The sequence below is a fragment of the Salmo salar genome, chromosome 01 (assembly GCF_965601325.2).
Source record: "Salmo salar chromosome 01, fSalSal1, whole genome shotgun sequence".
NCBI classification, from domain to species: domain Eukaryota; kingdom Metazoa; phylum Chordata; class Actinopteri; order Salmoniformes; family Salmonidae; genus Salmo; species Salmo salar.
In genome coordinates, this window is record NC_138291.1 from 175,481,672 (window position 1) to 175,542,619 (window position 60,948).

At 41.2% G+C, this 60,948-nt stretch overlaps 1 protein-coding gene across 4 annotated transcripts; it reads left to right on the top strand.

The window, feature by feature from the left end:
* Positions 1-20,571: 20,571 nt before the first annotated feature.
* On the top strand, positions 20,572-51,849 carry syk (spleen tyrosine kinase). 4 transcript variants are annotated; one of them, XM_014145127.3, is made up of 14 exons: positions 20,572-20,842; positions 29,223-29,695; positions 31,274-31,434; positions 33,422-33,560; positions 34,639-34,723; positions 35,233-35,261; positions 37,199-37,270; positions 39,793-39,871; positions 40,038-40,197; positions 42,988-43,197; positions 45,068-45,257; positions 46,561-46,701; positions 49,837-49,949; positions 50,908-51,849. In XM_014145127.3, the coding sequence occupies exons 2-14, from the start codon at positions 29,294-29,296 to the stop codon at positions 50,981-50,983; spliced, it is 1,857 nt and encodes a 618-aa protein (XP_014000602.1). In that variant the 5' UTR covers positions 20,572-20,842; positions 29,223-29,293; the 3' UTR covers positions 50,984-51,849.
* The last annotated feature ends 9,099 nt before the right edge of the window (positions 51,850-60,948 follow it).

Below are 60,948 nucleotides of genomic sequence, written 5' to 3' on the forward strand. Positions count from 1 at the left end.
TCATCCAGGATAGGCTGTCATTGTAAATAAGAATGTGTTCTTAACTGACTTGCCTAGTTAAATAAAGGTTAAACAATACATTTCAGCTGTGAAACTACCATAGGAAGAACAAGGGGAACCTCTGGTAATATGGATTACTGAACGGTTTGAACAAGATTCTACATTGTAATGGACACTACAGCAATGCCAAGTCAGCCTGTGCTCATGTCATGGTTCTCACAGCCAGGGGAAGTGAAATGAAAGGCTACAATGACTTTGCTCATGATGCACGCCGCAAATGATGCACGCCGCAAATGATATGTAACAACACCCATCAGACACAAAACTAAACATCAATACAAATATAGCAACAGCACAAAATAGTATGTGGAATTTTATTTTGTGGGTGCCTTTTCATTATAGGATAGACACTTATGATTTCTAGTTGCACCAATCAAAGCAGTGGATCATGGTCAAAACGATTCATCTTGGGGCGATGGGGGGAGCGGGGTTCCAAAATGCAATCATATTACACGCAATTTTACAATTTTTATTTTATTTTATATAAACTAGCTACAAAATAATTGAAACTTGACAGTGATAATATGCTGGTAATCATTTTTCTTTTAAAACGTAAGTTTGCACCCCCTATTTTAACGTGGCACCCCCATGGCTCAGCCGGTTACGTGCAGGTTACAGCGAAAAGCTGTTTGGTTTACCCACAGATAATCTATTATGTTGCTCAACTCAGTGGCGATTTAGGAAAATGTTGCTGATTAACAAACAATGCCATGCTGGTGGGTGGTAACATTCAAATAAAACCCAGCCCTGAAAAGAAACGTAGACTGAAAAGTATTAAGACATCGGTATCATAGAGGAAACACACGGCATTGGCACGGAGAAAAGTGACCACTTCGGATTTCCCACTTCAAGCCCAAATAATATTATTAAATCATACTTTGACTAAAACGATGACTTACTGACCAGAAATCGTTTTGCAACTGAAAAAGCTGCAGCTGAAAAAAAGTGAATTTCTGCTCTTGTGGGTGTTTAAAACTGCAAAAAATCCTCTCCACCCCATGGAAAAATTGGTAAAATTGCAGGAAATAAGATGTAAAACGGCAAATGTTTTCTCTCTGCCTCATTGAAAAAGTAGTAGAATTTCATAAAATGTTTTATAAAATTGCTAAATGTATCTCTCTGCCCCATGGCAAAATGTGTAGAACCGCAGGATAACTTTTTATTTATTTCCGCTGTTGCAAATGTTTTGCCACGAGATGGGGAGCCCCCCCAACCCAACCAAAAGGCTAGGGCCGGCCCTGATTGTTTACACTGTAGTGCTGGAGAGTGGTTGCCAGGTGTTTGCATATATAATGAGAGGAAGTGAAATAACAGGGGGACTGACATAGACTTGCATCCCAAATGGCACCCTATTCCCTATTTAGTGCACTAGTTTGGCACCCTATTCCCTATTTAGTGCACTAGTTTTGACCAGAGCCCTATGGGAATAGGGTGCCATTTGCCATTTGGGACATTGCCATAAAAATGCCAACATTGAAAAACTGTTTTGACTCTTGTACACTCTTAGAAAAAAAGGGTTCCAAAGGGTTATTCGGCTGTCCCCATAGGAGAACAATTTTTGCTTCCAGATAAACCCTTTTTGGTTCCAGGTAGAACTCTTTTGGGTTCCATGTAGATCCCTCTGTGTAAAGTGTTCTACATGGAACTCAAAAGGGTTCTACTTGGAACTGAAAAGGATTCTTCAAAGGGTTTTCCTATGGGCACAGCTGAAGAACCCTTTTATGTTCTAGATAGCACCTTTTTTTCTAAGAGTGCACTTTTGTTGACACCTTGACTCATGTTTTATTCAGTACTTCATCCACAACTTCTACATTTTCTAATCAGGGGAGGTAAGCTTGTTGTGTTGTCAGGGGGTTATGAGAGTATGCATCACCATGGTTTGGATATTTATACGGCTATTTATTTTGGGCTGAAAATACATGCAGTACAGTTTCAATTCCCTTTTTGTAGATTGATACACCCTATGAGATTCCTTTTGTATCTGCAATTTCAGGGAATATTTTGATACAAAAAACAGAATTCAGACAAGGTTTTTCTAAGTACTCTCTCTCTCTGGAATTGGCAAATATGTGAGTAGAATATGAAGTGGTATAATGCATGCACATATACTATAATATATGAAGTTGTTGTTATATCATTATGCATTGTTACAATAGGAGTTCAGTTGTTTGAATCCATAGTAAAATGACAAAGCAGAGCAAATAAAACCAAGTGAAACACTCACATATTTATCCATATCCACCTGTGTCAGCTTTAGCTCATCCAATCTAAACCCCAAAAACCTGTAAGCCCTTGAAACCTATTTTAATTATTGTAGAATGCATGGAAGGTTTGTTCAAGATTAGAAACGATATTGTTAACACTGATAAAGGCACGCAGTGCAACATAGTGTCATATCCCACAGATCTATTAATTGTTTTACAAACACATATCAAACTACACACTGTAGGTGCGCCAATTCTCAGGGCATGTTCATTAGGCATCAAACAGAAGAAAACAGACCAAAACAGGGAGGGACTAGCAGACGTTTAGAAAATAAGAAACTCAACATGTTTTTTTCTGTTGCACATTTTGTTTTTTGGTGGGGGGGGGGGGGTGTTGGTGTTTTCCGTTGTGTACCCTAATGAAAACAAACCACCTCTCATCTGGAACAATGACCCATCCTCTGCTGCTTCGCTGGCATTGGAGCCTGTATTGGGTTGTGTTAGTCTGTCCCGTTGGTTATAGGAGTTAAAGGACGAAGAAATAAACATAGTGTTGAGATGGGGCTTAGGTAGAAGTTTCTCTCAATGTTACATAACAAATGCTTTGTTTCTGGGAGGTGCTCCTGAGTCAAAAACGGTCCCCCCTTATAACCTTTACATACATTTAATCCAGAAATTACAGCATTTACAGCACACCTCCCTTATAACCTTTACATACATTTAATCCAGAAATTACAGCATTTACAGCACACCTCCCCACGCCCATGAGCAAAAGCTTATTGCAAAGGTTTGTCAGCCTAAAATAATGGATTGTGTGGTTAAATGAGGTAATATCTGGAGTAAGATGATATCAGATTGTATATAAACCATACAGTTCAAATTTAAGCCAAATCTGAGGTAAAACAATTAGCAACTAAACTTCCATAGTGTGCCTTTAACCACTGATACGAGGTCAGATTGTTTTCATCCTCCTGCTAGTAAGGATTAGGTTAGCAAGTATAGTAATCTGATCCTAGATCTGTGTTTAAGTGCATTCTATACCTAGCTTCAGATACATTAGCAATGAGAGGAAGAAATGTGCTTCGTGCACATGTTCGAGTGACATCACTTCTGGAATATGGAACCTAAAAAAAAATACTTGGTCAGTGCTCTCCTAAAATAGCTTTCAATAGCTTGCAGATGTGATAGTGTATGAGATGACACTGCCAATGCAATCTTAACCTGAAACAAAGATTTCCACTCTATGCCTTGAAAACGTTTTGAGAACATTCTGTGGTAAATCTCACCATGCTAGGCTGTAATGTCAAAAAGGTTGTGTAATATTTCGACATGTTCATGTGCTCTTGTTTTTAGGTCTTTCTGTTTAAGTTCACCTCTCTCCCACATTTCACCACATAAAAGTAATGCATTTTGAAATTAAGCTGAAATGTTTGTATTTTCTTACAGGTAAATCATGTTCAACATGTTACTGATAGTGCTGGACAAATGAAGACCAACAACCAGGTATAGGACAAAATGGAGTATGATATCCAAGTGCTCTCTGAATTGTCTTGAGAACCGATATATTACATTATGATAAAGAATGCATGTGACTCAGCTTTCCGATTCAGACCAAAAAACAGATGCTCTTGTCTCTACATCGCTGGTCTGCAAACACGGAACTGTGACACGTCACACCCTAACCAATCCTAAGATTAGATCGATGTACAGTATATTATTGTATCGCCCCCACAATACATATACCTTATGCATTGAATCAGTACGCTCCCTCCTCTGTCAATGCAATTTTCTTATTGTCATTATAATCTCAATGTGCGTTGACTGATCAACACAGGGTCAAGTTACTTTTTAATGTATTTCCGAAAACCTAAAGTCAACATCCAAGTAAAAAGTAGCACACCACCACGTCATTGCATGCTTGCGTCACCTTTGTGCGGTCAAAAGAAAATGCAATGCTTGCTAACTTTTCGACACAGTCACATTGTTTTAGACTATTATTATTTTTTACCAAGAGAAATAAACATTCAATCAGTACTGAGTGAATGAACAACAACAAAAGCTTCCTGTCATCACCAGACTCTCTATTTAAATAGAGTGTGAAGATAATGCATTCATGACAGGGTTTCTAGCGTAAGCGTTAATGTCACCGCCATGGAATCTGGCGGTGACATCTACTGCATGAAGTCCTCCTAGATAGCTAGCTAGCACACAGTATCCTTTGCTCCCACCTGCGGAACACCTGCGTTCACGGTTGTTAACAGAACTCAAATCAAATCAAATGTTATTTGTCACATGCGCAAAATACAACAGGTGTAGACAGTGAAATGCTGAATACAACAGGTGTAGACCTTACAGTGAAATGCTTACTTACAAGCCCTTAACCAACAATGCAGTTCAAGAAATAGAGTTGATAAAATATTTACTAAATAAACTAAAGTTAAAAAAAAATGGAATCAATCAAAAAGTAACACAATAAATGTACATAACAATAACGAGACTCTATACAGGGGGTATTGGAACTGAGTCAATATACAGGGGGTACCGGTACAGAGTCAATATACAGGGGTACAGGTACCGAGTCAATGTGGAGGCTATATATAGGGGGTACCAGTACAGAGTCAATATACAGGGGGTACCGGTACAGAGTCAATATACAGGGGGTACCGGTACAGAGTCAATGTGGAGGCTATATACAGGGGGTACCAGTACAGAGTCAATGTGGAGGCTATATACAGGGGGTACAGGTACTGAGTCAATGTGGAGGCTATATACAGGGGGTACCGGTACAGAGTCAATGTGGAGGTTATATACAGGGGGTACTGGTACAGAGTCAATGCAATGTGGAGGCTATAAACAGGGGGTACATGTACAGAGTCAATGCAATGTGGAGGCTATATACAGGGGGTACATGTACCGAGTCAATCTGCGATAGTGGAGGTAATTTGTAAAGTGACTATGTATAGATAATAAACAGCGCGTAGCAGCATTGTAAAAACAAATGGGAGGGGGGGTCAATGTAGATAGTCCGGGTGGCCATTTGATTAGTTATTCAACAGTCTTATGGCTTTGGGGTAGAAGCTGTTAAGGATCCTTTTGGTCCTAGACTTGGCACTCCGGTACCGCTTGTCATGCGGTAGCAGAGAGAACAGTCTATGTATAACTTGGATGACTGGAGTGTTTGACAATTTTTTGGGCTGTCCTCTGACACCGCCTAGTATATAGGTCCTGGATGTCAGGAAGCTTGGCCCCAGTGATATACAGAGCCATATGCACTACCCTCTGTAGCGCCTTGCGGTCAGATGCCGAGCAGTTGCCATACCAGGCGGTGATGCAGCAAATCAGGAGGCTCTCAATAGTAATGCTGTAGAACTTTTTGAGGATCTGGGGACCCATGCCAAATATTATCAGTCTCCTGGGGGTGGGGGTTGATGTCGTTCCCTCTTCACAACTGTCTTGGTGTGTTCGGATCATGATAGTTTGTTGGTGATATGGACACCAAGGAACTTGAAACTCTTGACCCGCTGCACTTCAGTCCCGTCGATGTTAATGGGGGCCCTCATAGTCCACGATCAGCTCCTTTGAGAGAGAGGTTGTTGTCCTGGCACCACACTGCCATGTCTCTGACCTCCTCCCTATAAGCTGTCTCGTTGTTGTCAGTCATCAGGCCTACCACTGTTGTGTCGTCAGCAAACTTAATGATGGTGTTGGAGTCGTGCTTGGCCACACAGTCATGGGTGAACAGAGAGTACAGGAGGGGACTAAGCACGCACCCCTGAGGGGTCCCAGTGTTGCGGAACAGAGTGGCAGATATGTTCTTGTCTACCCTTACCACCTGGGGGCGGCCCGTTAGGAAGTCCAGGATCCAGTTGCAGAGGGAGGTGTTTAGTCATGGTCACTATGGTGTTGAACGCTGAGCTGTAGTCAATGAACAGCATTCTCACATAAGTGTACCTTTTGTCCAGGTGGGAAAGGGCAGTGTGGAGCGCAATTGAGATTACGTCATCTGTGGATCTCTTGGGGCGGTATGCGAATTGGAGTGGGTCTAGGGTTTCTGGCATGAGGGTGTTAATGTGAGCCATGAACAGCTTTTCAAAGCACTTCATGGCTACCGACGTGAGTGCTACGGTGCGGTAATCATTTAGACAGGTTACCTTCACTTTCTTGGGCCCAGGGTCTATGGTGGTCTGTTTGAAGCATGTAACTATTACAGACTCGGCCAGGGAGAGGTTGAAAATAATCAGTGAAGACACTTGCCAGTTGGTCTGCGCATGCTCTGAGTACATGTCCTGGTAAACTGTCTGGCCCCGCGGCTTTGTGAATGTTGACCTGTTTAAAGGTCTTGCTCACATTGGCTACGGAGAGCATGATCGCACAGTCATCCGGAACAGCTGGTGCCCTCATCCATGCTTCAGTGTTGTTTGCCTCAAAGCGAGCATAAAAGGCATTTAGCTCATCTGGTACGCTTGCGTCACTGGGTAGCAGTTTGAGGTGAGTAATCGCTGTTCTGATGTCCAGAAGCTCTTTCCGGTCAGAAGAGACTGTAACAGCAACATTATGTACAAAATGAGTTACAAACAACAGCACAGTTGGTTAGGAGCCCATAAAACAGCAGCCATCCCCTCCTGCAGCATTATACAAACATCTGTGGGAAAGCAGTGTCTGACAGGTGGTGGCGAAGGACACTGTCTACTGGTGTCCTGGCTATCGTTAGCTAGCTAGCTACCTATCTCGCTGTGTACAGGAGTCCTAGTTAGCTAGCTAACTTGGTAGCGAGCACTCAGTGTCCTTCGCAAGCGCCTTCCAAACACCTGCCCTCGCCGTCGTTAACAGAACTGGGGAGTGCCCAACAGGCATGGGGCGAAATAAACTGTCTAGCGGTGTCCAAGTTAGCCACCCCTCCGCCTGCTGTGTACCGTAGTCTTGGTTAGCTAGCTAGATGGGAGCACTCCAGTACAGTGGGTGGTGCCTGCCGAACAACTGCCTTTCGCCGTTGTTAACAGAACTGCAGGCAAGGGTGAAGCACACTGTCAATCGTTGTTCTAGCTAGCTACAGTTGAAGTTGGAAGTTTACATACACCTTAGCCAAATACATTTCAACTCAGTTTTTCACAATTCCTGACATTTAATCCTAGTAAAAATCCCCTGTTTTAGGTCAGTTAGGATCACCACTTTATTTTAAGAATGTGAAATGTCAGAATAATAATAGAGAGAATGATTTATTTCAGCTTTTATTTCTATCATCACAATTCCTAGTGGGTCAGAAGTTTACATACACTCAATTAGTATTTGGTAGCATTGCCTTTAAATTGTTGAACTTGGGTCAAACGTTTCGGGTAGCCTTCCACAAGCTTCCCACAATAAGTTGGGTGAATTTTGGCCCATTCCTCCTGACAGAGCTGGTGTAACTGAGCCAGGTTTGTAGGCCTCCTTGCTCGCACACGCTTTTTCAGTTCTGCCCACAAATGTTCTATAGGATTGAGGTCAGGGCTTTGTGATGGCCACTCCAATACCTTGACTTTGGAAGTATGCTTGCGGTCATTGTCCATTTGGAAGCTCATTTGCAACCAAGCTTTAACTTCCTGACTGATGTCTTGAGATATTGCTTCAATATATCCACATAATTGTCCTCGCTCATGATGCCATCTATTTTGTGAAGTGCACCACTCCCTCCTGCAGCAAAGCACCCCTACAACATGATGCTGCCACCCCCGTGCTTCACGGTTGGGATGGTGTTCTTCGGCTTGCAAGCCTCCCCCTATTTCCTCCAAACATAATGATGGTCATTATGGCAAAACAGTTTTATTTTTGTTTCATCAGACCAGAGGACATTTCTCCAAAAAGTACAATCTTTGTCCCCATGTGCAGTTGCAAACCGTAGTCTGGCTTTTGTATGGCGGTTTTGGAGCAGTGGCTTCTTCCTTGCTGAGCGGCCTTTCAGGTTATGTCGATATGGGACTCGTTTTACTGTGGATATAGATACTTTTGTACCTGTTTCTTCCAGCATCTTCACAGGGTCCTATGCTGTTGTTCTTGGATTGATTTGCACTTTTCGCACCAAAGTACGCTCATCTCTAGGAGACAGAACGCGTCTCCTTCCTGAGCGGTATGACGGCTGTGTAGTCCCATGGTGTTTATACTTGCGTACTATTGTTTGTACAGATAAACGTGGTACCTTCAGGTGTTTGGAAATTGGTCCCAAGGATGAACCAGACTTGTGGAGGTCTACAATTGTTTTTCTGAGTTCTTGGCTGATTTCTTATGATTTTCCCATGATGTCAAGCAAAGAGGCACTGAGTTTGAAGGCAGGCCTTGAAATACATCCACAGGGACACCTCCAATTGACTCAAATGATGTCAATTAGCCTAGCAAAAGCTTCTAAAGCGATGACACCATTTTCTGGAATTTTCCAGGCTGTTTAAAGGCACAGTCAACTTAGTGTATGTAAACTTCTGACCCACTGGAATTGTGAATGATAAGTGAAATAATCTGTCTGTAAACAATTGTTGGAAAAATTACTTGTGTCATGCACAAAGTAGATGTCCTAACCGACTTGCCAAAACTATAGTTTGTTAACAAGAAATTTGTGGAGAGGTTGAAAAACGAGTTTTAATGACTCCAACCTAAGTGTATATAAACTTCCGACTTCAACTGTAGCTACCGGGGTGGTCGGTAACCTCTTCTGTGATGTTTAACGGCGGTTGGCATGCAATGTTGAGGTGTATTACCGCCACCCATTGTAGTGGAGTGCTCCCACCTGTTTACCTTAGTCCTAGCTTAAAAATGGACCAATAGAAGTGTAAAGAGGGGTTCCTGCAGATGCAGGAATGCCCACATGCAGGAACGCCCCAAATTCCTTGCCTTTTTGCACCCTTCTCAGTCTTGCTACTACGGAGGATAGAACTGTGGAGACTATAGAGACCAACTCTCAACTCTTAAGGAATACGTCATTGCATCTGTCAGATATACTCCATCCCTACGGTATATCCCAGGGACACACTGCTGGTGTATTTTCCAGGAGATTGCTCGATTGTCTTGTTAAAAGAGATCATAGACATTTTTTACAGTTTACTACATGTTGGCTTAAATGGGTTTCTATTTTTTCTCTTCCCTCTGGAAAATCAGCTGTTAATATTAAAATAAATACTAATAACTACATTATTTCTGTTGCCATTTGTCATTAACCAGGTCACAGTCTGACAGGTACAAGACGGCAGAGAGGCTCAGGGTCAGGGCAGAGAGGCTCAGGGTTGTGATCAGTCCACACTATGAATGGATGTTCCACCCCCTCTAACCAGTACCTCCACTCATCCAACGCCATCTTAGCGGGGTTAAGACGATGGGAAAGGAAAGTGCAGGGATGCAGCTTTTGGTCCTGGGCAAAACGCTGGGGATAGGATGGCCCCCATTCCGTCGTCCGAAGCGTCAACCTCCACCACGAACTGACGGGACGGGTCCGGATGGATTAAGATGGGAGATGTAGTGAACCAATGCTTGAGGTCCAAGAACGCCCGATCAATGAGCAGGAACTGCATAGACTCACTGTGATTACCTGACACTCTCAGGTTAATGGGAAACGTATTGTGTCAATAGAGCGCCCATCCAGCACTCTGACGTTCATGGGAATGGAGAGGGGTTGTGTGGGGATTCCCAGCTCCGACACCAGGGTAGCGTCCATAAAGCTCTCATCGGCCCCAGAGTCAATGATCACCCAGAGAGATTTGGACTGGTCACCCCATAACAGGATGGCATGGAGAGGGGTACGAGTTTTGGAAAATGGGAAACTCCCCATTTGGCCAACCAGCGAACTAGTACCTACTTGATGAGCCAGGTCTTTTAATGGACAGGTAGATATGTAATGTCCTGATGTTCCACAATACAGACAACTCTTGGTGCTCAGTCTGTGTAAGCATTCAGCAGGAGACAATCTGGCCCTGCCCAGTTGCATGGGCTCCAGAGGAAGCAAGTAGACATCCCTCTGTGATTCCCGAGGGGACTCAGGTGACATCGGCTTCTACCGGAGACTTCTGGGATTCCTCGGAGGCAAGGTGGGCGCCGTGGACGAGCGAGTGGGACCGGATCAGACCTGCCGTGAAAGCGTGGTCATGGCATTCCGCCAAGGTTTGGATTCTTTCCATACAATCTTGAAGTACTTCCTCGTTTCTACCAATGGCAACTCCTTGGACGGAGACAGCATTTGCAAAGCTGGTCCGAGTCTGCTGGGTCAGTCATGGCCAGTTCGTACTATCACGACTCAGGATATGACCCAGATGCACACACAGGATCGAGATGGTTCTGTTCTCAGACAAATTATTATAGGCAAAGGGCAGGTCGAGGACAGGCAGAAGTTCGTAACCACTTCAGAGTCCGACAGGTACAGGACGGCAGACAGACTTAGGGTCAGAGCAGGCAGAAGTTCACAAACCAGGTCAGAATCAGGTAGGTACAGAATGGCAGGCAGGCTCAGAGTCAGGGCAGGCAGAAAGGTCAGAACCGGAAAGGCTAGAAACAAAAACTAGAGAGCATGGGAAAAACAGGCAACACGCTGGGACGACCTTACAAAACAAGACGAACTGGCAACAGACCAACAGAAAACGCAGGTTTAAGTACACACGGGATAATGGAGGAAAATGGGAGACACCTGGTGGGTGATGGAGACAAGCACAAGACAGGTGAAACAGATCAGGGTGTGACATGTCAAACCCTCTCAAACAGCCTAATACATACTCTTCAGTAGAATAATGGACTTTACAGTGTCCGGCTATTAACATAATGTATACACAGTGTATACACTACCAGTCAAATGTTTGGACACACCTACTCATTCAAAGGTTTTTATTTATTTTTACTATTTTCTACCTTGTAGAATAATAGTGAAGACATCGAAACTATGAAATAACACATATGAAATCATGTAGTAACAAAAAAGTGTTAAATAAATCAAAATATAATTTATTTGAGATTCATCAAAGTAGCCACCCTTTGCCTTGATGACAGCTTTGCACACTCTTGGCATTCTCTCAACCAGCTTCATGAGGTAGTCACCTGGAATGCATTTCAATTAACAGGTGTGCCTTGTTAAAAGTCACTTTGGAATTTCTTTCATTCTTAATGTGTTTGAGCCAATCAGTTATGTTGTGACAAGGTAGGTAAATGACCACGTCCATATTATGGCAAGAACAGCTCAAATAAACAAAGAGAAACGACAGTCCATCACTACTTTAAAGGGGAATGGAAACACTAGGAATTAAATCTAAGCAAAGAGATGTATTCAATCCACTAATACTAAACATGTGCATTTAACCTAAAAACATCTCTATATCTATCGTCGACAAGGTTTATTTGAGCTATGGTCAGCGCCATTTTAAATTGCTATATTAACAACTGATGCCAGTGCGTCACTGGCACGAATCAGCTTATTGTCTGTGGTATCGAAGAGAGTGAGGTTAGGTGCTGACAAGGAAGATGGCAACAACAAGTAGTAATTCAAACATGAACTGTATTATGCCAGGCTGTAGAAAGTGGTTCCAAAAAAATCCCTCGGTAAGCTACCATCGGCTGCCCAAGGACCCACAACTTTTGTGTGTCCTGAATGTCCTGATGAGGAAGGACGTGCCAGCTCGAGCTAGCAGGATCAGCAGCCAGCACTTTGCGGAGGAAGACTTCGAAATGAAGGGCACTTTCGATGCGGCAACCAGGAGTTTCCAAATGGAAGAGTCATAGGACTATGTTGAAGCACTTTGCTTGCCCCTCCATGTTTAAGGGTTATGGTGTAGGGGTTACCGACCGACCATCATCAACATCGCTGGCTTCAGAGTCTAGCAAAAGCCGGACTGAACGGAGGTAGCGACGGGAGTCAATGGAGCCTGAGGTAACGTTAACCGGTCATGAGTCATGACTGTTGTTGGACTAGGCTAGCATTAGACACTGGACAACTTTGTTGCAACTCTAGTTGAAGGTAACTAGCTAATTGCGTCTGAAGGGTTTTGTGTAACACCCCCAGCAACTAACGTTAGCAAGCAACTCAACAGCAACTAACGTTAGCAAGCAACTCAACAGCAACTAACGTTAGCAAGCAACTAAAATTGCAACACAGTTTCTCTGTGTAGCCCTATTATTAGGTAGTTACTGCTGTAGCTAGCTTCCACCTCAGATAGTCAAGTACTGTAATAGTTACTGTAGCTAGATTCCACCTCAGATAGTGAAGTACTGTAATAGTTACTGTAGCTAGATTCCACCTCAGATAGTCAAGTACTGTAATAGTTACTGTAGCTAGATTCCACCTCAGATAGTGAAGTACTGTAATAGTTACTGTAGCTAGATTCCACCTCAGATAGTCAAGTACTGTAATAGTTACTGTAGCTAGTTTCCACCTCAGGTAGACAAGCACTGTAATAGTTACTGTAGCTAGATTCCACCTCAGATAGTCAAGTACTGTAATAGTTACTGTAGCTAGATTCCACCTCAGATAGTCAAGTACTGTAATAGTTACTGTAGCTAGATTCCACCTCAGATAGTCAAGTACTGTAATAGTTACTGTAGCTAGATTCCACCTCAGGTAGACAAGTACTGTAATAGTTACTGTAGCTAGATTCCACCTCAGGTAGACAAGTACTGTAATAGTTACTGTAGCTAGATTCCACCTCAGATAGTCAAGTACTGTAATAGTTACTGTAGCTAGATTCCACCTCAGATAGTGAAGTACTGTAATAGTTACTGTAGCTAGATTCCACCTCAGGTAGACAAGTACTGTAATAGTTACTGTAGCTAGATTCCACCTCAGGTAGACAAGTACTGTAATACATTTTGTTGACAGATTTGTTTTTGTAAGGTTTTGTTAGCTTCACCTCATTTAGCTAGACTGAAGTTGGCATAGCTAATGTTTGCTGAAAAATAAATGTCCCTGTATTTGCTGTGTGTGTGTGTGTGTGTGTGTGTGTGTGTGTGTGTGTGTGTGTGTGTGTGTGTGTGTGTGTGTGTGTGTGTGTGTGTGTGTGTGTGTGTGTTGACATAGCATACAAGACAGGTATCTTGTTAACACCAACTGATATATTTGGGTTCAGTTGTCTTAACAAAACATTTGTTTGTTTTCAGGATCACATCCGGCCATGATTGGAAGTCCCTTAGGGCGTTGCACAATTGGCCCAGCGTCGTTCGGGTTTGGCGGGGGTAGGCCGTCATTGTAAATAAGAATTTGTTCTTAACTGACTTGCCTAGTTAAATAAAGGTTAAGAAATGTAAAAAAAATCATCCCTGAAAAGGTTTTCATCCTGGAGGAGACTGTGCAGGGGGAGGTAAAGGAGGTACATGCTAATCCATGTTATTTCTAAGGCTGTTGTTTATTTTTCAAGACAGACTCTGTCATCCCTGAGGCCATTTTGGATATAAAATGATTCTTGATTATAACTATAGCCTAATAGATGCCTTAATTGTTTTCTACCAACGGGAAAGAACAGTTAGTACAGAATGCCAAACTGACCCCTGGGCGCCAGAGTGCTCCTGTGCTGTGGCGGAGAAGAGGTCCACCGGGACCATCACTAAAGAGTTCAGGGCCCAGCTAGACTGCGCTCACGGCCATCAGTATACAACCTTGTCCTGCCCCTATCTGCCAGAGATGGAGCTGACGGAGAGTGAGAATGAGATGAGTGAAGACCAGAGCTCACTGTATGAATTGATTGCTGTGCTGTGCTGTGCTGTGCTGTGCTGTGCTGTGCTGTGCTGTGTATTCACTAACTGTCTGAGTGATGTGACATTTTTATAGTATCTGTAACATATTTTGGTGTGTATTTAATCTGCAATTTAACTTCTTAAAGTGGCAATCAGCAGTATAAATAATAACAAAGTGTTCTCCCTGCTCCTCTTTCAGGTAAAATGCTTAGGGGTGGGGCTGGAGAAATGTAACCACTCTCAAATACATAGAGCGATAGATGCAAATACTGACCATCCATCCATTATAGTTTGAACCATGTTTTGAGACTGCATTGTGTTTGTTGATATCTTCTTTGGTTACAAACGTTGGAGTATAATGAACTTATATTTGGGGTATGACAGTTGATCTAAGCTCACTAGGAATTTCTAAGTTAGATTCTTCAAGAACCAATGGTTATATATCATTCATTTATAAGTGCAAAAAATGGATGTAGCTACTGCTGATTGCCCCTTTAAGGTATGCCACTGTTGTTTGTCTATTGATCTTGTGCATGAGGCAAAGACTTGCAATCACAAGCCTTTCATGTGAATCCTCTTTTGTTTCATTGAAACTTGTAAAAACACCTTAATAACCCTGTAATTTACTATGAATTTTTTGTAATCCTGTTTCTATGATCTGTTTCTACTACCATGTAGCCAGGTCGCTTTGGATAAAGGCGTCTGCTAAATGGTATATATTATTAAAGTCTCCTTTGACTCTGCCAACTAGCTAGCCAGTGTAGTTACCATTCCTTTCCAATAGATGGCAGCCAAAGCTAGTTGAAGTCACTACTCTAGCGACAGGGACAGGGGGTTAGTGCGTGTTGAAAGTAGTTTTATCTTCAAAGCAAGTTTATCTGGATTACGCTTGAACCTGTTGTTATAGGGGACAAGCTAACTAATACTATTTTTACATAAGGCGCAGGCATTAGGGCTATGTCTTGAAAAAAGTTACAGCAGGCTTGATTCACTAAATTAACTGGTTTTATTCAAACTCAAACCTTATGTAAATGCCACTTGCTTCTGGGTATGCTGCCTTATGGAAGAGACGACACACACAGGGATGACACGCCATACACCTCATCCAATTCCCCCTATGCCCATAGGGTGAACTGGCGATAAGCTGCCAGCCTGTATGCTCTGCAAACAAAATCATAAAAAAAGTTAGTCTGATAGCGAAACTAAATCACAATGTATTTATAACGAGCACGCCACATTATTGGTTAGAATGAGATTTCATTAATCATTCGGGGCGGCAGGTAGCCTGGTGGAGAAAGCGTTGGGCCAATAACCGAAAGGTTGCCAGATCGAATCCCCGAGCTGACAAGGTAAAAATCTGCCGTTCTGCCCCTGAACAAGGCAGTTAACCCACTGTTCCTCGGCCGTCATTGTAAATAAGAATTTGTTCTTAACTGACTTGCCTAGTTAAATTAGAAAAATATTTGAACTCTGGTTGTCTGATCAAAAGATGAATGCGTTACCATCGTGCCAAACAATGCTCGTGATAGACATTATCATAGGTTTAGCAATATGCTCAGCATATGTGGGACCTCCTTCAAGACTGTTGGAAAAGCATTCCTCATGAAGCTGGTTGAGAGAATGCCGAAAGTGTGCAAAGCTGTCATCAAGGTAAAGGCTAGCTACTTTAAAGAATCTAAAATAGATTTTGATTTGTTTAACACTTTTCTGGTTACTACATGATTCCATATGTGTTATTTCATAGTTTTGATGTCTTCAATATTATTCTACAGTGTAGAAAATAGTAAAAATAAAGAAAAACCCTTGAATGAGTAGGTGTGTCCAAACTTTTGACTGGTACTGTATATCATTAGCAGCGGTGTAAAGTACTTAAGTAAAAATACTTTAAAGTACTGCTTAAGTAGTATTTTTTGGGAATCTCTACTTTACTTTTTATATTTTTGCTAACTTTTGCTTTTACTTCACTACATTCCTAAAGAAAATCATATACTTTTTACTCCATACATTTTCCCTGACACCCAAAAGTACTCGTTACATTTTGACAGGAAAATGGTCCAATTAACACACTTATCAAGAGAACATCCCCGGTCATCTCTACTGCCTCTGATCTGGCGGACTACTGAACAAAAATGCTTCATTTGTAAATGATGTCTGAATGTTGGAGTGTGCCCCTGGCTATCCGTCAATAAAAAAAAAAGAAAATCTTGCCATCTGGTTTGCTTAATATAAGGAAATTGAAATGGTTTATACTTTTACCTTTACATTTGATACTTAAGTACAATTTAGCAATTCCATTTACTTTTGAAACTTAAGTATATTTAAAACAAAATACTTTTGGACTTTTACTCAAGTAGTATTTTACTGGATGACTTTCAATTTTACTTGAGTCATTTTCTGTTAAATAAAGTTAGTTAAATAAATATTAAATAAATAAAATAAAATCAAGTATGACAATTGAGTACTTCATCCACCACTGATCATTAGGCTGTAAGTATTTCTCGATATAGGCCTTTTGTAAATGTGTATTATTGTAGCGTCACCATCTTTACTGCAAAAAGGGGGGAAAAATGACGCACAACTTTAAGCTACATATTCATTTGACAGAGGTAATAAAGTGGCCATTGATCAGTACAGCATTTTGATAAAACAGGACCATGTTTTCAAAACAATATTGTACTGGTAACGGTTCCAGAAATCAGGAATGCAGACAGGCTCTATAGACCTCTATTTATGAGTGACTGTGTTCAACCCACCACCAAGCTAGTCACCACATTACTACAAGACAAAATAGCTCACTCAATCTCACATGATGGTCTTGTAAGTATAAAAGCAAAGCTTGTTTTCATATAATAACATGAAAGCTTTAAAGGCTAGTTCAATGGGATTAGTGTGGTGTGTGAAGAATATAATACGTTAACTTGTATGTGGTATAAATCACATTGTGGGAGAACAACCTCAAAGAGTATGAATGAGGCTGTGTGAGAAGGTTTGAATCCTAAGCAACCTGCCTACACATTGTTTGAAGTACAATAGACCAACATAGCTACTGTGGAGTAGGCATTGTGGTGCTCATGTGAATTTCCTTTCTTTTAAAGCTTCAGACCAATACCTACATATCACTTAAAATGTCATTTTTAGTTATTATATGTATTGTATGCACTGGTTCAGTTTTCACTTGTGATCACTTTGCAACAAATATTTCAACACTACATATTGGTTGGGTCTAAAATGGCACCCTATTCCCTATATTGTACACTAATTTTGACCAGAGCCCTTTGGGCCCATTGTTACAACCTGTTACATTTTTTGTCATTTAGCAGACGCTCTTATCCAGAGCGACTTACAGTAGTGAATGCATACATCTCATACATAGTTTTTTTTTGTTTTTTGTACTGGCCCCCCGTGGGAATCAAACCCACAACCCTGGCGTTGCACACACCATGCTGGAATTGCAAACACCATGCTCTACCAACTGAGCCACAGTTGGTAGATGTGTTCCTGTTACATATCAAAATGACTTAGTGGGCAGATATTTACATGCACTTATTTATTTTCTTCCCCTCGTAAGATTCCATAGTATCTCTGATTGGCATACATGACTGGTTTTACACACACGCACACACACAGACACACGCACAAGCGCATGCAAGCATACAACACTTTCAGCTATTTTGTGACAACAACAGTAACAAGGTATTTTATTTAACTTTCTCCTCCTATATCTGTGTTAACTTGCAGTAGATTCCATAGTATCTCTGTGTTAAAGTGCAGTAGATTCCATAGTACCTCTGTGTTAACGTGCAGTAGATTCCATAGTATCTCTGTGTTAACGGGCAGTAGATTCCATAGTATCTCTGTGTTAACGGGCAGTAGATTCCATAGTATCTCTGTGTTAACGGGCTGTAGATTCCATAGTATCTCTGTGTTAACGGGCAGTAGATTCCATAGTATCTCTGTGTTAACGGGCAGTAGATTCCATAGTATCTCTGTGTTAACGTGCAGTAGATTCCATAGTATTTCTGTGTTAACGGGCAGTAGATTCCATAGTATTTCTGTGTTAACGGGCAGTAGATTCCATAGTATCTCTGTGTTAATGTGCAATAGATTCCATAGTATCTCTGTGTTAATGTGCAGTAGATTCCATAGTATCTCTGTGTTAAAACTTCTTCAGGATTGGTGGGTCCCCTACGGGATGGTTGAGCTAACGTAGGCTAATGCGATTAGCATGAGGTTGTAAGTAACAAGAACATTTCCCAGGACATAGACATATCTGATATTGGCAGAAAGCTTACATTTTTGTTAATCTAACTGCACTGTCAAATTTACAGTAGCTATTACAGTGAAAGAATACCATGCTATTGTTTGAGGAGAGTGCACAGTTTTGAACATGGAAAGTTATTAATAAACAAATTAGGCACATTTGACAGTCTTGATACAACATTCTTAACAGAAATGCAATGGTTCATTGGATCAGACTAAAACTTTGCACATACACTGCTGCCATCTAGTGGCCAATATCTAAATTGCACCTGGGTGGAATAAGGCAACATGGTCTTTCTCTTGCATTTCAAAGATGATGGTACAACAAAAATACAAAAAAACATTAGTTTTTTTCTTTGTATTATCTTTTACCAGATCTAATGTGTTATATTCTCCTACATTCCTTTCGCATTTCCACAAACTTCTAAGTGTTTCCTTTCAAATGGTACCAAGAAAATGCATATCCTTGCTTCAGGGCCTGAGCGACAGGCAGTTAGATTTGGGTATGTCATTTTATGCGAAAATTTAAAAAAAGGGTCCGATCCTTAGAGGCTAAAGTGCAGTAGATTACATAGTATCTCTGTGTTAACGTGCTGTAGATTCCATAGTATCTCTGTGTTAACGTGCAGTAGATTCCATAGTATCTCTGTGTTAATGTGCAGTAGATTCCATAGTATCTCTGTGTTAACGTGCAGTAGATTCCATAGTATCTCTGTGTTAACATGCAATAGATTACATAGTATCTCTGTGTTAATCTGCAATAGATTCCATAGTATCTCTGTGCTAACGGGCAGTATATTCCATAGTATCTCTGTGTTAATGTGCAGTTCATTCCATAGTATCTCTGTGTTAACGTGCAATAGATTCCATAGTATCTCTGTGTTAAAGTGCAGTAGATTCCATAGTATCTCTGTGTTAACGTGCAGTAGATTCCATAGTATCTCTGTGTTAACATGCAATAGATTCCATAGTATCTCTGTGTTAACATGCAATAGATTCCATAGTATCTCTGTGTTAAAGTGCAATAGATTCCATAGTATCTCTGTGTTCATTTACAGTTCATTCCATAGTATCTCTGTGTTAACGTGCAGTAGATTCCATTGTATCTCTGTGTTAAAGTGCAGTAGATTCCATGGTATTTCTGTTAACGTGCAGTAGATTCCATAGTATCTCTGTGTTAACGGGCAGTAGATTCCATGGTATTTCTGTTAACGTGCAGTAGACTCCATAGTATCTCTGTGTTAACGGGCAGTAGATTCCATAGTATCTCTGTGTTAACGGGCAGCAGATTCCATAGTATCTCTGTGTTAACGGGCAGTAGATTGTCTGTCATATGCTGTCATATGCTCATGCAAACTGTTATGAATGACAATGTGCAGTGCTTCTATGAGTGGGTAAGGCTTTACTTGTCAATGAGTTACAGTGCATACTCAATATGTATATTCCCCATATAGTTAGCTTGGAATTCATGTAATGCCCACTGAACACCCTCAAAATATGTTAATACGAAAGTTCAGCAGATACATTTGTAAAAAACTGTCAACAATTACAAACATTATCACTTGCTTATATGTATAGCACCCCAGCTGTGACTTCCTAAGTTGTGCAGTCAATGTGGCTTGATTGGCATACATGACTGGTTACACACACACACACACACACACACACACACACACACACACACACACACACACACACACACACACACACACACACACACACACACACACACACACACACACACACACACACACACACACACAACAGTTTAAGCTATTTTGTGACAACAACAGTAACAAGGTATGTTTGGTGGAAATATTAAAGACGTCTACTATAACTTTTGCAGCTGTCCGACTATCGAAGATTAAGTTACAGATAGTTCTTACATTTTTAACATTAAATTCCTTTCAATTACATTTTTTAATGAATTCGTTTTTTTTTTAACAACAATCAAGTACCTTCAGCATTTGACTGTCTATCACTGTGAATAAGTCTAGAACTACATAAGTATGGAGTATAAAGTGCTGTACATTAATGCATAGGTAGGGTATGACCAAAAACAAGACTGTCTTGAATCTGATTCATTTGTAAAACATATTTACCAATTGAAAAGAAAATGAAGCAACATATTGTAAAAAGCTTTTATCTAAATTGAGAGCAAATGCATTTAATTTCACTTGGCTTCAGCATCAATTCTTCACACTTTACTTTTCAACTGCTCCCATTATTGTTCACGTTAAGTCACTACATTAATAAGAAAATTCACTCTGGTCAGTGCTTCAGATTAAAAAAGGGAAGTAAAGTCATTTAGACAGGAAGTAGCAGCTAGCGATTTTTATAAAAATGAGGAAGCCTAAAAAAACACTCCCAATTCACAATATACTGTATATTATGTGCTTCACTGCAGTGTGAGAGGATATCATACATATGTATTAAAGTAGTAAACTGACTTATTATTGTGTTGTTGTAGTTGATATCTATGTATTGTGGTGTTTTGAAAAGTGTAGGCCCTCAGACGAAACGGTTTCTGGTGTTGCAACATTTGAAGTGACCTGCTCACATCCTGTTCAGCCCGCTAGCAGTCGAACATGGTCGCCTCAGCGCAGGATCACAGATAGAAGCAGTGGAGCAGAGGAGTTGTTGTTTCTTCCAAGGTAAAGTCCCATTCACCTAATACCGTACATAATGGTTTGGATAAGTTTTGATTCATATTGTGCTTGAGGTCAGAGATGGTAATACTGTAGTTGTTGTTTTTGTTAGGAAGGTCAATTGTTTAGGGTCAGGCAACAGGGTGAAGAGAGACTGGATGGATCAGCAGACTGGGCCTTGGAGTAGTCTGACGATGTACAGCACAGTAGCAGTCTTACCAAAGATTTATTAAATTCCCTCACTTTTTTTTTAACTTGAAGTAAATATGTGTGGGGGGTTTTTGTCAGTGTTGTCTTGCTTTGTTGCTGCGTTCCTTTCAACACATTTTGAGGGAAAACTTCAACACATTTCAAGCCAACCATTTCGATGAGCTTGGTCACAGTGACAAAGTCTTGTGTTAACATTTCTTGAGTAAATTAAATGACAGTCTTTTAAAAAAAGATTTATAACAATAACAGTGGATAAGAATCATATGATTTGTAATATATTGAATTGTATGCTGGTGAAAAACATTTTATTTCATTTTTATCACTTTTTCCAGCACTTAATTTGAATGGGCGGTGTGATGATTTGTTTGTACTGACCTAAGATTCATCTCTGAATTGAGAATGATCTTTGTGGCAGATCTCACTTAGTAGGTATCACCCGAGAGGACTTTGGCGTTGAATTGTATTGGTCACATACACATATTTAGCAGATGTTATTGCGGGTGTAGCGAAAAGCTTGTGTTCCTAGTTCCAACAGTGCGGTAGTATCTAACAATTCACAACAATACACACACATCTAAAAGTAAAATAATGGAATTTAAGGGAACGTTAAAGTTAAGGCATTCAAGGGAAAGTTCAGTCTTGAACCTTTCCTTATTGAAATCAGTCCATGGTCAGAGTAGAACCCCCCCCCCAGCCGCTTAGACTTTAAAGAATTAAATTGATATTTTCATATATTTCTTGATACACCGCAGCTTGTAGATGCATCATGTTGGTTCCTGGGTTTTGTTTTTATGTTTTACTCATAAAAGGCAATTGATAAGATCTTTGGTTTCACAGACTCAATGCTAGCCTTTGTTGCATTAGAAAGATACATTTTTCTAAAATAATTTCTACTTTGTGATGTACATTGGCAGACGATTGAACTTTCAAAGACTAATCAGCTTCAAAACCATTCTCATTTTGAACATGTGATGCCACTGTCTAATCTTTCATCTCTTCATTTCCACGTTTGGATACCTTTTCATAACATTTTTTGGGGTGAGATCTGATTGACTTCTTGTTGAATTCAGGTTATAAAGGAGGCCTACAATGAAATAACAAATCCATTCTCTTCTAATTCACATTGGTTTATAATTCATTTCTAGTGATAATTGTTCTATATTTATATTGTATTTTTTAATTTTTTGAATCCCAGGCCCCCGTCCCCCGCAGGAGGCCTTTTGCCTTTTGGTAGGCCGTCATTGTAAATAAGAATTTGTTCTTAACTGACTTGCCTAGTTAAATAAAGGTTAAATAAAATATAAATAAATACAGTATTAATAGATTGAGGTATTATGCAGTACAAGATACTCAGAAATCCACTCAAATATTGTTCTTAGTTGATGCACAACAGATTTTGAGTCCACCAATTCACAGTTAAATAAAACACTCCTGCTTTAATAATTGTCCCTTGTGGGATGAATGGAGTATTTGAATTGAATTCATTTTAAATATACTGTAGTGCAAATGTACAGCGTGGAAGCTGTGTTGGTACCTAGAAAACATTTCTTCATTTCAGTTACCTATTAATATATAAAAGGAACAACCAAAGAGAGATAATTGAATGGTCAAAAGTTTACAGATAAAAGCTAGACAGGAATTGAATTGATTGACTTCTTAGGTTTCCATTGACAATCAATACCCATGTAATTTCATGTGGTCCAACTTAGTTTTTTAAAGAAATGTAGAAAGAATAAATATTTGGGAGTTTAATAAAGCATAACTTGTTGCAGAAAGAGTGTTATTTTAACAGTCTGTGCTTCAATAAATTCTGCCCTTTGTATTTAGAATACAAAACGGGTAGTTCCAGTTTCACACTATTACAGTTGGTACGTTCTGGTTCTTAATTCACAGAATACAAGACATTTCTTAACTTCTTAAAAAATGGTACTCATTGGAAACAAGAAAGAGTTCCAAACTTTCTTATCATGAGATTATTGTGTAATGGCCTTTTACCATTTCTAAGTAAATACAAGGAAAAATAGCTGTAATAATTCAACTGTAAAATGCACATTAAGAAAATGTGCAACTCATTCTTTTTGTCTCCTTGTGCTGCTTTGGGGGGCATGGTTACCATAGCAATGACCTTTTTGTACCAAACAGTTGCACTGCTTTCTATTTGAATCTTTTTGTGGTACTGACTCCTTGTCCTATGTGAACACAGAGCAACTTATATATTCATCCTTCTCATTCTTCTTTTTTAGCACCTGAAGTTGTAATTTTTTTTCAGTAAAAGGCTAGTTCACACCTCTGCGTCCGTCTATCTGTCTTTGGTGGGCTGCTAGTTTTAGGCTACAACAGGATGTCTATCTTCCATTGTCTTCAGTTCATTGTAGAATGTTTGTAGAAACCCAGCAATGTTTAGTCTAAAATGTATGCATTACCAATTACAACTAAATTCGGTTAATGATTTGTAACCTCCGTTAATTCAACGTGTCTATGGTTAAGTTGGTTTAGTTATAATTGAGACCGTTTGTCAGCATTTTTTCTAGGTCACTTACAGTGCCTTAAGAAATTATTCATACCCCTTGACGTGTTCCACATTTTGTTTTGTTACAGCCTGAATTCAAAATGGATTAAAGAGATTTTTTCCCTCACCCATCTACACACAATACCTCATGATGACAAAGTGAAAACATGTTTTTAGACATTTTTGCAAATGTATTGAAAATGAAATACAGACATATCTAATTTGCATAAGTATTCACACCCCTGAGTCAATACTTTGTGGAAGGACCTTTGGCAGCGATTACAGCTGTGCATCTTTTTGGGTAAGTCTCTAAGAGCTTTCCACACTTGGATTGTGCAACATTTGCCCATTATTATAAAAATAATTCTTCAAGCTCTGTCAAATTGGTTGTTGATCATTGCTAGACAACCATTTTCAGGTCTTGCCACATTTGTTCAAGTAGATTTAAGTCAAAACTGTGACTCGGCCACTCAGGAATATTCACTGTCTTCTTGGCAAGCAACTCCAGTGTAGATTTGGCCTTCATCTCCCAGTGTCTGGTGGAAAGCAGACTGAACCTGGTTTTCCTCTAGAATTTTGCCTGTGCTTAGCGCCATTCCATTTATTTTTTATCCTGAAAAACTCCCCAGTCCTTGCCGATGACAAGCATACCCATAACATGATGTAGCCACCACTATGCTTGAAAACACGGAGAGTGGTACTTAGTAATATGTTGTATTGTATTTGCCCCAAACATAACACTTTGTATTCAGGACAAAAAGTGAATTGCTTTGACACATTTTTTGCAGTATTACTTTAGATGCCTTGTTGCAAACAGGATGCATGTTTTGATTTTTTTTTAAAATCTGTATAGGCTTCCTTATTTCCACAATTAGGATAGTATTGTGGAGTAACTACAATGTTGTTGATCCATCCTCCGTTTTCTCCTATTACAGCCATTAAACTCTGTAACTGTTTTAAAGCCACCATTGGCCTCATGATGAAATCCCTAAACAGTTTCCTATCTCTCCGGCAACTGAGTTAGGAAGGACGCCTGTATCTTTGTAGTGACTGGTTGGATTGATACACCATCCAAGTGTAATTCATAGCTTCACCATGCTCAAAAGGAAATTTCATGTCTGCTTTTTATTTTACCCATCTACCAATAGATGCCCTTCTTTGCAAGGCATTGGGAAACTTCCCTGGTCTTTGTGATTGAATCTGTGTTTGAAATTTGCTGCTTGACTGAGGGACCTTACAGATAATGAATTGTATGTGTGGGGTACAGAGATGAGGTAGTCATAAAAAAATTATGTTAAACATTATTATTGCACACAGAGTGAGTCCATGAAACTAATTATGTGACTCGTTAAGCACTTCTTTATTCCTGAACTTATTTAGGCTTAGGAGTTGAATACTTATTGACTAAAGACATTTCAAGTTTTCATTTTTTATTAATTTGTAAGCATTTCAAATATCATAATTCCACTTTGACATTATGGGGTATTAAGTGTAGGCCAGTTTTAAACAATTTTAAATTCAGGCTGTAACACAACAAATGTGGAAAAAGTCAAGGGTTGTGAATACTTTCTGAAGGCACTGTACATGACGCAAATGTGTTATTGTGTCTGCAGTGAGTGACCACAATAAAAAGGAACTTGGGAGAGGAAAGAAATTGTTTATTGGATGGATGAGTGTCATGACTGACCATCTACTTACTGTAAATAGGACTCTCCTCTTAAGTTCCAATGAAACACCCACAGTACAGTAGTATTGAAAGTACACTTCACAGTCAGTAGGAAATGTAATGAATATAAGTAATACCTGTCTGTCCTCAGGCCAGGGCTACTACCTGTCTGTCCTCAGGCCAGGGCTACTACCTGTCTGTCCTCAGGTCAGGGCTACTACCTGTCTGTCCTCAGGTCAGGGCTACTACCTGTCTGTCCTCAGGCCAGGGCTACTACCTGTCTGTCCTCAGGCCAGGGCTACTACCTGTCTGTCCTCAGGCCAGGGTTAATACCTGTCTGTCCTCAGGCCAGGAATAATACCTGTCTGTCCTCAGGCAAGGAATAATACCTGTCTGTCCTCAGGCCAGGAATAATACCTGTCTGTCCTCAGGCCAGGAATAATACCTGTCTATGCTCAGTCCAGGGTTAATACCTGTCTGTCCTCAGGCCAGGAATAATACCTGTCTGTCCTCAGGCCAGGGTTAATACCTGTCTGTCCTCAGGCCAGGGTTAATACCTGTCTGTCCTCAGGCCAGGGTTAATACCTGTCTGTCCTCAGGCCAGGGTTAATACCTGTCTGTCCTCAGGCCAGGGTTAATACCTGTCTGTCCTCAGGCCAGGGCTAATACCTGTCTGTCCTCAGGCCAGGGCTAATACCTGTCTATGCTCAGTCCAGGCTTACTACCTCAGACACTTTCCTCCGAAGAATTAGCATGACTCATCAGTTTCATTCCGTCACCAATTGCTAAGTTACCATTGAAAACGTTGTCAGAGATAGGAATCTAATTTGCTTCCCAGCAGTCCAATAAGTCAGAAGGCTTTTCAAGTTTTACTTGAAGATGAGAGGGAGACTGTTAAAGTTATTGTATCTTATTACTTTAAAAGCACAAACTGTAAGATTACCTGCTATTCAATGGCCATAACCAATTGATAGCAATACAAATAACTTATCATTGCCCAATTTTAGAACAACTGTCTAATCTTACCATTATCATAAATATGAACTGATCATGTTCATCTCATGGACTATCAGTCTTTGTATCCATAGATGAAAGACCTTCCCACTAACGAGATGGCAACCAGCACAGGTTAAACACCTTCCCACTAACGAGATGGCAACCAGAACAGGTTAAACACCTTCCCACTAACGAGATGGCAACCAGCACAGGTTAAACACCTTCCCACTAACAAGATGGCAACCAGCACAGGTTAAACACCTTCCCACTAACAAGATGGCAACCAGCACAGGTTAAACACCTTCCCACTAACGAGATGGCAACCAGCATAGGTTAAACACCTTCCCACTAACAAGATGGCAACCAGAACAGGTTAAACACCTTCCCACTAACAAGATGGCAACCAGAACAGGTTAAACACCTTCCCACTAACGAGATGGCAACCAGAACAGGTTAAACACCTTCCCACTAACGAGATGGCAACCAGCACAGGTTAAACACCTTCCCACTAACAAGATGGCAACCAGCACAGGTTAAACACCTTCCCACTAACGAGATGGCAACCAGCACAGGTTAAACACCTTCCCACTAACGAGATGGCAACCAGCACAGGTTAAACACCTTCCCACTAACAAGATGGCAACCAGCACAGGTTAAACACCTTCCCACTAACAAGATGGCAACCAGAACAGGTTAAACACCTTCCCACTAACGAGATGGCAACCAGCACAGGTTAAACACCTTCCCACTAACAAGATGGCAACCAGCACAGGTTAAACACCTTCCCACTAACAAGATGGCAACCAGCATAGGTTAAACACCTTCCCACTAACGAGATGGCAACCAGAACAGGTTAAACACCTTCCCACTAACGAGATGGCAACCAGCACAGGTTAAACACCTTCCCACTAACAAGATGGCAACCAGCATAGGTTAAACACCTTCCCACTAACGAGATGGCAACCAGAACAGGTTAAACACCTTCCCACTAACAAGATGGCAACCAGCACAGGTTAAACACCTTCCCACTAACAAGATGGCAACCAGCATAGGTTAAACACCTTCCCACTAACGAGATGGCAACCAGCACAGGTTAAACACCTTCCCACTAACAAGATGGCAACCAGCACAGGTTAAACACCTTCCCACTAACAAGATGGCAACCAGCACAGGTTAAACACCTTCCCACTAACAAGATGGCAACCAGAACAGGTTAAACACCTTCCCACTAACAAGATGGCAACCAGCACAGGTTAAACACCTTCCCACTAACAAGATGGCAACCAGCACAGGTTAAACACCTTCCCACTAACGAGATGGCAACCAGAACAGGTTAAACACCTTCCCACTAACGAGATGGCAACCAGCACAGGTTAAACACCTTCCCACTAACGAGATGGCAACCAGCACAGGTTAAACACCTTCCCACTAACAAGATGGCAACCAGAACAGGTTAAACACCTTCCCACTAACAAGATGGCAACCAGCACAGGTTAAACACCTTCCCACTAACAAGATGGCAACCAGAACAGGTTAAACACCTTCCCACTAACGAGATGGCAACCAGCACAGGTGTAACACCTTCCCACTAACGAGATGGCAACCAGCATAGGTGTAACACATACTGACTAAACGAGCTGACACCAATCGTAGCGCTCTACGTGTTAATGAGCTATAAGTGCTAAATTCCAACCTCAAAAAATAGGTGTGACCCTGGACAACACCCTGTCATTCTCTGCAAACATCAAAGCAGTGACGCGCTTCCGAAGGTTCATGCTCTACAACATCCATAGAGTACGACCTTTCCTCAAACAGGAAGCGGCGCCGGTCCTAATCCAGGCACTTGTCATCTTCCGTCTAGACTACTGCAACTTTCTGTTGGCTGGGCTAGCCGCATGTACCATCAAACCCCTGAAACGTATTCAGAATGCCACAGCCCGCCTGGTGTTCAACCTTCCTAAGTTCTCCCATGTCACCCCTCTCCTCCACTAACTTCCAGTCGAAGATCACATCATCTGCAAGACCCTAGTGCTTGCCTACGGAGCAGCAAGGGGAACTGCCCCTCCTTAACTTCAGGCTATACTCAAACCCTACCTCCTTACCCAAGTACTCCATTCTGCCACCTCTGGTCTTATCTGTCATGGAACCTCAATGGTGGAACAAGATTCCCCCTAAAGTCAGGACAACGGAGTCCTTGCCGATCTTCTGAAAATGTCTGAAACACCTACCTCTTTGAAGAGTATCTTAAAAACGCACTTATTTAAGAAACGTGTCTTTTCCCACTAGTATTGCCTTTGCAGATAAATACTTTGAGAGGAAAATGTACTTGATATGATTGTGATATGTTGTTGTCTCACCTCAACTTAAGATGACTGTACTAATTGTAAGTCGCTCTGTATAAGAGCGTCTGCCAAATAACTAGACTCTATGGTTGTGTTATCTGATTGTCATACTGTGTATGAACACGGCTCACTGAATCCTGCTCAGAGATGCAGTGAAGTGTTGCGGGTGTGTTTCACACTACATCTGTCACATAGGCCTTTACTGTAGAGTTACTGTGTGATGAGGCTGTCCTGTCTTTTGGAACTTCCTGGTATCAGTCATGTAGCACAGTAGCAATATTGATGTAGGGTTTGAAATATATTCACCTTTTATTCAACATATCGAATTAGCCATAGTCAATATGTTGATGTAAGTTCTGTCTATGGAATGAACGGTCCCTTATTGCCGCCCCATTGAACAGTAGTTACATGGCTGGCACTTGTCAGGTTCAGTGTAATAACAGTGTTGGTACAATTTGTTACATAGTACTAGCTTGTACACAATATCTGTCATCAGTAAATGCAAGTATTAGTAAAATAGGTTTTACAAAAGCTTTGAGTGGGGTTAGATGTGTGTGTGTAGTCAAACGATGGTTAGGTACTACATTCTCACAAGTCGGATACCAACAGGTGTCATGCACATTTCACTGTATCGTGATCTTTTGAATCCGTTCCCTCTCGTAGGTCTCCATTGAGAGAGTCATAGCAAAGCTTCTTTCGGGCATTTCCAGTGCAGCCAAGAACCAGCAGACAAAATGGCCGACAATGTAAATGCCTTGCCCTTCTTCTACGGCAACATCACCCGGGAGGACGCGGAGGACTACCTGCGACAGGGGGGCATGGGCGACGGCATGTACCTGCTACGGCAGAGCCGGAGCTACTTAGGAGGCTACGCCCTGTCAGTGGCCTACAGACGGGAGTGCTACCACTATACCATAGAGAGGGAGCTCAACGAGACGTATGCCATCGTTGGGGGGAAAAGCCACCGAACCCCCGTGGATGTGATTGACTACCACTCCCAGAAGTGCGAAGGGCTGGTGTGTCTGCTGAAGATGCCCTACAACAGGCCCAAGGGCATGCAGCCCAAGGTGGGGCCTTTTGAGGACCTCAAGGAGAAGCTGATCAGAGAGTATGTGAAAAAGACCTGGAACCTGCAGGTTAGTAGAAATACTTGGGTTGACTGATTCATTGGGTAGTTGGTTGGTTGGTTCATTCATTTATTCATTGGTTCATTCATTTATTCCTTCATTAATGTATTTATTTTACACCTGACTTTACCTGAAGTGAACCTTAATGCCATGTTGTTACTCTATACCAACTTTAGTGACCAAAATAAAGGTAAATGAAATAGTGATTGATTGTTAGGGAAATGACCCAATGCTGTCTCAAATGTGTTACTATTGTAGTAGGCCTAAAGTTACCTTGTATTTACATGCAATAACACCATCCAACAACTCAAAATTACAAATAACTACATATCTGTGTGAAGTGTGACTAAAAGACACTTTGGTCAGTTTTGCCATGAAGGATGTTTTGTTACTGTTGATATAATGTGTTGTGTCACAGCTAAACACGCTTTGTTATCAACAGGTAATTAAACTTTATTTAAAGTGCATTTAGAATCGCAACATACTTGACATTAAAACAAAAATACAAGAGCATAGAAAGTACAGGATGTCTAAAACAATCACTTATTAATAAAAGCCTGGCTAAAAAGGTGGGTTTTGAAAAGTGATTTAAAAATCTCCATGGTGTCAGACCCTCATACACGGCGAGCTGTTACACCACAGAGATGCTTTAATAGACAACGTTTCTAGCCAAATGGCACTGTACAAACCTATCTTTAACCAATTTACAGCATTGCAAAATGTTCTGCTTACTTCAAAAGTGGTATTTATTTAGTAAACCTAGAAAACATCTAGCAACTTTAGCATAGTCACGATGATCACTTTAGCATAGTCACTGCCTTTCAAAGCTAGTCATAAACAATACGAAAAACACCATTCACATGCTTACATTTTCAAACCTACTTCCGTATATCACCAGAGCCGGACCCAGGCGCTAAGCAAAATAAGTGGTGGGGGGCGGGGGCTCAGACTGGGCCTCAACTTACTGTTGATTTGATTTTATTAGGATTCATTTTAATTTGAGTAACAATAGGACAGTTCATAAAGTGCAATTTCTGAATGTAGTTGTGCATCAGCAGTTTTAATATTCTTTCTCAATATGTCAGCAAAAACCTTTTATTTTGGTAAGTTACCAACCGGCCACAGGGGGGGGGGGGGGGGGGGGTGATTTTGTTAGTCACGCTCACTCAGATATCATATTAACATTACATTAGTCAGTGCAAAATGTGTAGAAATTCAGGAAATTTGGTTTAAAACTGCAAAAAAATTCGCTCCACCCTATGCCAAAATGTGCAGAATAGCAGGAAATGAGTTGTAAAACCGTAGATTTTTCTCTCCACACCATGGCAAAATGAGTAGAATTGCATGAAATTAGTTAGAAAATTTAAAAATCTTCTCTACGCCTCATGGCAAAATGAATAAAATTGCCGGAAATTATCGGTCAAATGTCATTTTTGGTCTCCCAAAAATGTTTAGCCAAATTTTTGCTTAGGGCCCCCAAAAGGCTAGGGTCAGCTATTTCTATCATTATGGTATACCTTCCCTGTTGCTTGAAGCAGCCATAAAGTGGTTGGGGACAGGTCAGATGTCATTGTGTTTTGTCCTCAGGGTGCGGCCCTGGAGCAGGCCATCATCAGCCAGAGACCTCAGCTGGAGAAGCTGGTCGCCACCACCGCCCATGAGAAGATGCCCTGGTTCCATCACACCATCACACGCGAGGACTCTGAATCACGGCTCCAGATGGGCTCTCGCACCAATGGCAAATTTCTGTAAGGGACCACTTAACATTACAATGGCTGTCTATCGTAACATCCCATGGTTTGCTTTGAATGGCCACGGGTAAAACTGTAAGGTGTAAAATTGTATGAACCTGTCATAAGGTGTAACACCAGTCAACAAGGTTACTTAAAAAACTATGTGTCATGGCTGTGTGAAGTCCTTTTAGTAGCTATGATCTACTCTTCACTTAAACTTTGTAATTCTATTTGAGATCCTAACAAAAATCATGTGAGGATATGACATAGCAGAAAATTCTATATGATAAAAACCTTTGTAGGTACTTTTTCCAAGCCAATTCTGACATGTTCATGTCAGCTCTTATAGCTTGTAAAAAAAAAAAGAAATGTTTAAAAGCAAAGTGGTGTAGATTTGCTACGCTGAAAAGAAGATAGAAGACATACAGGAGAGGTCTGTAGTCTAGACTATTTATAGTAAGAAAAGTTTGTGCTGCGAGGCGCCAGCAGTGGCCTAGGCTGTAGAGAGAGAAGCAGGCTGCGGTTTCCGTTGTGACAGTTTGCAGAGGACTTCCTGGAGTGACCAAAGAGCAGGGGGGGAGTGAGAGGAGGGGGAGGGGTTTGACTGCTCTACTTTATCTCATGAGAACATTCTAGAAGGGGCTTTTTGCAGTATTTTCCTCAAAGCTACTTCTCAGCGTTCAACGTATTCAAAATTGTGTCCTATTTTATTATTTTGAATTAATTTATATATTTTTTTATTCATATCCTGAATTGAATTGATAACATTTGAATGACCTCAACCTTGGTGTGTAAAACAAGAGCCTTTCCCTCCAAAATGTCCATTACTTCAGTGTGTTTCAACAAATTTGGATTTATTTTTAATTAAATATGCATTTTCATATTGAAATATGCATTTTCATATTTAAATATGCATTTTCATATTTCATTTACTGTTAGGATTCTCAAATGCATAGCAATCATAAGGAATTCTGTAATTATATTTCAAAAAGGAAATCCATGAAACAACAGCTTTTATTTGTGAATGTCAATTCATCAATGTTGTCATCTAGTGTAGTAATGTATTTCATCAGACATTCTTATCCAGTGCGACTTAGAGTAGTGAAAGGATACATTTTCATACTAGCCCTACTGTGGGAATCGAACCGACCACCCTGGTGTTGCAAGCACTGTGCTCTACCAACTGAGCTACGCAGGACCCATATTCAATACCCTAGCTCAGTTTCCTGTGTTGTGGGGTTCCTTTTCATCAAATTATCACCTACACAGTCACGTACCAATAGGAATGATTGTTTCGGAGTTTACAGTAGTCATGCACCATATCTACTGAAGAATATTACCCCATCCAAGCACTGTACTAACCTTGATAAAAGTTAGTTTATTGTAACTCTAGCACTCTTTCATGTACATATGTTAGTCATTTAGCAGATGCTCTTATCCAGAGAGACTTACAGTAGTGAGTGCATACATTTTTATACTTTTTCGTACTGGTCCTCCGTGGGAATCAAGCCCACAACCATGCTCTACCAACTCTACCACACAGGACCTATATTCAGTGCCATAGCTCAGTTTCCTATGTTCATTTTAGTCATTTAGCAGACATTATCACACTTACATTTTAGTCATTTAGCAGACGCTCTTATCCAGAGCGACTTACAGTAGTGAATGCATACATTTAATTTCATTCCTTTTTTTTATATATATATATATATATATATATTTTTTTTTTGTACTGGCCCCCTGTGGGAATCGAACCCACAACCCTGGCGTTGCACACACCATGCTGACGTTGCAAACACCATGCTCTACCAACTGAGCCACAGGGAAGGCCTACAGATGGTAGTGCTACCACTATAGAGTGCCTTACAAGTAATGCGTTCATCTTAGAAGATAGCTAGGTGTGAAAACCACATATCACAGTCGTAGCTTCCCTGACGTTAGTGGGAAGTTTGTTTCCACCTCCTTATGTTCATCTGTGTCTCTTCCATATGTCTCCCTCCAGGATCAGACAGCGGGACCTGAATGGTTCCTACGCTCTGTGTCTCCTACATGGGTCACAAGTCATGCATTATCGCATCGATAAGGACAAGGCTGGCAAGCTCTCCATTCCTGATGGGAAGAAGTTTGACACACTGTGGCAGGTAATATCGCAGACTGTAGAATTATTTAAGGTCCCACTTTAAACAAACAATTTCAATTTATAGGGCCAGTTTCCCGGACACAGATTAAGCCTAGTCCTGGATTCAAAAGTTTTACTCTCAATTGAAAATGCTTAGTCCAGGATTAGGCTTGATCTGTCTCCAGGAAACCTCCCAATAAAGGATATAATACAGACCTGATAGACAGGTTTATGCCGTGTAGGGCTAGATTCAATCAGATTGACAGCGCGCACAGCATTGTTTTGTTGGAGGTAGAACTGCGTAAAGCCTATCGCATGCTTCCCAGTCGAAACAGTTTGTGCATATATTATATTTAAGCAATTAAGTCTCGAGGAGGTGTGGTATATGGCCAAAATCGCCTGGTACTGACTAAAGTTCATGATACCGTTGACCTAAACAAGAACCCCAGGACCAGTGTAATCAAAGTGCCTCAATAGATCAAAGGTCCACCACCATATTTTACAGTAGGTATGGGGTTCTTTTCTGCTCATGCAGTCACATATCAACGCCAAACCCATCACTGGTGTGTGTGGTCATCTGACCAAACCACCGGTTCTAATCCAAGTGCCAATGCCGTTTAGGAAACTCCAGGCGTTTACATTGATTGGATGACATGAAAATAGAGCTCTTTGGGCTACGCACACCAGTACATGAGCAGAAAAGAGCCCCATACCTATTGTTAAATATGGGGGTGAATATTTTGATGCGTCGTTAAGTACCTATTATAAATTGTGTGGTTCGAGCCCTGAATGCTGATTGGCTGACAGCCGTGGTATATGAGACCGTATACCATGGGTATGAAAAAAACCAACGTTATTTTTACTTCTCTAATTATGTTGGTAACCAGTTTATAATAGCAATAAGGCACCTTCGGGGGTTTGTGTTGTGACCAAGAACAACCCTTAGCCGTGGTATATTAACCATATACCACATCCCCTCAGGCCTTGTTGCTTAATGAAACACTAAGGAGAAAAGACAGCACGTTAACACATAGGCACAAGCTTCACCTGTTTTTGATTACCTGAAAGAGACATACCCTGACAGCTGCTTTCTCTCGTAGCTGGTGGAGCATTACTCCTACAAGCCAGACGGGCTGCTCCGCGTACTGACTGACGCCTGTCCACGACCTGAGGGCGAACACTTTGGTACACACTCCTTCACAAGTAATAAAAACAGACAGAGCTGTTATGTGGAAATATGGACGGAGAGAGAAATACTGTAGATAGAGTCCAATAGAGAAACATTGACAGACATACAGGCAGACATACAGGCAGACAGACAAGCAGACAGACAAGCAGACAGACAAGAAGACAGACAAGAAGACAGACAAGAAGACAGACAGACAAGCAGACAGACAGACAAGCAGACAGACAAGAAGACAGACAAGCAGACAGACAGACAAGCAGACAGACAGACAAGCAGACAGACAGACAAGCAGACAGACAGACAAGCAGACAGACAGACAGACAAGCACACAGACAAGCAGACAGACAGACAAGCAGACAGACAGATGTTTAATAGTTGATACATAAATCGATGCAATAATAGATGTATACTAGACAGATTAATAGACAGCATATAGAGCAATCATTATACTGTGTATATGTTTACATGACTATGGGAGTGAACGTGTCCGACTGTTTTCATTGTGCAGGTGGTATTGGACGAGCAGGCTATAATAATGTAAGTGTTCCTCCACTTTACTTGTGTTTACTGTACTGCTGTCTCTTGCTGTGTGTCTGTGTGTGTGTGTGTGTGTGTGTGTGTGTGTGTGTGTGTGTGTGTGTGTGTGTGTGTGTGTGTGTGTATAATCATTGACAAATCAAGAGAAACAGATATCATTTGGCACTTTACACATTGTCATAAACTACACCAACCAGGTTGACATCCAGTCTTATGAGAAATAGTATTTTACTTCTTTTTTTTTTTGAATCCCCAGTATGAAGAGCAAACACAGAAACAGTATTTTTCAATAAGCAATGTCAATTTAAAAGATGCCTGCAAAACACACAGTTTATACAGTGTATACTTGTTGATAGCACTGGCATATTGACATAAATAACATGAACCCTGTTAGGCGCGTATATGGGAGGCCAAGTCAAGTGCAGGAGAGCGGAGTATATTTAACAGGCGCACTTTAATACCGGTCAACAACGACAGCACATAAAACATACTAGTGCCACAAACACGGTCTATAACAAATGTGCAGCGCCTGACAAAAATAATCACGTAACAAAAAACAATTACACACAAAGACATGATGGGGAACAGAGGACTAAATACATGTAGATTGATTGGGGAATGAAAACCAGATGTGTATGGAACAAGACAAAACAAATGGACATATGAGAAATGGAGCGGCGATGGCTAGAAAGCCGGTGACGTCGATCGCCGAACGCCGCCCGAACAAGGAGAGGAGCCGACTTCGGCGGAAGTCGTGACAAACCCTCTACTTCACTATATAATACATCGCTTACAGTACTTGACTTTTTCCACATTTTGTGTTGTCAAGTTTTTTGTAAAAAATCTACACAAAATACTCCAATGTCAAAGTGGAAGAAAAATTCTATACTTTGTTATTTTTTATTAGTGGAAAATTAAACACCCTTTGAGTCAATACATTTGGCAGCAATTACAGCTGTGTGTATTTCTGGGTGAGTCTTTAATCGCTTTGCACACCTGGATTGTGCAATATTTGCCCATTATTCTTTAAAACATTCCTCAAGCACTGTTTGAAGAGTTGGTTGATCATTGCTAGACAGACATATGCAAGTCTTGCCATAGATTTTCAAGCCGATTTAAGCCAAAACTGTAACTAGGCCACTCAGTTCAATCAATTGAAAATTCAGGCTGTAACACAACAAAATGTGGAAAAAGTCAAGGGGTGTGAATACTTTAGGCAAGCCTATGAGCTTTTTCATGCATCAATCTGGTGTTTGGTCTAGTCTTCAATAATACAGAAAGTGTTGTTTTTTTATAAACTTTATTGCCCTTTACTTTATCAAACAAGCACTTATCCTATCAATCAAGTTCTCATATTTTCACACTGTACTGTACTTCATGATAAAATACTGAGAAGGAATTTCCCAAATGCTTACCTTCCCTCATCTTTGTGAAATACTTTATTAAAAGGGGAAGTTCAGGGTTTTTACAACTTGATGTTAGATGGTTCCTCACTCTGAAAGTAGTCTACGGGCCATGAGAAACTGTAATCCCTGGTTCGGTTTATCTTTAAACAGCCCAAAATCCCCAGTAGGAAGTTTTATCTGGGCAAATAGTCATCCATGCCTTTTTTCTTACATGAGAACATTTTCATTAAAAAAAATCTAACGAGTTTTGTTTGGTAACAATGCTTTTCCCCCGACAGTGCAGGTTTTCACTTTGCAGATTTGATTGAATTCCAACCCAGTCGTTAAATGATCAAATGTTACAGGAATACATGGAAAATGGAGAGGGAAAAAAATGCATTGTTTGCAGAGATTTCCGATGAGGGAAAAAGTGTTTCAGCGTTGCACCTTTTGTTCAGAATATGTGAGCTAACATTTTCCCCTTCAACTAAACAGACTATAAATAACCATTTCCCTTAATAACATTACCCTCTCTGAAACTGTGGTTTCTAGCTATTGGAAGCGGCAGGTGGAATGCTCACCAGAATCAAATCCTACTCCATACCCATACCTGGTCGAAAAAAGGTGCCCTAACACACCTCCTCTCCCCTCTTAACCCCTACAGTGGTACAGTAGACCTCGTGCATCCCCCAACCCTTAACACTCAAAAGTGTGATTTTTGCAAAAGTGTGGATTGCTACATACTAACACCCCTTTCTGAAACTTACCTGCACTCTTTCCTCCATTCATATCCCCCTCACATTCCCCCAAGAAATGAAAAGTGTGAATAGATGATCTTAGAAATGTAATCAATTGAATGTAGCCGACTGACTCACGCTCGATTACATCCGTATCGTGGAAGTTCTGTGCTATAGAGCTATTTAAATCTAAAGGAGGACATTTCCGATTGAGTTCGGCATATGCAGCGTTTACCGTAAACGTTATAGCGCTGAACTTCCGCGATACGGAGTTAATCGAGCCCTTAGAGACAGTCTGCATGACTGACATCAACATACACTACAGAACTTACTACTTACAAACTAACATCTTGCCAATGTGGAAATGGGAGAGCGCAAATTGTGAAGGCCCATTAATGGCAGTCTAGTCAGAGTTGAATTGTGATTATGTTGTTGTCTGTAAGTAGGAAGTCACCTTGGTGTGAATGATGTCATCTTGGTGAGTGTACCTTTAATATAGTATCACTGTGCTACATGATTTTGAGAAAGGCCCATGATAATAAATCAACTGATTACTCAAAAACGCAATAGGTTCAGACAACATTTGGAATTTCACGGTTATGATTTTTAAAGTGAATTAAAAATTACCAATGACTTGTAGAATTACTTCTGGTTGATGTTCATGTTTATTCATCATGATCTCCAACTGTGAGAATTATTTGTCTTTCTTGACAAGAACTTCATATAATTTCTTGGAAATTCACAGTTTATAAAGTGATACAATCTTCCTTTTCCCAAGGATCTTTACTCTTTTTAAATTTTGTTTTAACATTTAATAATTGAGGACTGACCTGAGTCAAACAGACATCATTACAGTCTATTAGAACTTTTACTCCACCTAGAGATCACTTTGGGTAATTACAAAACCCCTATGAAAACAGTAAAGTCTCATAGTACTCCGTAGTGTAGACAGTTGTTTATCATTGGGAAAAAAATTGATGTTGTTTCCATAGAGATGAAGTTGTGAGGAAGTGAACCAGTTCAGTTCTTGGTGTTCAGTCCCATGGGATTACATTTCTCAAGTGGTAGTTAAACTAATGAACGCTTCCTAATTTAGGCATGCCATGCCTTAAAGCAGGGGTAAGGGACAAAATGGTCAGTGAGCTGGCTCTTGGTTACATTTGTTCCCTAGCCCTCCTTCAAATGCATGTGTTTAAAGTTCCTGACATCTACCCTTGGTTTGACCTTTTACCTTCTGCGTGAATCATTCATTCCATTTACTTTGTTTTTGTTGATGCAGTCTCTTCTCCTTCATGGATTCCCTTGTAATTGCAGTGACCCGGGACACTGAGACACAAATCAATGTAAAAAAAAAAAAAAAAATGTATTCAGTTGTATATCTACATTGTAGACCTACATTGATATAACAAGCCTGGCTACCCAAACTCCTTGCTCTGGCCAAACACTATTCCATGTCCACGGACGTTAGTTTCTTCTCCGCAATGAGTCTGGATCTGAGTACCTCCCCAACGATTTCTAGAACGCAAACACATTCTAACCAATCTGATTGGTCCCAGAAACCGATGGGTTGGGCCAGAGCCATAACACACGTAAATAAGACAGCTTTTTGAAATTTAGTCATTGGCTTTGATACTCTGATTGGTTAGAGATGATCCAATCACTGACTTTGTTTTGTACAACAGCCCTCATTTTGACGTCACCACAAACGACTTTGACGATGGTCACAGGTATTTAGCCGACATGGAGCAGCAGAAAGGATTCAGTTTGAGTCGTCAGGCAACGTGATACGATGTACCTTAAGAATACTTTGTGACAGTAGTAAGCTTTTCTCCACATTCACAACATAGTACTGGAGTCAAGGATGTCACTAGGAGAAACATGTCTAATTTAGAGTACACACATTGGAATTAGAGTTTAACTCCATTTGGCAAACCACATTGAAATGAGAGAAAATTGTTTGTATTTTTACTCGATAGTAATCTCCGGTGACCCACCCCACCTTTCACCTTTAATCAATCACCTGATGACATCATCTACAGTGAGATGTGTGAATTTGGAGAAGAAAAAAAATATATGTCTTTCATGCACAACCAATAGAAAAGGTATTCAAAGTATTCTGAAGGTGACAAACAACATACCAAACTATGTGAAGCTCCCATTTAAAAAAACACACAAATGTCAACCACATCGACAGTGGTGTATTTTGATCACTGTAATAAGTGTTCCATGAAGGAGACAGAGATTGGTGTGCTGCTTGAAAAGGTCAAGGGGCGTTTATGCTTCTGTGTGTCAATCAACCAACCAATCAAACCATTTCAGGTTACATTCCGGCAGTGCTCTCTCCAAATTATCTATGTACCATCGATATTATTTGTACCTTGACCCCTCTCTTATTGTATCCTGTAATAGGGCAGAGGTGCCTCTCACAGCAAAACCACAGATAATCTCAACCCTTATGACACCAGGGCTCCAAATATGGTCAGCAAAGGTGAGTGATGCGAGTGGTCATAACTTTTGAGACAAATCCTGTTTGGAGTGGCCCACTCTTGTATTCGTGAGATATATATTTTGATGTACTGCTGCAGCCCAAAGTTGTATTGAATTGAATCGAAATTGATGTTATCACACTGTATGGGGTGTGTGTCCTGTCTCAGAGTCCATGCCAATGGACACAGAGGTGTACGAGAGTCCTTACGCTGACCCAGACGAGCTGAGGACCTCCACTGTGGACCGCAAACAGCTCTTCCTGGAAGATGGAGAGTTGGGCTCTGGGAACTTTGGGACAGTCATGAAGGGCATCTACAAAATGAGGAAGTACGTAACCTTCACAGCTTAAAAGGAAAATATGAATAGCTGTTTCCAATTACATATTCTTAAAACAAATGTAAGGGATAGTCCAATACAAATACAACCTAATATGACTATGATTCATAATATTTGCCATAGTTAGAATAGACACCACTGTCAACCCGCCGATACCATTAAACCAGCTGTCATAGTTCAGTGACAACAAGTATATCATGTCTTCATGCAGGTGATGTAACTGCATAAGGCTAAGCTAGATACGGTTAGCTGACCTCTGCTGCATAAGCATCTGGTAGCTAATTTAACATTAATAAGAGTTTAAAATGACCCGTTTTTCTGTGTTCATATTTCAGAACAACATATGTATTCTTTTGACATTAAGAATGGTGAAATACATGTATGATGAGGGCAATTACAGAAACAGTTATCACTAACACAAACAGGTTTATAATAGATTTAAAAAATATATATATAGTATACACAGTACCAGTCAAAAGTTTGGACGCACTTACTCATTCAAGGGTTTTTCTTTATTTTAGAATAATAGTGAAGACAACAAAACTATGAAATAACATATATGGAATCATGTAGTAACCAATCAAAATATATTTTATATTTGAGATTCTTCAAAGTAGCCATCCTTTGCCTTGATGACAGCTTTTCACACACTTGGCATTCTCTCAACCAGCTTCACCTGGAATGCTTTTCCAACAGTCTTGAAGGAGTTCCCACATATGCTGAGCACTTGTTGGCTGCTTTTCCTTCACTCTGCGGTCCAACTAATCCCAAACCATCTCAATTGGGTTGAGGTCGGGTGATTGAGGGGGCCAGGTCATCTGATGCAGCACTCCATAACTCTCCTTCTTGGTCAAATAGCCCTTACACAGTCTGGAGGTGTGTTGGGTCATTGTCCTGTTGAAAAACAAATGATAGACCCACTAAGCGCAAATCAGATGGGATGGCGTATCGCTGCAGAATGCTGTGGTATCCATGCTGGTTAAGTGTGCCTTGAATTCTAAATAAATCACAGACAGTGTCACTAGCAAAGCACCCCCACACCACCTCCTCCATGCTTCACGGTGGGAACCATACATGCCGAGATCATCTGTTCACCTACTCTGCGTAGGCAATTTGGACTCATCAGACCAAAGGACAGATTTCCACCGGTCTAATGTCCATTGCTCGTGTTTCTTGGCCCAAGCAAGTCTCTACTTCTTATTGGTGTCCTTTAGTAGTGGTTTCTTTGCAGCAATTCGACCATGAAGGCCTGATTCACGAAGTCTCATCTGAACAGTTGATGTTGAGATGTGTCTGTTTTTGTCTGAGGCTGGTAACTCTAATGAACTTATCCTCTGCAGCAGAGGTAACTTTGGGTCTTTCTTTCTTGTGACGTTCCTCATGAGAGCCAGTTTCATCATAGAGCTTGATGGTTTTTACAACTGCACTTGAAGAAACGTTCAAAGTTCTTGAAAATGTCTGGATTGACTGACCTTCATGTCTTAAAGAAATTATGGACTGTCATTTCTCTTTGCTTATTTGAGTTGGTCTTGCCATAATATGGACTTGGTCTTTTACCAAATAGGGCTATTTTCTGTATACCACCCCTACCTTGTCACAACACAACTGATTGGCTCAAATGCATTAAGAAGGAAAGAAATGTCACAAATGTACTTTTAACAAGGCACACCTGTTAATTGAAATGCATTCCAGGTGACTACCTCATGAAACTGGTTGAGAGAATGCCAAGAGTGTGCAAAGCTGTCATCAAGGCAAAGGGTGGCTACTTTGTAGAAAATATATTTTTTTAAATGAAGAAAACCCATTGAATGAGTAGGTGTGTCCAAACCTTTCACTGGTACTGTATATGTTACAACTTCCTCCAGTCTCCCCTTACGAATAGTGAGCACCCAACTTTCAAACAATTTCCCCAACAGCAAATCAAGGAAATTCTGACGAGAGCGACAAGTTTGAGAATATTTTTCAATTAAAGAAAAGGACAGTAATGTAACCAGTAAAGTAGGAAGCCAAGGTTTCAATAGGCAATAAGATATTAATTTATCATCAAAGGAGTGTGGGTATTTGGCCAGGCGAAGCAATTTTATGCTCTGACTGACTCCGCTGGTTTTGGCTGGTCTCGGAAAATAATGAGTCCTCATTGTTCCAGGCCGAGTTAAGACCAGGTAAATATGTATCCGACACCAAGACAAGACCAAGACACTCAATTTGTGGTCTTGAGAACGACTGTAGACTGGCCTACAACACTGCTAGCTAGGATGCTGCAGCAGAGTTCAGACAACTAGCTAGCCTCACACATTGGGTAAATAACCTGAAATTATTGATGTCACTAATAGTATCCCTCCCTGTCAAAATAAAGGTAAAGAAAAAAAATACAACTATAACTGCTAAACTTGTATGTAACAGCATTTCAGTTAGCTATAAAGTAGCTGGCTTCAAATTCAAGTTTCAACTTTTTTATCCCAGAGGGAAATTGGTTTTGCATCAAGGAGCACATGAGATGTAAAAAAACATATTTAAAAAAAAATACATGAATCACAATGATAGTGAGGTACTACACACAAAGGTACTGCATACAATGCTAGTGCTTCAGGCATGGCAGCCATCAAAATACTGTAAATATTCCAATACTGATTATCAACATTAGCAGCAACAATAGTACAAAGTTACAAAGAAGGTAAGTAAAGTGCACATTCTCAAAAACATCACGTCAACATCATCATAAAAAATATGCTGGCCATTAGCTTTGCACTAAGCAGTGATGTCATCTCTCCATCTCCCCAGGACAGAGAAGCCGGTGGCAGTGAAGATCCTGAAGAATGACGACAACAACCCAGCAGTGAAGGAGGAGATGCTGCGGGAAGCCAACGTCATGCAGCAGCTGGACAACCCCTACATCGTCCGCATGATCGGAATCTGCGAGGCCGAGAGCCTCATGCTGGTCATGGAGCTGGCTGAACTGGGGCCGCTCCACAAGTACCTCCAGAGGCACAAGTAAGTTCCCCAGTCAGTCTCACTCTTCGGTAGTACTGTACTTCCATCAGTCTGACAATTATGGTGTAAGGCCAAATCCCGAACCTGCGTTTTAAAACATCCAAACCGAATTTGTTCTAGAATATTTGTCTGTTGGCATTCATACTTTTCGAGTTCTCACCGCGGCTCAAGCTATTTATCCGTCATCACATTTAAGTAGTTGAATGGCAGCCGCCTACGCAGAATTTTTGGGAGGTGCATGGTCAGGCTGTTCAACAGAGCCACGTACAGTGAGGGAAAAAAGTATTTGATCCCCTGCTGATTTTGTACGTTTGCCCACTGATAAAGAAATGATCAGTCTATAATTTTAATGGTAGGTTTATTTGAACAGTGAGAGACAGAATAACAACAAAAAAATCCAGATAAACACATGTAAAAAATGTTATAAAATGATTTGCATTTTAATGAGGGAAATAAGTATTTGACCCCTCTGCAAAACATGACTTAGTACTTGGTGGCAAAACCCTTGTTGGCAATCACAGAGGTCAGACGTTTCTTGTAGTTGGCCACCAGGTTTGCACACATCTCAGGAAGGATTTTGTCCCACTCCTCTTTGCAGATCTTCTCCAAGTCATTAAAGTTTCGAGGCTGACGTTTGGCAACTCAAACCTTCAGCTCCCTCCACAGATTTTCTATGGGATTAAGGTCTGGAGACTGGCTAGGCCACTCCAGGACCTTAATGTGCTTCTTCTTGAGCCACTCCTTTGTTGCATTGGCTGTGTGTTTTGGGTCATTGTCATGCTGGAATACCCATCCACGACCCATTTTCAATGCCCTGGCTGAGGGAAGGAGGTTCTCTTTCCACCTCCATGTTTGACGGTGGGGATGGTGTTCTTGGGGTCATAGGCAGCATTCCTCCTCCTCCAACACGGCGAGTTGAGTTGATGCCAAAGAGCTCCATTTTGGTCTCATCTGACCACAACACTTTCACCCAGTTGTCCTCTGAATCATTCAGATGTTCATTGGCAAACTTCAGACGGGCATGTATATGTGCTTTCTTGAGCAGGGGGACCTTGCAGGCGCTGCATGATTTCAGTCCTTCACGGCGAAGTGTGTTACCAATTGTTTTCTTGGTGACTATGGTCCCAGCTGCCTTGAGATCATTGACAAGATCCTCCCGTGTAGTTCTGGGCTGATTGGTGAGGGGAGTTCCTAACTCATCAATTAAGACCTAGACAACCAGGTGAGGGGAGTTCCTAACTCATCAATTAAGACCTAGACAACCAGGTGAGGGGAGTTCCTAACTCATCAATTAAGACCTAGACAACCAGGTGAGGGGAGTTCCTAACTCATCAATTAAGACCTAGACAACCAGGTGAGGGGAGTTCCTAACTCATCAATTAAGACCTAGACAACCAGGTGAGGGGAGTTCCTAACTCATCAATTAAGACCTAGACAACCAGGTGAGGGGAGTTCCTAACTCATCAATTAAGACCTAGACAACCAGGTGAGGGGAGTTCCTAACTCATCAATTAAGACCTAGACAACCAGGTGAGGGGAGTTCCTAACTCATCAATTAAGACCTAGACAACCAGGTGAGGGGAGTTCCTAACTCATCAATTAAGACCTAGACAACCAGGTGAGGGGAGTTCCTAACTCATCAATTAAGACCTAGACAACCAGGTGAGGGGAGTTCCTAACTCATCAATTAATACCTAGACAACCAGGTGAGGGGAGTTCCTAACTCATCAGGGACCTTAATTGATCAATCAAGTAGAAGGGAGGAGCGAAAACCTGCAGACACTCAGTCCTCGAGGACTGGAGTTTTACACCTGAGATACAGTATAATGCAGTGTTCAGTGTCACTTACAGCCATTGTTCCTGTCCACAGACAGATCTCCATTAAGAACATCACAGAGCTGGTGCACCAGGTTTCTATGGGCATGAAGTACCTGGAGGAGCACAACTTTGTGCACAGGGACCTTGCAGCCAGGAACGTGCTGCTGGTCACCCAGCACTATGCCAAGATCAGCGACTTTGGTCTGTCCAAGGCTCTCACAGAGGAGGAGAACTACTATAAGGTATTCAATTCAGATATAATTATTGTTGTGCACTTACCCCCTGGCGAAGTTCAGACTGTCTGTGCCTCATCTTCTAAAGTCTATCCCCGATTTTACTTCTAATTGTCCTGTCAGATCGATCAAATACAGAATGAAAGGAGTTTGGAACTCCTAAAAAGTTATCCTAAAAGAGGAAATTATTAGCACATCAATTGTGTTTTGACCTTAGTGAACTCTAGGAAAACTCTACTGAACCTTTATTTATCCAGATAAAAGAATTTTTCAAGAGAGACTCTGTCCACAATGACAGTAGGGTGAACAGTTCTACAGTAATTTCAATATAAAATAATTTCTGAGTAACAAGTAGATACCTTACTGTGATTTTTATTCAAAATTGTCAAAAATAACAAACAAAAATAGCTTCTTAGCAAAGAGCAATTTCTCAAGCAAGAATTTAGTTAGGACTGCCAGGCAGTGGTCTGAGTGAGAAGGGGAAACTGAAATCCATTCCCTGATGTTTGTTTTGACCCTGCTCTCTAGGGTTAGGATTAATCCATTCCCTGGTGTTTGTGTTGACCCTGCTCTCTAGGGTTAGGATTAATCCATTCCCTGGTGTTTGTGTTGACCCTGCTCTCTAGGGTTAGGATTAATCCATTCCCTGGTGTTTGTGTTGACCCTGATCTCTAGGGTTAGGATTAATCCATTCCCTGGTGTTTGTGTTGACCCTGCTCTCTAGGGTTAGGATTAATCCATTCCCTGGTGTTTGTGTTGACCCTGCTCTCTAGGGTTAGGATTAATCCATTCCCTGGTGTTTGTGTTGACCCTGCTCTCTAGGGTTAGGATTAATCCATTCCCTGGTGTTTGTGTTGACCCTGCTCTCTAGGGTTAGGATTAATCCATTCCCTGGTGTTTGTGTTGACCCTGCTCTCTAGGGTTAGGATTAATCCATTCCCTGGTGTTTGTGTTGACCCTGCTCTCTAGGGTTAGGATTAATCCATTCCCTGGTGTTTGCGTTGACCCTGCTCTCTAGGGTTAGGATTAATCCATTCCCTGGTGTTTGTGTTGACCCTGCTCTCTAGGGTTAGGATTAATCCATTCCCTGGTGTTTGTGTTGACCCTGCTCTCTAGGGTTAGGATTAATCCATTCCCTGGTGTTTGATTCGACCCTGCTCTCTAGGGTTAGGATTAATCCATTCCCTGATGTTTGTGTTGACCCTGCTCTCTAGGGTTAGGATTAATCCATTCCCTGATGTTTGATTCGACCCTGCTCTCTAGGGTTAGGATTAATCCATTCCCTGATGTTTGATTCGACCCTGCTCTCTAGGCAAAAGGCCATGGGAAGTGGCCAGTGAAATGGTACGCCCCAGAGTGTATGAACTATTTCAAGTTCTCCTGTAAGAGTGACGTGTGGAGCTTTGGGGTCCTGATGTGGGAGGCGTACACGCTAGGGATGAAACCATACAAGGTAAAGTATGTCCCCATACAAGACACATTACGTCCCCATACAAGGTACAGTACGTCCCCATACAAGGTACATTATGTCACCATACAAAGTACAGTACAGTACATTGGTTGTTACTTTGATATTTAAATCATTTTCATAAAGGGTTATTTTATAATCATGCTTTGACAATCATCTAACCCCAGATTAGTAGAGGCAGGCATGTTAGTAGACCTACTGTCATCTAACCCCAGATTAGTAGAGGCAGACATGCTAGTAGACCTACTGTCGTCTAACCCCAGATTAGTAGAGGCAGGCATGCTAGTAGACCTACTGTCGTCTAACCCCAGATTAGTAGAGGCAGGCATGCTAGTAGACCTACTGTCGTCTAACCCCAGATTAGTAGAGGCAGGCATGCTAGTAGACCTACTGTCGTCTAACCCCAGATTAGTAGAGGCAGGCATGTTAGTAGACCTACTGTCATCTAACCCCAGATTAGTAGAGGCAGGCATGTTAGTAGACCTACTGTCGTCTAACCCCAGATTAGTAGAGGCAGGCATGTTAGTAGACCTACTATCGTCTAACCCCAGATTAGTAGAGGCAGACATGCTAGTAGACCTACTGTCGTCTAACCCCAGATTAGTAGAGGCAGGCATGTTAGTAGACCTACTGTCATCTAACCCCAGATTAGTAGAGGCAGACATGCTAGTAGACCTACTGTCGTCTAACCCCAGATTAGTAGAGGCAGGCATGCTAGTAGACCTACTGTGTTGGAACAAAAGCCTGCCCCCCTTGTGAGTCTCCAGGTCTAGGATGAAATAATTCAATTTTTATACTGAGTGTACAAAACATTAAGAACTGCTCTTTCCATGACATAGATTGACCAGGTGAATCCAGGTGAAAGCTATGATCCCTCATTGATTTCACTTGTTAAATCCACTTCAATCAGTGTAGATGAAGGGGAGGAGGCAACCTCTTACATCTAGGCGTTCCACTAGCGGGTTCCGCCAGCGGAACCCCTAGCCAACAGCCAATGGGATCGCATAGCGCAAAATACAAAAATAACTAAAATACCACAATTCAATTCTCAAACATACGACTATTTTACACCATTTGAAAGATAAACCTCTCCTGAATCCAACCACGTTGTCCGATTTCAAAAAGGCTTTAGAGCGAAAGCAAAACATTAGATTATGTTAGGAGAGTACATAGACCAAAATAACCACACAGCCATTTTCCAAGCAAGCATATATGTCAATAAAACCCAAAACACAGCTAAATGAAGCACTAACCTTTGATGATCTTCATCAGATGACACTCCTAGGACATTGTTATACAATACATGTATATGTTTTGTTCAATCAAGTTCATATTTAAATCCAAAAACAGCTTTTTACATTGGCGCATGATGTTCAGAAAATGTATTCCCACCAAAAACTTCAGGTGAATTTACAAAAATACTCATCATAAACATTGACAAAATACATAATTATTTTAAGAATTATAGATACAGAACTCCTTTATGCAATCGCTGTGTCAGATTTTAAAATAGCTTTTCGGCGAAACACATTTTTCAATATTCTGAGTACATAGCTCGCCATCACGGCGAGCTATTCAGACACCTGCCAAGTTCGGGGCAACCTAAACTCAGAATTAGTATTAGAAATATTGTATTACCTTTGCTGATCTTCGTCAGAATGCACTCCCAGGACTGCTACTTCCACAAGAAATGTTGTTTTTGTTCCAAATAATCCATAGTTATGTCCAAATACCTCCGTTTTGTTCGTGCGTTCAGGTCACAATCCAAAGGGTAACGCGTGAGCGCAATTCGAGACACAAAAAGTAAAAATGTTCCATTAACGTACTTAGAAGCATGTCAAACGCTGTTTAAAATCAATTTTTATGGTATTTTTAACGGAAAATTGCAATAATATTCCAACCGGACAATAGTGTATTCATTCAAAGAGGAAAAGAAAAAACAGCGTGCTCGCGGGAACGCGCATATCCAACCTCTTTGTCCTCAGGCAGACCACTCAGTAACTGAGCTACTATACTCTGCCCAGAGACAGGAGAAGGCTCAATACACTTTCTGAAGGCTTTAGACAGCCAATGGAAGCCTTAGAAAGTGCAACGTAACAGCACAGATAGTGTAGTTTCGAAAGGGACTAGAAAGAAGAACTACATTTCTCAGATCCTACACTTCCTGGTTGACTTTTTCTCAGGTTTTTGCCTGCCATATGAGTTCTGTTACTCACAGACACCATTCAAACAGTTTTAGAAACTTCAGTGTTTTCTATCCAAATCTACTAATAATATGCATATTCTCGTTTCTGGGCAAGAGTAGTAACCTGTTTAAATCGGGTATGTTTTTTCATCCGGCCCTGAAAATACTGCCCCCTATCCATATCAGGTTAAAGAAAGATTGTTACGCCTTGAGACAATTGAGAGATGGATTGTGTATGTGTGCCAGTCAGAGGGTGAATGGGCACGTGGCTTTGAACGGGGTATGGTAATGGTGACGCACCGGTTTGTATCAAGAATTGCAACACTGCTGGGTTTTTCATGCTCAACAGTTTCCTGTGTGTATCAAGAATGGTCATCCACCCAAAGGACATCCAGCTAAGTTGACACAACAGTGTTGGAGTCAACATGGGCCAGTATCCCTTTGGAAAGCTTTCAACGCTTTGTAGAGTCCATGTCCCGATGAATTCAGGCTGTTCTGCAACTCAATATTAAGAAGGTGTTCTTAATGTTTTGTACACTCAGTGTATACAGGGAAAACAACACATCATTTGGCCTTTATTTGACATAATGACACATTAAGTGATGGCTTATCTAATAGTCTGAGTCCCCTGTTGTGTAGTAGCAGTCAGTCAAAGTGTCTCAAAATTGCCCCCTATTCACTACATAGTGCACTACTTTTAAACTACAGCCGTGGGCAAAAGTAGTGCACTACTTTTAAACTAGAGCCCTGGTCAAAAGTAGTGCACTACTTTTAAACTAGAGCCCTGGTCAAAAGTAGTGCACTACTTTTAAACTAGAGACATGGTCAAAAGTAGTGCACTACGTAGGGAAAAAGGGGGCCATTTGGGACTGCCTCTGTCTGGTATGCCATCAGTGTGTGAGTGGTGTCATCATGTCACCCTTTGTTCCCCCCAGGGCATGAAAGGAAATGAGGTGATCCAGATGATCGAGAATGGTGAGCGCATGGAAATCCCCCCCAACTGTCCCCCGGAGATGTATGACCTCATGAAGAAGTGCTGGACATACAAGTGAGTGAGGAAGGGAGCCCGACTTACAGATCTAGAATCAGAAGGGAATTGTAACTATGAGGAGTATGAATAATATCTGACCCTGGTTCAGTAGTTAAGTCGTCAAATCTAACACTGACCTTAGAACAGGGTTTTAGAAGAAACTGTAGCCTGTCTGTGGGAAGAAAATATAATCCAAAACCTTGTTACAGTTTCCATACAGTAGGACAATGGAGAAAGGGAGATAGCAGAACTATCCCATAACTTACAAGCAATATTGTGTTCTGAGGCAGTGGTGGGAAAAACTACTCAATTGTCATACTTAAGTAAAAACAAAGATACCTTAACAGAAAATGACTCAAGTAAAAGTGAAAGTTACCAAGTAAAATACTACTTGAGTAAAAGTATCTGGTTTTAATTGTACGTAAGTTCAGTGGTAGAAAAAGTACATCATTTTCATACAAAGTAAAAGCTATACATCAAATTCCTTATATTAAGCAAACCAGACAATTTGTGTATTATTTTTAATCACGGACAGACAGGGGCACACTCCAACACAGACATCATTTACAAACACAGAATTTGTGTTACTTGAGTCTGCCAGATCAGAGGCAGTAGGGATGACAAAGTGTTATATTGACAGGTGCCATAATTCTGTCCTGCTTTAGCATTCTAAATGTAATGATTACTTTTGGGTATCAGGGAAAGTCTATGGAGTAAAAAGTACATTATTTTCTTTAAGAATATAGTGGAGTAAAAGTCTAAAGTTGTCAAAAATATAAATAGTAAAGTACAGATACCAAAACAACTTAAGTATAAATACTTTTAAATACTACTTATGTAATTTACACCACTGTTCTGAGGCAAAAGTGGAAATGACTATCTGGATATTATTGTTGCTTATCTGGCATCTTGTTGATGCTATGGCTCTGGTATAGTACACTATACTGTGTACTTATCGTTTGTTTATCTCCTACAGGGCGGATGAAAGGCCTGGATTTGCGGTTGTTGAGCCGAGACTGAGGGATTACTACTATGACATATCGTCACAATGATCGGTCACCTCAATCAGCAACCAGTGGAGTGTATAGAGCACTCTGGACCTCAGGAGATTCTGTCTGCTGTGGGGTGCTAGTGTTGTGCTCCTGGCACCGGTGGGTTCTTGGGAGTTCCTCTCATTAAAAAGTGTTATGAAAACCGAGAAACCTGATCAGTATAGATTTAAAGATTGAACATATTGTAAATTGATTACAAATATCAGTTTTAAACAATGTTGGAAAGTAAAGAAAAATATATTTAAAAGCACTTGATTGAAACACATTTTAGTTATTTAGCAGACGTTCTTATCCAGAGCGACTTACATATCTTAAGACATGTAGTTGTCCCACATAGCTATCACTGTCATAGTAAGTTAATTTTTCATTAATAAAGTAGCTATCAGCAAAGTCAGAGCTTGTAAGGGGGAAAAGCTATTGTGGTGGGTGGGAGGATGTTGTGTGATTATTTAAGGTACTCTTTGAAGAGATGGGTTTTCAGGAAGTTGGGCAGGAACTCTTGCTGTCCTAGCTTCAGGAGGATGCTGGTTCCACAATGGGGGTGCCAGGACATAGAAGAGCTTTGAAGATTTTTTTGGTTCTGTTTAATTGACTGGAATTCTTTTTTTCTTCTCAATCAATATTGAATTTACAATAAAACAAGGAGTCAGGTGATTGTATTTCTTTTGACATTTTTTGATATTTTTTTTTCCATGATTCTACTGGAGTTATCAAAATGCTTCCACATTTTCCTCAGGATGTTCTGTTGTCTTCATCCTGGCACATATTGTATAATCCAACAGGTGAAGATATATCTGATGTAAATTATCACATTCTGGTTAAATACATTCACTGACTGAACAAAATAAAAAGCACTGCTCTATTAATATGCATTGCTGTACTTGTTTTATACATGGCAATTAAATTCTAAAATATATTGTCATATACTGTAGAATGGTGTTATGGGACCACCTGCAACATGTGGGCTGGAGTTTTACTGTACATCAGCCATCATAGAAATAGAGGCTCTATTGCACGTTTGTCACTTACCTTAGAACAATCCCACTAAAACAGGTAACTTTGTTGGTTTTACATGTGTTAGGTTCAACCTGACTGCTCTGTCCACACAGGAATGAGTTCAGCTGAATGGGTTTAAACCCCTTTTGATGGCTAAAGCATAGCTATGCTAACAATACATTTACATGTTAGTCGTTTAGCAGATGCTCTTATCCAGAGCAATTTACAGTTAGTGTATTCATCTTAAGATAGCAAGGTGAGACAACTACATGTCAAAGTAAGTAAATTTTTCCTCAATAAAGAAGTCAGTGCTAGTAGGTAAAGACAAACGCATTTCATTTGTATTTTGGGGGGAGATAACACAGATATCTTATTTAAGTTGCTCCATAGGCAAGCACCATGGTCTTGTAGTGGATGCGAGCGTCGTCCTGCAGGCAATGGAGTGTACGGAGGAGCGGGGTGACATGGGAGAACTTGGGAAGGTTGAATGCCAGATGGGCTGCGGTGGTCTGGATAAGTTGCAGAGGTTTTTCACTCGGTTAAAACTCCCCTTCAAACATCAAACTCACAGACTGTAGTTAACCATGTTATGTCAATATTTTGAGAATCATATTGGACATTACATACCTGAATTAACATGGAACATGATGACACTGAGAAAAGTTCATGTTCAGTACACGGCCTTCTCCAAGATTGAAGAAGCATCCAAAATCTCACAATCCCACTAACGCCCACCATTGACGTTACAGCTCCCTCTAGCGGCAGTAGTCCAGACGGGATATGACAAGTGCCTGGATTAAGACCGGCGTCTCTTCCTGTGTGAGAAAAGGTTGTACTCTACAAATGTTGCACAGAATGAACCTGCAGGAGCGAGTCACTGTTTTGATGTTTGCAGAGAATGATAGGGTATTGTCCAGGGTCACGACAAGGTTCTTTGCACTCTGTGAAGGGGACACAGTGTTGTCGACTGTGATGGAGAGGTGTTGGAGTGGGCAGGCCTTCCCCGGGAGTCAGAGCAGCTCCATGTTGCGATTGAGCTTGAATTAGTGGGCCAACATCCAATCTGAGATATCTGGCAGGCACGCAGAGATGCGTGTCGCCACCTGGGTGTCAGAAGGGGGAATGACAAAAGTAGTTGAGTGTCATCCGCATAGCAATGATAGGAGAGACTGTAGATATGATGGAGAAAAGGGGAGAGGGCCTAGAACCATGCCCTGGGGGACACCAGTAGTGAGAGCACGTGGTGCAGACAGAGATCCTCTCCAAGTCACCTGATAGGAGCGGCCTGCCAGGTAGGATGCAATCCAAGAATGTGCAGAGCCTTAGACGCTCAGCCCTGAGAGGCTGGAGGAGGAGCTGATAGTTCACGGCAGCGGATAGAAATAGGAGGATGAGAACAGAGGAAAGCGAGTCAGCATTGGCAGCGCGGGGAGCATCTGTGACAGAGAAGAGCAGTCTCAGTTGAGTGACCCGTCTTGAAGCCTGACTGGTTAATGTCAAGAATATCGTTCAGAGATAGCGAGCGCATTGTCAGAAACAGCATTTAAGCGTTTTGGAAAGAAAAGGATACTGGTCTGTAGTTGGAATCAGAGGGGTCGAGTGTTAGTTTACTGAGGGGATGCAGCCAGTGGTCAGGGATGAGTTGATGAGGGAAGTGATAGTCTAGAGAAGGGAAGAGGTGATTGGGTCAAGTGGGCAGGTTGTCGAGCAGCTGGACATCATTAGTCACAGGATGTTCAGCACAATGCACAAAGTTGCCTCCTGGAAGTATTCAAACCCCTTTTTCCACATTTTGTTATGTTACAGGGTTATGATAACATGGATAAAATGTTAACAAATCTCAGAAATCTACACACAATACCCCATAATGACAAGGCAAAATGTTTGCAATTTTTGCTAATAAAAAAATAACAGAAATACCTTAGTAAAGGGTCTGAATACTTATGCAACTATGAGACTTGCAATTGAGATCAGGTGCATCCTGTTTCCATTGATCACCCTTGACATGTTTGTACAACTTGGAGTCCACCTGTGGTAACTTCAATTGATTGGATATGATTTGGAAAGACACCTGTCTATATAAGGTCCCACAGTTGACAGTGCATGTCAGAGCAAAACCCAAGCCAAGAGGTTGAAGGAATTGTCCGTAGAGCTCCGAGACAGGATTGTGTCGAGCCACAGCTCTAGGGAAGGGTACCAAACATTTCTGCAGCATTGAAGGTCCCCAAGAACACAGTTGCCTTCATCATTCTTATTAAATGGAAGAAGTTTGGCACCACCAAGACTCTTCCTAGAGCTGGCCGCCCGGCCAGACTGAGCAATCTGGGGAAAAGGGCCTTGGTCAGGTAGGTGACCAAGAACCCGATGCTCACTCAGACAGAGCTCTAGAGTTCCTCTGTGGAGATGGTTGTCCTTCTGGAAAGTTCTCCCATCTCTGCACCACTCCACCAATCAGGCCATTATAGTAGAGTGGTCAGACAGCAGCCACTCAGTAAAAGGCACAGGACAGCCCGCTTCGAGTTTGCCAAAAGGCACCTAAAGCACCTCTGGTCTGATGAAACCAAGATTTCTTTGGCGTAAATACCAAGCGTCACATCTGGAGGAAACCTGGCATGCCTACAGTGAAGCATGGTGGTGGCAGCATCATGCTGTGGGGATGTTTTTCAGCGGCAGGGACTGAGACTAGTCAGGGTCAAGGCAAAGATGAACGGAGAAAAGTACAGAGAGATCCTTGTTGAAAATCTGCTCTAGAGCGCTCAGGACCTCAGACTGGGGTGAAGGTTTACCTTCCAACAGGACAACCCTAAGCACACAGCCAAGACAAGGGAGGAGTGGCTTTGGGACAAGACTAAATATCCTTGAGGGGCCCAGCCATGGCCCGGACTGGAACCTGATCGAACATCTCTGGAAAGACATGAAAATAGCTGAGCAGCAACGCTCCCCATCCAACCTGACAGAGCTTGAGAGGATCTGCAGAGAAGAATGGGAGAAACTCACCAAATACAGGTGTGCCAAACTTGTAGCGTCATACCCAAGAAGACTTGATGCTGTAGTCGCTGACAAAGGTATGTAAATGTATACTCACACACACAAATTTAAACTTACTTTGCCTTTGGAAAGTACTTGGATTACGTAGTTTTTTTCCCCCCTCATCGATCTACACACATTACCCCATAATGACAAAGCAAAAAAAATGTTTTTATTACCAAAACAGAAAAAAAATGTTTTTGCCTTGTCATTATGGGGTAATGCGTGTAGATCGATGAGGGGGAAAAAAAACTATGTAATCCATTTTAGAATAAGGCTGTAACATAAAATGTGGAAAAAGTCAAGGGGTCCGAATACTTTCCAAAGGAATTGTATGTCAGCTCAATAGGAAACTATTAAATCTCAATTGCGCTGAACTTGCGCGATACGGATTTAATACAGCCTTAAGGCAAAGCTGACCTGGACAACCGTAGATCTAGAGCATGTGTATGCATTTCACTGTAAGGCCTACACTTGTTGTATTCAGCGCATGTGACATAACATTTAATTTGATGTGTCGAAAACACCGCCTGGGGCAGCAGGTAGCCTAGTGGTTAGAGCATTGGGCCAGTAACCCAAAGGTTACTAGATTGAATCCCCGAGCTGACAAGGTAAAAATCTGTAATTTTGCCCCTGAACAAGGCAGTTAACCCACTGTTCCTAGGCCATCATTGTAAGTAAGAATTTGTTAAGACTTGCCTAGTTAAAGAAACAAGGCCCGCGGGCTCTGACATATCTATCCAGCCTGCGCAATGATTTGGGTTGTCAATTCATTTTGACCTGCTTCAAAACAGCCCCCCATGCGCTGCACTATAAGTCACAGCAATGCACTGCCAACGTGCTGCACGCCAAACGACAGTGCATCGCCACACACAGACACCTCTCATCCCAGACCCACTCCCACACATGAGCCAGCCAGTTCCCTGTATCATATCATAACTGATGGCAATGACTGAGTCTTCTACCGGACCGAAAGTTTAAAAGTGTTCTAGGTAGGGCCAGGGGCACCGCAGGCCACACCAACCCTGCGCAATTGCTGTAACCCCACACCTCCAGAACCCAATCGACCCATTCAAAGCTTTAAATAACTCTACCGTTGCAGGCTTGTAACTCTTGTAGTCCAATATTTACTGACAGTGAGCTGTGAAAATATAACACTGTGCAGACGTGCATGTAACATTCTGCATACAGTGGAATTCACTATTTGATGCAAGACTGATATCCTCTATAAGAAATGTGCTAAAGGCCATCTTTTACAGTCTAAATGTCATTTTAATGGTAAAATTCTTGAAGGGAAAATTCTCTTCACATTAAAGTTTAAATTTAACTTAAATATACATTAACCTCTTCAATTAAAATAAATTAACATTATCTATAGAATTATATAAAAAAAATATATAAAAAAAATAAAAATCAGCAGCAGAACTAAGTATACATACCAACTAGAAAATCAGCAGCTGTAAAAGTGGAAATGGAAAACAAAATGGAAATGAAAAGGCCTGATGGTGGCGCTAGAGGAAAGGTCAAGTGGTCACCAAATGACTAGGTTTCTTCCACTTGGGGTCTTGATCGTGCACAAATTTTATGGCAATCCAGCCATTACTTTGAGATATCTTGTTCTCAGCCTGTGGGCATCATGTGTGTAGTGATCCAATAGCCATAGCCATGCCATTTAACAGTTATCACTGGCCCTTGCTCAGCCTTACTCACCAAGAGCCCAGCGCCGAGCCTTCTTGCTAGAAAAGTCACTGATCAAGTCTTTGAAGTCCAGCTTTCTAGCTAACTAACTTTCAATGGACAGCATGGCAAGACTGCAAAGCCTGTCCTGGGACATAGTGGACCTCAATAGTTTTTTTTTATCAGTTTTAGCTTACTGAAAACTCACCACCAGCAACAGGCAGTGTGCAAAACATGCATAAAGCAATGTATCTTACAAATTGCATTCAGGAGACCAGGAGGGGACAAGTGGCAGCATATACAGTGTCCAGGTGTCTTACTTCATTTGAAACTCAGGTGTAAGATCTCTAGAACACTTCATGATCAGTAGTTGGCACACAGAAGGGACTTTATCCTCACTAATCTGCCAGAACAGCAGAAGATAATTCAATGTTTGGCAGTGGTGTCAAACCTAGTGTCCAAGTCACTTATGTTGTCCATAGCAGTAAAAAAATAAAATTATAATTCCAAAACACCTTTGTTGCACTGTCCTGAGCTGTCTCCTCGAGGTTTCATCATGGAATCTCTTCCTTCTCTGGCGGCTGTGTTCCTTGCTAAATTGAGGTGCAACACCTCATTTGCATAGCAATCAGTGTTGCCTCAGACAGGAGAGACTCTCCCATCTCTAAGAGCCTGCATCTCTTCCTTTAAAGCTCTGATATAGGCTGCCTCTGTCTCAAGGGAGATTTTTCCTAACTAGAGAATCACATTCCTGTCCTCAATGCATTGCAGTACCTGCAATTATGCCAACTGACATGTCATTCAACACAATGCTGGTCCAGGGGGAGACGGGGCTGGTCCAGGGGGAGACGGGGCTGGTCCAGGGGGAGACGGGGCTGGTCCAGGGGGAGACGGGGCTGGTCCAGGGGGAGACGGGGCTGGTCCAGGGGGAGACGGGGCTGGTCCAGGGGGAGACGGGGCTGGTCCAGGGGGAGACGGGGCTGGTTCAGGGGGAGACGGGGATGGTTCAGGGGGGACAGGGATGGTTCAGGGGGGGACGGGGAGACAGGGATGGTTCAGGGGGGACGGGGAGACAGGGATGGTTCAGGGGGGACGGGGAGACAGGGATGGTTCAGGGGGGACGGGGAGACAGGGATGGTTCAGGGGGGACGGGGAGACAGGGATGGTTCAGGGGGTATGGGGATTTGGAGACAGGGCTGCTGAGCCTGTCGCTGCATCTGTTGGGCCTGGCACCAGGCAGGGACAACTGATTCAGTATGAATAGCTTTCTAAAAGTTTGCCTACATTGATTAAATGTCTGCTAAAGGAGTGTATTATACACTCAGTATTTTCTGTGAAGATATGTAACTAATGTTAATAGAGCAAAAGTAGCCCATTTCACTATGGACTAAGCTAACAGGTTCATTTCCACCACTCATGGACTACACCACCTTTGTGAAAAATTGGGTGACAGTTTCTTTTCTCTCGTCTGTCTTTCTTTTAGTTTATGGAAGACAGATTTTCTTTAGGAAGCTGAGACATGATGCTCTACCGCACTCCTCACTCGCAATTGATTGCAAGTACCGTTCCCGCCTGGTTTGGGGGCAGGATCGAACCATTTCATGTAAATAGAGGGGGGGGGGGGGGGGGCAATAGAGAGGCCCCAACAAGAAAAGAAACCGTTAGTTTTATTAGTACATTGTAAATAAGATATTATATTAAAGATGATAGGTAAAAATTATCTATTAAATCATTAACTAATGTTCTAATAATCCTTTAGGGCCCCTGTCAGTCACAGGCCCTTAGAATCGTCCTAACTACAGGTCTAAAGCAACATGATATGACGAAAATACAGTATATTTCAGAAGAACAGAATAGCGTACTCTGAGTTGTACTTAGGTCCTGATCTGGCTATGCCATATGGCTGTGGGCTACACTAGTTCATTTAGCAGACACAATTTGCTTAGAATTCCGTGGCATTATTTTATAGTATGAAGAATACAATTGAATAAAGCTGAATAAATAAAGAAATATATATTTTCTCCAAACGAAAATATCTACTTCAAGTTTAGGTTCCAACAGCTCATTGCTGTAGCCTACAGAAAACGTAATATTGGTTGTCAAAAAGTTATAAGTTAAAGGAAGGACGATAGGACACGCAAGCGAGTATGAATGAGTCTACTTTATGAAATTATAGCCTGATGTGCTCACATTGAATGAAACTTCAATTGCGCTGCTTTCGTTCGTCCCTCTTACTGGGAAAGATTAGACGGACACAGGCTACTAAAATGTTATAGTCTGGCTTCGGTTTTTAATGCTTGACTAACCAAAAAACCATGCAAAGGAGACACATGTAGGGCTATTTCAATGACATTTGAGTAGTTGCCTAGGCTGTCTACTCAACGACAATACATTTTGAGTGCACCATAAAGCAATGCTGCATTCAACCGTAGGGATGATTCCATGCAGTGAAAAAATAAATAAAAAAATAACATGTTTTACATTTAAATAGTACAATAATCTAGCTACGTTTTTGGTATTTGGAGTTAAATACTTTTTGATTAGGATCGCAGCATATTATGCACATCTGCAAGAATAGCAGCAAGGGCTAGACAAATATTGGTCTATTTTGTTTTAATGTTATTACGGCTATATGCATTATAAAGGGGGATATTTTTCCTATGTAAAACAATCACACCATAACAGTCTATGTATGCCCCGGTAAACCCTTGTGTCTATTCAATAAGGCCTGCAAATCCCTTGTTGTTTTTCAATGTGGCCTTTGCACTGATTGAGTTTGATGCCCCTGATCTAGAGTATAGGGCCAGGATTCAAAGGCCTGTTGTCTACAAAAGTACAGTGTTTCACATTTAAATGTAATTTCAGCTTGAGCCGACAACTGCAGCGTTTACTCAGCCTAGATATTCCACTCTATAAATATAGATGGACTAGACATCCAACTCCACTATAGACCTAGACAGACTAGATATTGTACTCCACTATAGAACTCATTTCATAGACTAGACAGCCAACTCGATTACAGACAGACCGTGTAGACATTGAACTCCATTATAGTCCTAAACCAACTAGAATAGACTTTAAACCCGTCGATAAACACTAGATGGCAGTATTGATTCATTTCGATATCAGCTCAATGCAAACAGAGGCACTTCTCGTCAAGTGACCCACTTATGATAAAAGACCACCACTAGGTTTGCTAATTTCACAATAATGTATTATTTTTTTTAGATCGAACCAGATAGTGTTAAGCATGCAGTCCACTATATTGGCACAAGTAAAACAGAAACATTTGTATTTATCAAGGCCAGGTAGCACAGGCAAAAATTGTGATTTTGCTTCCATCTGTCAATTCAGATTTTGGGATATTTTGCAACTATATAACATACTTTTATAAAATGTACAAAAATACTTTATTTGTATAATTGTATTCCAACTCGGTCAACTACACCTAACATAAATGTCGTTCTTGAGAGCATGTTTCATGTAGAACTTCAACAACTATTTTAAAATAGATTCATATATCGTATCATATATCATTCAAAAGCTTGTTTTCCGGAGCATCTCGTTAGCTAGTCCATATATGGCTATATCCTTTGTAGACGTGGTGCCTCGTCCTGAAAGATTAGTAATTACCTGACATCCGATTGGTTACTGGCATTTAAAGGCCATTTCCGGCAACCCGATTGGTTAAAATGCCTCACATGACACAAAGCGCTTCCTTGTTTGAAAATATCTCCCGCGAATAATCAAATGTAAAGAGAGACGAAATGAGAAAATGTTAAAGAGTATACCTACAATATGTGAATAAAAATAGGCGAGAAAAGCAGTGAAAGAAAATCATTTGCCTGATCCGCCGATCGAGGCAGTAGAGGACGAAAAGGAGGTAGCCCGCAGCAGCGCGTTGCCTGGTCCGTCACTTTTGGTCCCTCTCTTGGCAGGTTGGTTGTGGTGCCATTTATTTCCATTTTTTAATAATGGGATGTTCAAAGTTGAAGATATTTTTTTATAACCCAACCCTGATCTGTACTTCTCTACAACTGTGTCCCTGACCTGTTTTTCGAGCTCCTTGGTCTTCATGGTGGTGTTGCAGACTCTGGGGCCTTTCAGAACAGGTGTATATATATACTGAGCTCATGTGACACTTAGATTGCACACAGGTGAACTTTATTTAACTAACTATGTGACTTCTGAAGGTAATTGGTTGCACCAGATCTTATTTAGAGGCTTCATAGCAAACGGGTGTATACATATGCACGCACCACCTT

Excerpts from the sequence above, each read along its gene's own strand:
- syk (XM_014145127.3), top strand. The coding sequence starts at position 29,294 with ATGGCCGACAATGTAAATGCCTTGCCCTTCTTCTACGGCAACATCACC. Across the intron at positions 31,435-33,421 it reads CGCACCAATGGCAAATTTCT|GATCAGACAGCGGGACCTGA; the intron begins GTAAGGGACCAC and ends GTCTCCCTCCAG. Across the intron at positions 35,262-37,198 it reads GACGAGCAGGCTATAATAAT|CTATTGGAAGCGGCAGGTGG; the intron begins GTAAGTGTTCCT and ends TGTGGTTTCTAG.